This window comes from Dromiciops gliroides, chromosome 3, assembly GCF_019393635.1.
Source record: "Dromiciops gliroides isolate mDroGli1 chromosome 3, mDroGli1.pri, whole genome shotgun sequence".
NCBI lineage: Eukaryota > Metazoa > Chordata > Mammalia > Microbiotheria > Microbiotheriidae > Dromiciops > Dromiciops gliroides.
Genome location: NC_057863.1, coordinates 497,813,262 through 497,881,432, shown reverse-complemented (window position 1 = coordinate 497,881,432; position 68,171 = coordinate 497,813,262). Strand labels below are relative to the sequence as shown.

Here is a 68,171-nt window from a genome sequence, read left to right as displayed (position 1 = left end):
CATGAGCAAGACACCTCATTTCTATACAAGCAGTTTAAATGGTCTGGGGACAAGCTGACCTGAGGAAAAGGACAGTGAGTAATCATTCTTTGCTCTGAGTTGTTGCTAAGTTTCTGACATCAACCGTTGCTCCTTGAAGCCCCTCAATCAGCATTTCCCAGTCTCCTTTTTTTCCCCCAAGAGCAAAATTCTTTCATTTTAAAAGTCACTGGACTTTATAGCTTCCCTCTCTAGGTTCTCCTTGTCCTTTGAAATAGCTGTTGAATCTTCTACAGCTTCAGAAAGGCTAGGGTAGCAGATTCTGTTACTAATTCCTCCTCCACTCCCCCCTCAATCTCCTATTTCCCTCAATCTCCACTTTAAAAAAAATAGTAGGCAGTGAGAGAAGAGAGACCCATTATTGGTGACTTGTAAACAAGACAGTTTCAAATCTCCATGGAGCCATTAGCTCTTTTGAGAGAAGTTACCTACTTTCCCTTCTTTTCTAATGGAAGGTCTCTTTGGATTTTCCTTCATATCCTAGATGTCAGGAAATTGTAGATTTGTCTTTTTTCCTCACTTAAAAACAAAATAACATTGCTGGCTGAGTCCATGGCTCTGGTGAGCTAATATCTCCATCAATGCCTGCCTCATCCTTGAGCTTAGGAAAACTTGTCCCTAGGGGAAAAAGAAAACAAAACCAAAAAAATGTAGTGGCAATTGCTACTTCTAAATCAACCACAAGATGTCAGTCTTGCCTTGTTTAATAGCTTCAGGAACCTCTGGGCATGAACCCAAATCTTCCTAATGAGAGATAGAACTAATACAATTCAATTGAACTAATGTTTATTATTCTTAGTCTGTGAGCTCTTTGAGATCAGGGGCTACTTTTTGCCTTTCTGTGTATCTTCCCAGAGATGAATGCAGTGCCTGGCACATAGTAGGTGCTTCTACGAGCAGTTTACTGTGTTGAATGGAGAAAGCCCATTGTGATAGGATAAAACCATGTAGAAATGAGAAGTGAGGAAACAAACCTAGAGATATTCTAATTTAGGTTCTATACCAATTATAGTTTTTCTTATTCTTGTCATGATCATAATTTCTATACCTACCACTTGTAGATCTAGTAGCATCATACGTTAATGATAAAGTCTTATTAAATTGAAGTCAATAAATTTGAAATTTGTTACCACAACATTATAGTTGAGTTTTATTTTATTTTTAAAAAAGCTTTAAATAATTTCCTTCTTGGTGAATTTTTAGCATCTGGTTCAGAAGCAGAGGAGTCCTATCTAAAATAAGTAACATATAAAATCTTTGCCTGGTAATTAATTCCATAAAATACTTTTATGTTTATGATGCATTATAATATAATACAGGCTTATTAATAGGAATGTAAGTTTTCCACTAACATCTCTAATTCTATTTAATAGTTTCTATTAATCTCTTATTTTTAGTGTATATTCTATATATTGTAGACTTCAGACTGTTGATGAAAGGGACCTTAGAGAATATCTAGTCTAGTGGTTCCCAGACTTTTAGGGCTCAGGACACTTTTATATTCTTGAAATTATAGAGGCCCCCCCCAAGAACTTTTATTTACATAGTTCTGATCTATCAATATTATATTAGAAATTAAAATGTCTTATTATGAAAATAGTTTTGACCTCTAGACTCCCTGAAAGGGTCTTAGGAACCCCAAAGGGTTCCCAGAACACTGAAGAACTGCTGATCCAGTTAAACTCTACAACTTCATCATACAAATGAAGGAATGAGTGAAAAGGCATTTTTGAGCACTTATGTGCAAAGCACAGAGCTAAACATTGAGGATACAAATAGAAAAGCAAGACAGTCTGTTTTCAAGGAGCTTCCATTCTAATCTTGGGGAAACGGATGTATATGAGAGATTTCAGCTGCAAGTCAGAAAAGTACTATGAAACTCAAGCCCTTGACCATAACTTATGTGCTTCAATGGAGATCTTCTGTTGGGGTTGGGGGAGGGGGACAAGTTAATGGGGAGTGATAGAAATGAAAAAAGAAAGAAAATTCCATCAATAAAGCATTTACAGACATGCCAAAGGAAACAAAGAAGTTCAGAAGGAAGGTGCAAGCAGGGCAATGTTGTTGCTCCCTTGTTAACTTCATTATATGATATTTTATGTACAAATTGTTCAAATTCAAGATTTCATATATACTCTGATTTTTTGTTCTTCACATATTGTAATGTTTCTTGTATATTGTAATGTTTGTTGATGATTGCTAAATTCATTAAAAAAAATAACTGAAATTGAATAGGGACTAGAAGTCAGATCTCACAACTCTTTGGTACTTTCCCCATGTGAAAATGATCAAATTGCCCTTCCTTAAACATTATAATTCAGGCTTTCCACTAAGTTAAACTGACCTGTACTGCCATTATTCCAAATTTACATTAATGTTTTAAAAGATCTGTGATTTCATCATAGTAGGTACTCTCATAATTGCTGAAGGTAACAGCTTCTTAGTAGACTTTTTCAAGAACTGTTATGGCCAAAAAAATCCCTTGCCTGGTGGTCAGCTTTCTGGTGATAAGCTTGTCCAGACTCAGGCCAACCACAAGTACTTAGTTTTCTTCTCAGTTTATACCAAAAGTCTTTCCTCCTCCCCTCCTCCTCCTCCTCCTTTTTTTTTTTTTTTTTTTTTTGCAGGGGTTAAGTGACTTGCCCAGGCCAGGGTCACACAGCTAGTGTCAAGTATCTGAGGTCGGATTTGAACTCAGGTCCTCCTGAATCCAGGGCCAGTGCTTTATCCACTGTGCCACCTAGCTGCCCCCAAAAGTCTTTCCTTCTTACCAGAGCTCATACTCCTCTGAATCTGCCTTTGAAAACTCAGGGTCACCTCCATGCTGTGATGGAGTAGGACTTTAGTGGAAGTATTCCAAACTGCTGAAGTTTCCTAGTTGTTGAATGTATTGTTTATATCAGATACTTGAGAAAGATATGATGCCTCCCTTCTAGAAATTTGCCTTTTAGCTATAAACAACAAAATTAACTCAAAGTTAAGAAAAAAAGTATTGACCAACCATGATTCCAGAACACTGATGATGAAGCATGTTGCCAACTTCCTGATCACGAAGTGATGGACTCAGTGTGCAGATTGAGATGTATATTTTGGGGGCTTGGCAGGAATCTGTTTTCCTTGACTATGCATATTTGTTGGAAGGATTTTTCCCCCTCAATGGAAGAAAGAGGAGGTGGGAGGGAAAGAAAATAGATTTTTGTTAATTAAAAAAATTAAATAAAATTGAACAAATCAAATATTGATCTATTAGTGAATGTCTGTTATATATAATAACCCTGAAAAGTAGCATGGGTTTTGAAAGAAAAATAACCGGTGAATAAGAATTTTTTAAACCCTTTTTCCTTTCTCTCTATTTAGAGGATTCACATGATTTAGAACCAGAAGAACCTCTAGGGAACATCTAGTCCAACCTACTCATTGGAAAGATTTGTAAATATAATACTGTTACATATTAACAGTCAACGTAGTACAGGAAAAGGTACTGGACTCGAAAGCAGAAAACCTAGGTTTAAATCCCATCTCTTCCAGTTTACAATGGGATGTTGGTGTTTTGCTTTCTAGATTTTAGTTTTTTGTTCTTTACCATGAAGGTAACTATTCTACATACCTCACAGGTATGATCTGAGGATCAAATGAAATAATGCCTTTGGAAAAACATTTGAAAACTAAGTTCTATATAAATTTAAGATATTATTAATGATGTCTAATGCTTTTCCTATAGGAAAGTCAACAGGCATCTGTTAAGCACCTATGACATGTCAGACTCTGTGCTAAGCACTGCAGATACAAAGAAAGGCAAAACCCAGTTCTTTCCCTGAAGGAACTCACAGTCTAATGGGAGACAACATGCTGTGAACTGTGAACAAACAAGCTATCTATATATCCATACTATACTAAACATTATCAATAGGATATAGATATATCGCATTTAAAACTTAGAAGTCCTCTTTCCTATCTCTCTCATATCTCTTTGTAAGTTATTGCGTTGTCAGATTCCTAAACCTTACTATCATCATTTACACTGTTTTGATGACAGTACTGATTGTCAGAGGTTAGAAAAAGAGTTGGGCAACAATTTGGGGTAAACAAGGGTGGGGTAAATGCATTTGTGTAAAGACACAGCATCGTTCCTTTAAAACTGACTCCATTTAAGTGTAAAGATTTCTTAATGGGACTGTTCTGGTGTGTGTGTGTGTGTGTGTGTGTGTGTATAAGAGAGAAGGAGAGAGAGAAAGAAAGAGAGAGAGAGAGAGAGAGAGAGAGAGAGAGAGAGAGAGAGAGAGATTTTTGTACAAATTTTCTTTAAGTGGAGTACATTTAATAATCTCTCCCCAGCTCACCTTTAGGCTGGGTTCCAAGACTTGAAGTCATCCTATTACCTTCCACCATGAATAATGGAGGTGAAAGGGTTTATTGTAAATAGAGCTCTTCAGTTCCTTTCATGCAGGACTGTTGATTTCCATGAAAGAACAAGTATCTGACTCTGGGAGCTGCCTAATGCTGGCTGCATGTTAATATAATCAGGTCCTCACAAATGCTTAGGGATTGTAATGAAAGCTTTTCTGCAGGGGAAGTTAACAGTGGATTAATTTTTCTTTGGGGTGAATCAAGGATTGAGTCATTGAAAGGAACTTAAGAAGCCATCTATTCCAATCTCCTGCCTTGAGGTAGGCAGATGGTAGAAGATTCTGTTCTGTAAAGTCTCTAGGTTGAGGAAAGTGTTTTAATTTGATCTGTATGCATTGGTATTCTTCAGACATGGAGCTTTTCCAAATTCTACCAGTCAAATTATTGATAAAAATATTAAATAATCATTTAGGATTAACTTATAGAGCAGTATATTTCAAATGAAATTTGTTTATGAAACCAATCTCTAGGTTTGAAATTCATTGATAGAATTTGGAGACCTGGAGGTGTGAAATATTCCCATCATAGGGAGGTATGAAGGAGGTTGGGAAATTTGAGGGGCAAAATAGAGGAAGTTGAATCTACTTCTATAAACATGTATGGTCACATGTAATAAGATTATTTATATCTAATTTATTTTATATCTTAGAAGAATAAATATTTTAAGAATAGATATTTTCTCATTAAATTATTATTTAAATTGATTCAGAGAACTTCAGTGTTCTTTGAAACTCACTTCAGGAACCTAGTGTGATATTGACATGGACATTGAGCTAAAAGTGATGGTTGGTCTTATTGGCTAATGATTTTTTTGGGGGGGGGCAGGGCAATGAGGGTTAAGTGACTTGCCCAGGGTCACACAGCTTGTAAGTGTCAAGTGTCTGAGGCCAGATTTGAACTCAGGTCCTCCTGAATCCAGGGCTGGTGCTTTATCCACTGTGTCACCTAGATGTTCTATAAAATCTTAAATCATAGTAATAACTCATCTTCCTATAGCACTTCCAGGTTTCCAAAGTGCTTTCCTCACAACTCTGGGCAGAACATGGTGCAAGTATTATCCTCATTTTATAAATGAGGAAACCGAGACTTAGAGGGATAAAGTGACCAGTCCACCAACACAACGCTAGTATCAGAGAATGGGCTCAAATACAGGTGTGATTGGTCCAAATCCAATGGGTTTTCCATATTGAATATACACATACATAAAAAGCCTTGTCTATTTTCCTGCCATTTACAGTTGCATGCTTGGGGGGCAGCTAGATGGCACAGTGGTAAAGCACCGGCCCTGGATTCAGGAGTACCTGAGTTCAAATCTGGCCTCAGACACTTGACACTTACTAGCTGTGTGATGCTGGGCAAGTCACTTAACCCTCATTGCCCTGCAAAAAACAAAAGCAAAAAACCAAAACAGTTGCATGCTTGGGGATTGTTTAGGTCACCATGTTGACAGCCTCTGTGACTAGCAACTAACAGCTGTGTATACATTAATGAACAATAACTATAGGAATAATGAGGTTTTGTATCCAGTCTTCTATAGTAATGAGGTTGAGTACACTTGGTTGATTATCTTGTGAATGCTTGTCTGGTTATTTTATGATTGGAAGGTGTCCCTGGCTAGAATGTACCATTTGTACACAGGTGTGTTTCTTGAAGAGACAGCTAGATGGCTCAGTGATAGATGGTTGGGCCTGCAATTAGGAAGACCAGAGTTCAAATCCAGCCTTACAAACTTACCAGCTGTGTGATCCTGGGCAAGTCACTTAACCTCTGTTTGCCTTACTCTACTGGAGAAGGAAATGGCTTAACCACTGCAGTATTTTTGCCAAGAAAACCCCAAGGACAGTTTGGTTCATGGGGACATAACTGAATGGCTGAACAACAAGAAGTTGTTATCCAAGAAAAAAAAAGAAAGAAAGAACTGTGGAGTATAGATGCTGATTGAACCATATTATTTCTTTTGTTTTGGGTGCTGTTGTTTTTTTTTTCTATTTTGAGGTTTTGCATCACTGCTCTGATTCTTTCTCTTGTAACAGGATTAATGCAGAAATAGGATTAATGTTATTATGTGTATATATATGTGTGTGTATATATATATCTATATGTATATGTATAGATATATATAGATATAACCTATATCAGATTACCTGCTGTCTAGGGGAGGGGGGAGGGAGGGGAGGGAGGGAGGGAGAAAAATCTGAAATTGTAAAGCATGTATAAACAAAAGTTGAGAACTATCTTTACATGTAACGGAAAAAATAAAATATCTCAAAAAAAAAACAAAACAAAACAAAAAAAAACAAGAAGTTGTTAGTAACTGTAAAACCCAAAACAAAAACTATACTTTCTCTGCCCCTCAGAGCACTTATATCCTAATGAGAAATTAAAAGAAGTAGCAGAATATAGAAAAAATGAGGATCAGGGAAGGCTTCACAAAAGAGGTGTCATAACTCTGGAAATAACAAATATTCCCTATTTTGGACATCTAGGTAGCACAGTGGATAGAGTGTTGGGTCTGGAATCAGGAAGATTCATCTTCCTGAGTTAAAATCTGTCCTCAGACACATACTAGCCATGTGGGCCCTGGGCAAGATGTTTAACCCTGTTTGCCCCAGTTCCCTCATCTGTAAAATAAGCTGGAGAAGGAAATGGCAAACTACTCCAGTATCATTGCCAAGAAAACTCCAAATGGGATCGCAAAGAGTTAGATATAACTAAAAAATGACTGGACAACGAATGTATCTTGATCTCTATTAAGGACAGCTATTTTTTTTTAAGTGAGGCAATTGGGGTTAAATGACTTGTCCAGGGTCACACAGCTAGTAAGTGTTAAGTGTCTGAGGTCGGATTTGAACTCAGGTACTCCTGACTCCAGGGCCGGTGCTTTATCCACCGTGCCACCTAGCTGCCCCTGACAGCTATTTTTCTAAGGATGGGGGAGTGCTAACATAGTAACAGTACAGTGAAGGCCCCAAACAAAGCTCTGACTTAAAACAGTACTGAGTGTCACAAAAATCTTAGTGCAGTTTTAATTTATAACTCATTGCCCTGTAAAAAAAAAAAAAGCTTATGGGAGGGGCAGCTAGGTGGTGCAGTGGATAGAGCACTGGCTCTGGATTCAGGAGGATCTAAGTTCAAATCTGGCCTCAGACACTTGACACTTACTGGCTGTGTGACCCTGGGTAAGTCACTTAACCCTCATTGCCCTAAAAAAAAGTATAAAAGCTTAAGGATGCACTCAGACTTTCTGGGACACTCTCTATAATGAAAAAGGCAGGCCTTTAAAAAAATCAGCCAATCTTCATAGCACATAGTTTCTGAATCATTAACCTCTAATTTGAGGGGTTGTAATGGTATAGTGCTAGACTTGTATTTTGGAGATATCTTCTCAAATCCCAGCCCTGTCATGTCCATGGCCACTTCTTTGTTGCTTGTTCTGAGTCTCAGTTTCCTCATCTCTAAAATGAGGTCATGATACTTGTAATATCCACCTCACAGAGGGTCACTTTGAGGAAAGCATTTGGGAAACTGTGAAGAATTATCTAAGTATGAGTATCTACCCGAACCTAGGAACATGACTAGGCATGCTTTTACCTGGGATAAAAACATTTGGGGGTGCAGCTAGGTGGTGCAGTGGATAAAGCACTGGCCCTGGATTCAGGAGGATCTGAGTTCGAATCCAGCCTCAGACACTTGACACTTACTAGCTGTGTGACCCTGGGCAAGTAACTTAATGCTGATTGCCCTGCAAAACAACAACAACGCAACAACCAAACCCACAAAAAAAAATGAAAAAAAAAATTGGGAGAGGGAGGAGTTTGATGGATGGAGGACAGTTTGACTAAAAAAGGTGAGACATTTGGAAGGGCAAAGGACAGTTAAAGGGGGTGACTCAAGGCTGGGCCTCAGAAGTCACAAAGAGAGAAGGAGCAGCTCAGGCCTAGTGAAGATCCATGCTGCCTCCTACAATTGAAAGTACCTCCCCTCCCATGTTAGCACTGAGACTCAGCTCTGAATGTCCTCTTCTAGTTATTTCTATCCCTTCCCTCCATCTCTCGTTTCTTTTGCTTCCTCCTTACAGACCATCTTCTTTTTTTGTTTGTTTTTTGTGAGGCAATTGGGGTTAAGTGACTTGCCCAGGGTCACACAGCTAGTAAGTGAACCCAGGTCTTCCTGACTCCAGGGTTGGTGCTCTATCCACTGTGCCACCTAGCTGCCCCCAGACCATCTTCTTACAAGGGACACTGGAGAAATTGGCAAAAACAGAATCTATGGCCAAATCATTTCAGTCAACCCAGTTTATTAGCCCACAGAAAAAACTTTTTCTCCAAACTGTTTATTACTTGTACTAGCCACCAGATGGGAGTCTTGTCCCACAGACCTTTATTTCTGGTTAAAGAAGCTTTTGAAATATAGGAGGAGATTTAGAGTGAAGGAAATTTAGAGATTATTTAGTACAACTCCCTTATTTTATAGATAGTACCTGAAGGCTGAGATATGACAAGACTTTTCTAAAAGAGTATAAATACTAAATAAAAGAGTCCAAATTTGAACCCAGAATCTCTGGTTCTAAATCCAGTCTTCCTTCCATGATACAGTAACTGCCTCCTCAAATTAACACTTTTATTGTGTCCCAAAGTAACTTATTTTCTTGGTTTCTCTATATCTGTCCTCATCTGTATAATTTCTTCCTTCCTTCCTTCCTTCCTTCCTTCCTTCCTTCCTTCCTTCCTTCCTTCCTTCCTTCCTTCCTTCCTTCCTTCCTTCCTTCCTTATTCTTTCTTTCTTTCCTCCTCCTCCTCCTCCTCCTCCTTCTTCTTCTTCTTCGTGGGGCAATGAAGGTTAAGTGACTTGCCCAGGGTCATACAGCTAGTAAGTGTCAAGTGTTTGAGGCTGGATTTGAACTCAGGTCTTCCTGAATCCAGGGCCACCTAGCTTTATCCACTGAGCCACCTAGCTGCCCCCCATCTATATAATTTCTATCCATATAATCTTCATTTATCTAGCACTATTTTTCTATCTCCCTCCCTCCTTATCTATATGTACGTATGATATATGTATGAGGGGATATTCCAGGTGTCAGGTGGATCTGATTTCAAGTTCTCTCTCTGACACAGACTCCTCAGGTAAAACTCACTTTCACGATTTTTCTCATACACAGCCACCCTCCTTGCCTGGATTGAATTCCTTTCCATATGCCTCTTAGGTTCCCTAGCTTCTTTCAGGGCTAGGCTCCAGTGCTACCTTTAATAGGGTGCCTTTCCTCATCCCTTCCAGCTCTTAGTGTTCCCTCCCCTTATCTTGAATGCAAATGTTATGGATATACCTATTATGTACATGCTATCTTACTAAATTGTAAGTGCCTTGAGGGCAAGAATGATTTCATTTTTGTCTATGTATCTCCCAGTGCTCAGCACAGATGCCTGACACAAAATAAGTGGTTAATAAATGCTTACTGATTCATTGATGGACTTCATCTTTCAGCCAAGTTTTAGGCAACTCTCTAAGACATTGGCCCTAGGTGGAGCAGTGGATAGAGCTCAGGGCCTGGGGTCACAAGGACCTGAGTTCAAATGTGGCCTCAGATACTTACTAGCTGAGTGATCCTGGGCAAATCACTTAACCCTGTTTGCCTCAGTTTCCTCATCTGTAAAATGAGCTGGAAAAGAAAATGGCACACCATTCCAATATCTCTGCCAAGAAAATCCCAGATAGGGTCAGGAAGAGTCAGACACAGCTGAACAACATGAAGAAGAACACAAGACACTGAATTACCAAGTTACAAAGGACTTACTTGTCCACATTAGGAGTTTCCTGAATGATAAAATCACAGATCTGGAGTAAATGTGTACAAGAGGCAGTGTGGCCAACTGGGTAGAGAGTTGGCTTTAGAGTCAGGAAGCCCTGTCTGTATTGTTATAATTAGATCAACTTGTACATCTCAGTTCATTTCTCTTTGTGCCATCCTGCTAAGTGAGTGAGGCAGAACATGAGATGCGTTGGGAGGATTCAGTCTTAGAATGGCTGATTTACTTACTCAAGGTACCTGAGCAACCAATCCAAGATTAGTAAAAGAAAGTTTGGTCTCCAGGCATTGTATATGTATACATTGTGTATGTATATATGTTTAGGCATACTCCTCACACATGTTTTTTTTTTTTTTTAAGTGAGGCAATTGGGGTTAAGTGACTTGCCCAGGGTCACACAGCTAGTAAGTGTTAAGTGTCTGAGGCCGGATTTGAATTCAGGTACTCCTGACTCCAGGGCCGGTGCTCTATCCACTGCGCCATCTAGCTGCCCCTCTCACACATGTTGTTAACTGGCTCCTTGTTAGGTGGAACTATGTAAAGTTTAAGTTGTGTGGGAAGGTGGCAATGGAGCAGTTAATTCCATAATAGCAATGTGATAAAGTGGGCATTAAGGCTAAAAGACATAATTTTAAATTGATTTTTTGGAGTAGGGTAACTATGTGGTGCCACTAGTGGGCCTGGGGTCATGAAAACCTGAGTTCAAATGTGGCCTCAGACACTTACCAGTTGAGTGAACCTGGGCCAATCACTTCACCGTCTGCCTCAGTTTCCTCATCTGTAAAATGAGCTGCAAAAGGAAATGGTTAACCACTCCTGTATCTCTGCCAAGAAAAACCCAAATGGGATCTCAGAGAGTTGGAAATGAATGAATAACAACAACAAAATGGAATGGTTCTGTTATGATGCACAAATTATGTTATTGCCAAATAATATCGTTTGGGAAAACCTTATGTGGGAATTATTCGTAAATGACATTCTGGTTTTCTTTATTCTTTTCTCTGTGTTCATAAAAGAGGCAATGAGGTCATAATGGATAGAGAACCAGCCTCAGTACCTTAGCTCAAGTCTTGCTTCTGAGGATGTGCAAATCATTTAACCATTTAGGGCCCTTGGCAACTCTCTAAAATGACAAATTGCAGGCAGGGCCAAGCTGTATGAATGGAGTTTCCTCACTGGAAGTTCCTTCCATCATTTCAAATGACAAGTTTGGACTAATGTGTTCATTTTTGTACCTACCCATCTCCTTGGAGTATCTCCAATGGGAGGGAAAGTGGTAAAAGAGGCAAATTTTGATTTGGGTGCCACTCCCACTGGTCTTTCTGTATCCTTTCTCCTTTTCCCCTGGGGAAGGGGTGTTTGGCTGGATCCAATAACTCATTAACAGCCTGGTTTAATGCCTAACCCTCCTAAGTGTTTGCAGGATTTGGAGGAAAAGCCAGATTGATGGATTCAGAGTCATAAGATCTATATTCAAATTTAGATTCTGCCAACTATATGGAATTGGGCAAGTCATGTGGCCTTCTGTGTCTAACTTTGTAAAATGTAAAATTTGTAATGTGTAAATATAAAATTTGTAAATGGGGAGAGGTTGGACTAGAAGACTTCTAAAGTCTTTTCCAGTTCTATGATCATACAGTCTTAAATATTCTCTTAATGGTGAAATTTCAAACATTGTGACCTTAGGTTGGGAGATTTTGGGGGGGATTAGGGGACAGAGAGACTTTGTGGAAGTAGTGAATCCTCCATTACTGGAAATATTCAAATAAAGGATAGGGTTGTTAATCTTTTTTTTCTGTGTGTGTGTTGTGATCCACCTCAGTAGTCTGGTGAAAACTATGGACCCCTTCTCAGAATAAAGTTTTATTAAATGTATGAAATAAAATATATAGGAATAACATATGAATAAATATAATGTAATCCATAGGAAATCAATTATATTGAAATTAAGATGTATTTTTTTTCTCACCCGACTTCATGTGCTAGAATCTATCTGTGGGCTCTTTGGTGGTGGTGCCTCCATGGATTCTTGGTTTAGAACTCCTTTTTTGGAGGTGGTTTCCAAATTGAGAGGGAAAAGAGATCTTGAAGATCACTTGAACAAGGTTCTTCATTTTTTTAAAGTGAAGAACTGAGGACCCAGACAGGGTGTATAACAGGTTGGTGAGTGGTTGGAAGTCATTGGAAGGTAGCAGATTGCTGTTCATCCTTGAAGAGGACCAATGACAGCAGGAGGGTGATGTCTTGACTTGCAAGTGAATTGGATTAAAGTGAGGCAGAGCTGTGCAAAGTCATCAGCTTCATTCTCTTCTCCAGAGTCATCTGTGGCATGACACAATTCAAGACAACTGAGGATGGCCCTCAAGGTAGTAGATATTATGCCAGACTTAGCAGCAGGAAGACCCTGGTTCTGCTCTTTTTTCTTTTCTTTCTACCTCTTATTGAGGGAGACCATAGATAAACCTTTGAGACCTAATATCTTCACTGTAAAATGAGGATAACAATAATACCTATAGTACCTACTTCACAGTGTTGTTTTGAGGTTAAAAAGAAATGATACATGTAGTAAGTGCTATATAAATATTAGCTGTTATGTCTAGGGCCACACAGCCAGTTTACTTCAGAACTGGGAATAGAATCCAGATCTCCTGACTCTTAGTCATATTCATTTACAAATACTTTTCTACCATTAGGAGGCTAGGGGGCACAATGGATAGAACCCTGGGCCTGGAGTCAGGAAGACCTCACTTCAAATCCAGCCTCAGATATGTACTCGCTGTGTGACCCTGGGCAAGTCATTTAACTTCATCTGTCTCAATTTCCTCATCTGTTAAACAGGGATAATAATAGCACTTACCCCCCAGGGTTGTTGTGAGGATCAAGTGAGATAATATTTATCAAGTGATCAACACAGTTCCTGACACATAGTTGGCTCTATCTAAATGCTAGCTATTATTATTATTTCACGATCATCCTCATTGACCTCTTCTTGGTCATTAGTACCTCGGTGTGAATAGAGGATCTAGGAATAGTTTGTCATAAAAGGTAAAGGAGGAAGGGAACATGAATTGAGCATATGAAAGCTATCTTCAAGTATCTTACTGTACTTGGTTCAGTTAAGGCAGAACTAAGAGCAGTGGGTAGACATGAAACATATTTTGGTTCTATGTAAGGAAAAACCTCCTAACAATTAGTTGAATGGGTTGGCCTCAGGAGGAATTCCCTATCTCTGGAGGTCTTCAAGTACATAATGGATGACCAAGGGATGGTTTGGGGAGTATTTATGTTTAAGTCTTAGATGGGCCAGATGGCTTCAAAATGACCCTTTAAGCCTGAGGTGGTTATTATTTCAAGGCTTTTCTTCTTCAAATATCTTCTTTCCCTCCACAAAATAGTCTCCTATTAAGAGAAAGAAATAGAAAATTAAATTGGACAAGTTAAATAGGCTACAATATGATGTACTGTGACAAACTACCCATTATAGTTATGAAAAACTCCTCATTTTGCACCTAAAATAACATAAATGCATAACTAATCAGAAAAAGTCTTCTAGAGGCTGACTGTTGAGAGCAGTTGGCTAAGAAGGAAGAGGGAGAAGGCATCGAGGATTAGCATATGGAAAGTCGTTAGACAGTAATATTTAAAACTTTGAGGAGTCATTTTTGGTCTTATTTTACTTTTCTTTTTTCTTGGGTTAGGAATGGAGTATTCCTCTCTCCTTTTTCCTCTTGTCGTATCTGTATCTCATTCTCCAGTTCTCAATTCTTTGATCAGCAATTTCCTTTTCTTTCTGAAACAACTCATTCTTCTTCTTTCATTTCCTTTGTAATTTGGATTTTCAATAAGACAACTGCACATATCTGTTAAGAAGTGAAGATCATGGTGCTAGTTAAAACATACAGAGGTTAGATAAAATACAATCCCTGCTCTCATGGACCTCATAGTCTAATAAGGGAGTAAGAAATTAGAATAGACAATAAACGATATTGTTACATGATGAATGCAATAGGAACTCTGACTTCTTAGAAGGAAGGACCTTACTAATGGGGGATCAGTGAAAGCTTACAGTAGACTGTAAGCTCTTTGAAGGCAAAGACCATTCATTTTGTCTTTGTATTCTCAGTGCATAGTACAATGTCTTCCACATAGCAAGAAGTTAAATAAATGCTTATTGAATGAAAGAATGTTTCTCCTGGGAGGTGATATTTGAAATAGGTTTAATGGATGGGTTGCAGATCAGGAGTCCGAGAAGGAAAGGAAGAGTATTCCAGGCATAAAGAAGAACTGAATTAAAGGCACAGAACTGGAAGAGCACAAGGATTTTTTTTGTGGGGGGTGGGGGGGGTCATAGTGTGAAGAGTAGTCCAGTATGACTGGAGCATAAAGTACATGTAGGAGGTGAAATGAAATAAAGCTCAATCACTATGTTGTTGTTTTTTCATTCTTTTTTTTTTTTTTTTGGTGAGGCAATTGGGGTTAAGTGACTTGCCCAGGGTCACATAGCTAGTAAGTGTGTAAAGTGTCTGAGGCCAGATTTGAACTCAGGTCCTCCTGAATCCAGGGCCGGTGCTCTATCCACTGTGCCACCTAGCTGCCCCAATCACTATGTTTTTATATTTCTTAGTGCCTTGCTGCTAAGATATTTCTATTACCATTCTCAATCCCATCCATATTTTTAAAATCTTTTCCTATTTTTCCATCTTCTCTTTTCTGACTTCAAGGAGATTAGGAGAAATTTTCTACTGTATGCAGTACCTTTACTAAGTAGTCTCTTCTCCTTACACCTGCTATATGATCAGAGGTAGTAACATCACTCGGTTTTTGCTTTATTTAATTCATCGTTTCTCAGTGTTCTGTGAGTCCAGAAGACGAGATATGACCAACACCCTAGTCTCCTTGCCCACTGGTGGCTCCCCATCAGACTCACACAGACCTGGTTTCATCTTTGAAGTTGGACCTCAAAGAAGAAGGCTAGATTTTTCTGTGCCTTTCTGGCTCTGTTCCTACTGGGGAGTCAAATTCAGGGAAATCTTTACAAAACTTAGGTATAGCTCATTTCTAGAATTTCTGCAAATTCTGGATAACAGGGGCATAACAAGATCCAATAACACATTACTAACAATATGAATATCAGATATAGGACAATGGTTCATTCCATTCTCTGAAGAAAATGCTCAAGATTACAAATAGTCACGGATGTTCATAAATACATACTGAAAATACAAAGCCCGTTATATTAATTATATTCCCCTTAAAAGGGAAAAGCCCTTCCAGGTAGTCTGTTGCCTTCTTCTAGACACAAGGCTGTGGAAGAAAAGGGAAAGTGGAAGCAGAAGAGTGTAGAATCCCTACTTTGTCTCCCCCATTAGACTGTGGGCTTTTTGAGGGCAGGGACTGCCTTTTGCCCTTTTGTTTTCCCAGTACTTGGCACAGTTCCTGGCACATAGTAGGTGTTTAATAAATGTTTATGCATTGACTTTACTACTGGAAATTGACCAACCACTGTTTGAAGGCCTTGGGCAATTAGAGGTAGGCTGCTGCTGGGTTGGCTAAAAGTGGACATAGTGAGATTTCGTCATTTTAAAAATTTTGATCTGTGCCCAGAGAGCTTTCCTAGAGATACAGGGAAGTCTAGGCAATGGAAGGGAAAGTCTGAAAAGTCTCCATAAAGCAGACCATATTGTATTTTTCTTTAGGGCTTTGGAGAGTGTGGAGCATGAAGACAGCTGACATTTCTTCAGCAAGTTCCCTCTTCCATACACTCTGCTTGTCCACCCTTTTCATTGTAAAATGATGAGAGAGGTGATCAAGAAGGGTCAAAAGGTATTTCTGTTTGCAGGGTTATTTGGGAATGACAATGAGGACTGGGAATAGGTAGTCAATAAACATTTTCTTCCCAGGACAGAAAATTTGAAAGTCATTGACTAAATTTTGAGAACCCTTCCTTCTCAGGAAGAAGTATGATAGGGAGGGAAGAGCTTTGATAAGTAGGTTACCATAAACATTTCAAACTGTTGTCAGTCATTTATACCTTAGTATGAATGAAGATCTGAGATCAGGTTTCAACTCGGCATAGTCAGGCAGTTAGCTATGCTTTATGTGTCGTATTTGTATTGTGTTTCAGGGAAAACTGTATTAATCTAACTGTTTACCCACATTATCCTTGTTCCCATTCCCTGTGGCCTTCCTCTCTCTCCATTTTAACTTCAGGTTTCCTTCAGGCTGATATCTATGAAATTCCATCCTGAGAGGTTCATTCTTTTACCTTATTTGATCTGTTAAAATGAGATTAATCATGGGAAGTATACATTAACTTATTATAAACCTTATTGTGACTAAAGGTTTTTCTAATAGTTTTTATAGTGAGAGGGGATAGAAATGAGGGCACTAGGAACCTAGAATCTAGGGAAAGGGACACCATCAGGGAGGAAAGGTAGAGAATGAGAAGACTGGAGGATACTACTGTTTTTTCCCATACTTTTGCTTAGAATATGCATTCAATTAACTTCAAATAAATAAACATCTATGTGTATATTGTTGTTATTCAGTTGTTTCAGTTATATCCAACTCTTCATGACCCCATTTGGGGTTTTCTCGACAAAGATACTGGAGTGGTTTGCTATTTCCTTCTCCAGCTCATTTTACAGATAAGGAAACTGAGGCAAACAGGGTTAAGTGACTTGCTCAGGGTCACACAGCTAGTAAGTGTCTGAGGCCAGATTTGAAGTCAGGGAGATGAGTCTTCCTGATTCCACGCCCAGCATTCTATATAGTACACCACCTACTTGACATATATATAAAATTTTTAATAACGGACCTGCTTTGTGCTATACTTAGGGATATAAGAAATTTCTCAAGAAATTTATATTGACTTTGAGGAAAGATAAGTATACTGATAACTCATTCAAGGGAGATTATTATAAGTGCTATTGAAAGTTATGATGACTCAGTGACCCATTGTTCCCAGACCTGCTTGTCAGTCAGTATTAGAGGGAGGCATCACCTAGTCTGCAGCTTTGTATTACTTGCTATTCATTATATATAGTGAATCACCCCCCCCACCTGTTAGTACCTGGAAATTGTCACATACTTTCTATTTTGGTGAGGAACTGAGATGCAATCACCCACCCCTTTTGCTGATATGGACCTATCTGAATTGTCTTTATTTCATTACAAAAGTTGTCAATAAAAACTGGCTCCAGCTCTTTTTGTGGTGGCTAAGAACTGGAAATCAAAGAGATGCCCATCAATTGGGGAATGGCTAAACAAGCTGTGGTATATAACTGCAATGGAATATTATTGTGCTATAAGAAATGACCAGCAGGAAGATTTCAGAAAAACCTGGAAAAACTTAATATGAATTGATGTATGGTGAAGTGAGCAGAACTAGGAGAACATTGTGCACAGTGACAGCAATATTGTTTGGTGAAGACCTGTGAATGACAATTATTCTCAATGATCTAAGACAATCCCAAAGGGCTAATGATGAAGCATATTATCCCCCTCCAAAGAAATAATTGATATTGATTGAACACAGACGGAAGCATGCTATTTTTCCTTTCTTTCTTTCATTTTTTCTTTTATTCAAGACTTCTTATACAAAGCGACTAATATGGTAATATTTTACATAATTTCACATATATAACCTATATCTGATTGCTTACTACCTCAGGGAGGGGGAAGGGAGAAAGAGAATTTGGAACTCAAAACTTTAAATAAAAATGTTTATTAAAAACAGAGAAAAAAGAAAAAACTGGCTCCATCTTGAAGCCACTGCTGATCTCCAGTGATCAGCCCATCAACACATTTCTACCTTGACATATTTTTAATAAACTCCTTTTAATTCTCTTTGTTCTGAGTTTTACCTTCATAATCAGAGCAAAAGTCCAAACGAAGAGTTTTCCTTTTAACAGTGCAAAGGAGAGATCTAGGAAAAGTACCATGAGAAATTAGAAAACCATTTAAGGAAGAGGAAGAGGAAGGTCATGAGGGTGGCACCTAAGTTGTGTCTTGAAGGAAAGTTGTGATTTCACTGGGCAGAGATTGGGACAAAGCAGTAACTGAAGAAGATAGGACAAAAGTGTGTGTGTGGGGAAGGATAGAGAATAAAGAGTTGTCTAGGCTGGATAGAATGTAGATTATGTTTGTAAAGGGAAATAGTATTAGATAAGGATGTAAACATAAGCTGGATTCCCACTGAAGGGCCTTGAATGCCAAGATCAGAAAAGTATGCTTTATTTGGTAATTAAGAGAGCCACTGAAGGTCTTTGGTTAGAGGAGTGATGTGAGCAAGGGCTTCATTAGGAACATGAAGGAGGCAGCAGTAAGGAATTGGTGGTGGGGAGAGCACTCTTGCTTGTACCTCTCATCGGTTTTGCACAATGGAGTCAACCACATGGGTTATAGACTTCTCCAGGGCATGATGATGATGTTTATTCTATTTCAGAAGGGGATTGCAGCAGAAGATGAGGTCATTTGCCAGTACCATAAAAGAGTGAGTTTTGGCTTCCTATTCTGTAATTTTGTGCATTGAGATGCTACTTCTCTTTTTTATCCTCTCTTTGCAAAAACAACTGAAATTCTTGCCAAAGCAGCTCAGGTCTTGGTTCTCTCTTACTCTTGAGTCTTGCAATATTTCAGTCATTCTGTTTTAGATGAAAGTTTAATTTCTTTGGGTATGAGCAAAGCCTTCTAGCCTCTCGGGTGTGGGAAGTAAAGAGAGGAAAGAGGTCTAAAGAGAGGGATTTCAAGTGAAAATTAATGCAGCATTTTTGTTTATGGTCATGGTGGGGTCATTGGCAGGACTTGAATCTAAATCTTCTTGGTGCCGAGGCTGGCCTTCTATCCACTATGCCATGCTAACTCTATCGGTAATGCAGATCAAATTTACCACTTCTGTGATTGTGACTCTTTTCAAAAAACAAACTGTCTGGAGACAGCAGAACTGAATACTTTTGGAGGGGCCACAAAGTGAGTAAGAGGCCTAGCACAGAGCTAGATTAGAAGCCACTGGTTCTTGGTAAACCATTTTTAAACTTCTATAGGAGTGGGTATGCATTTTGAAAAGACTGATCTCACCGTCATCACCCTCATAGACTCTCTCTTCCAAATTGGCTAATTTGTTGTTCCTGGCATAGAATATTCCATCTCATCTTTGCACAGATTTCCCTGACCTCCTTCCTACCCCTTCTCACCCCCATTACCTGGAAAAAACTTCCTCATTTCTGCTGTTTGGAATCCCTAGCTCCCTGCAAGAATCAAGTGTTACCTACTACATGAGCCTTCCTCCCTCCCCCTCCCCCTCATCTTTAGTATTCTTTCCCAATTTCTCCATGATTACTTTGTATTTACTTATCTATGTACTGGTATCCTGACTCATCTCCTTGGGGCTGGTTATTTTTGGTCTTTGTATACCAACTCCTAGCAAATAGTAGGTACTTAATAAGTACCTGTTGAATTATTGGAAGGAGATGGGAAGTGAAAGAGATATAAAGTTTTATCTACTTTTCAGGACACTAATGGGAGGTGGTTTGCGTGCCAGGGAAAGTAAAGAACAGAGGAACTCATTCACATAAAGATTTTCTGACAATTGCAAAAGATACTAGTTTCCTGTCTGCCAGGGCCTGGACAAAAAAATCAAACCTGCGGAATCATCTGATTTCTGTTTGTCAGAATTCTCAGGATATTCGGGTATCCTGCTACAAACGGCATTTCCTTCTTCTATCTGTGCTTCTGATTCTCAGGTCTCTGCCAGCTTGTCTCTTACCCTGGGACTTCTCTCAGGATTTGGAGCCTTGTTCCCCTGCAATATCTCTGCTTCTCTCCAGCTCCCTTCTCCCACCAGTGAGTTCTTCCATGGGCCTCCATTCTGGGGACTAGACCCATCATGCTTTATTTCCCTCCCCCAGCTTCTGCTTTTGACTCCCGGGACTTCACCATGATGTTTCTTCTCCCCAACTTTTGCACTCTTTAGAGTGTTGTCTTCCTCCGTTAGAATGTAAGCTCCTTGAAGATAAGATTGCCTATTGAGGGAAAAGATTATTTCTCTCATGTATTAATGACCAATTATTAAATTAGGCCCAAGTTTTCACCCCTTTCTACTTCCTCATTCAGAAACCAGCCCCTATAGGTTACTCAGGCAGCTTTTGAAGTGCAGGGCTGATAATGAGAGGGGGAATTCAGATCTGTTCAAAAACTAAAGTTAGGTAAATTGATAGATTCTGGCCCATTGTGTTTTACTCAGGTCTGGAAACATAAAAATTCTCCCTTTTGTCAAACTGTGATATGGACACAGATAATTCTCTTTGACCAAAACTGAGTGATCAGAGTCACATCCCCTACCCACTCATTAGAATAAGCCCACCTTCCATTATAATATTAATTCTTCTCATTACTTGTTAATGAATCAAAGTTGATTTATACCCACAGGAACACCAGCTCTTCTAAGGGCATATAAGCATCAAGTAGGTTCCATTATGTGTCTTTGGTCTATGAGAGATGGCCAAACTACCATCCTTTTATTAATAATATGCTAGTATTATTAATAAAATGACCAATTGCCCAGAAACTATGTCTCTTGAATTTTTTATATGTCACACTATCTTTTTCTTAAACATTAAAATCAATGCCTGGCAGATAGTAGGTGCTTAATAAATACTTCTCACCTTGATTTTGTACTTGGGGAGTGGGCCAAGGCCCAGGGTGATAGTCTGAGAAATAGTAACATAAAATATAAACTCCTATCTAGCTTTTAAAGCTTGTGCCAAGCCTCTCCTTACCCTGGCCCTGCTCCCATCCAGCCAAATTGACCTTCTCTTTATTTCTCATACGTGTGCTCATTCTCTGTTCTTCATTTCTTTGTATTGGTCATCCCTCAAGTGTAGAAGATACTCCCTCCTTACCTCTGCCTTATAGAATATTTCTCTTTCTTTAAGTTTCAACTCCACTTCTACATGTACCTGAACTGTTAGTGCCCTCCCACCTTCCCAAACTACCTTATAGGCCACTAATTTCTATTTATTCTCTTTCTATTTATTTGGCATACACAGGTCTATATACATATCCAAACAGATACATATAACACAAGCATGAAGATACATGTATATATACACACATGCAACATGGATGTACCAGCTTTCTCTCCCAGAGCCACGTTGCTACATCTGCTCTTCAGGGTTTCCTGGGGGTAACCCAGAAGGGGTTAGAGTGTTTCTCTTCTCTACCACCATCGGCTTGAGTTCCTATGGTTGTTTCCCTTTTTGTTAGTGGCCTATGCTTAACTTCCTGGTTCCATTTAAGTACTTAACATAAATTACCTTTTACAAAGTAAAATTTACTTTGAAGATATAGCAAGAACAAAGTACATTCTTCAGTTCCCATTTCCAACACCTCAGAGTATGCACCCCAATTCCATCTCAATCTCGGAGGAGTAGTTTCAAAACTTAGTTCAGTTCCTACAGAGTATTAATCCCATCCAGTTCACATCTAAAAAGGCATCTCTACTGATGAGTCCTGTTCTCAGTTATCTCTTGTTTGGGGTCTCAAAGGTCACTCCTTGCTTTTTGAGGCATTGATGCAGTGCAGGCTGCAAAGCTGCAGATTTTTGAATGCTGGGAAGTGGAGGCACCCTCTTACCGTTCACTCTTTTCACCCAGAATTGAAAAGGACAAACACAAAGGCCAAAGGTCAAGGCCCTTCTCAAACCATATGGTTTCAGAGTGGGAGAGGCCCCAAGGCACTTCCCCTTATCACATGGTCTCTCACCAGACACCATAAGCAAAAGTCACCAAGAGCCTCCATGAACAACTGAGGCAAAAGAGGAGGTGATTGATGCTGACAGGTCTTTTTGAATGTTCCTGAAGCCAATTAAAGAGCTTCCTCTTCACCAGGTGGTTAGTCAACTGGAACTGGTTATGGGATATTTATGCATGTTCCATCGTCTCTCCAAGGCATTCCCTTAGATGGCATCATCATTCTGGAAGAAAGCTCCCTTGTATCCTCCATATGGAGAGATTGCATCAGTCCAGCAAGCTGGTGAGGTCTGTGCAAGAGGCAAAACTCATCACACACATGCATGTGAGCACATATATACATACATGCACACACATATATCCATATACATATAACTAAATACATAAAGGTAGGGACATAATGGTGTAAAAGAAACATACAGGCATACAGGTATATGTATATGTGCATATACATATAAAGATAGAAATAAGGTATAAACAACACACATGTACACACATATATGCATGTATAAATATAAACATAGGTTTCATACATATATGTACATGCATGTATAAAGAGGGGTAAAAGTATAAAGAAATAAAGGGAATATATACACATGTGTATGTATACATGTATAAAGAGATAATAGTATGAGGGTATAAATAAAGGAAATATATATATATATATATATATCCATGTATCACACACATAAATATACATGTATAATGATAAAGATAATGCATGTACACACATAGTTATCTCCTCCATTAGGACATAAGCTCCTCATCAATAGGCCTTGTTTAATTCATTGGATTTGTAACCCCAACACAAAGCAGTGTCCGGCACATAGAAAGTGCTTAATAAATGTTTAATGGGTTATTGATAGGAGACAAGTGAAATCATAATAAAAAGCTGGTTTTCTGTCTTCTCTGTCCACTGGCATTCTTGAGGTATAGATAGATAGATGGATGGATAGATAGATAGAGAGGAGATAGATAGATAGAAGATAGATAGGAGATAGATAGATAGATAGATAGATAGATAGATAGATAGATAGATAGATAGATAGATAGATAGATAGATAGATAGATAGATATAGGTATAAGTATGGGCATAGGTATTTACATGCATATATATTTGTTCAAATGCAGAGCATTCTCCACTTTTTCATTTTCTCCCAGTCTTTGAAGTTCCAAATCTTTTGCACTATAGGCTGGTTGAGGGAGGGATGCTTAATACAGAGATGGAGTGTATCCTGAATCTAATTATCTTCCATTGATGAATGCTCCCCTCCCCACAGAGACCAGTTGGGGAACTTTTATACTCAGCTTTCATTGTCTACAAAAATGAGTCCTACCATTTCTTTGTAGTATGATGTTCTAGAATATCTCTTCTTTAAATGCATGGAACTGGAGAATATAAAAGGCAGGGTGACTGAGATAGAAAAGACAGAGTTAATATTTTCTCTGACCGATGGCCTAGGTTTATAATTCATGAGGCCTCATCAGGGTCTCTGGTTGTTCCAGCTGTTTCCACATCTGGAGGAATATGGCCTAGGAGCTTAGCCAGTAGTGATGGCCGATAGACAATGTAGTTGGAGGGCAAGGCAGTCCCCGAAGTCCAGGCCACTCCCTAAAGCCTGATGGCTCACATTCTTTGTTAACCTTTGTGGCTTAACCAAAGTCAAATTGAGTAATCTGCATCACTTACAACTTTGGGGGCTCTTCATGCTCTTAGCAATGATTAATTTTAAAAAATAGACCTCAACTGAAGATAAATTCTTAATTATATTTCACGCTATTATGTAGAGTCCAATATAAATTCCCATATGCTAGATACATGAAATAAAATTGTTTATCTTAGCAGTTAGGATTCCTTTTAGTTAGTTACCCATCCCGTTACTCTCTCTGTTATTATTCTTTCTTAACTCTCACAAGCGAGTCTGGAGCCTGGCCCTTAATCTTTCTTGAGTCCTTTCTCTTACATCATTCATTCATCTCTGTGTCTTTAATGGTACTGGGATCTTCCACTTGGAATGAAGACTGATGAAAGAGAAACCTCTTTGGAAGGAGTGTCGATGAGAAAGCTGGATGCTAGGGGGAAAAAAAGACACTTTGTGGAAGGGAGAACATTAAAAACTTGGAAGAGTAGAAAGTGGAAAGTGGCAATCCAGTTTCTTTTCAGAAAAAAGCGGCAGATCCCTCAGGGCATTTAGATTTCTCAGGGGGAAGATCTGGATGGAAAGAGGAAGTGACTAAGGGAGTGGGATAAGAAGAATAGGAGGTGAAAGAAGAGGGCTCAAAAAATGCTATTCCTTTGAAGAAGAGTCCATATTGGCATGAGACCATGAGAAGGAGTGGCAAAAATATTTATGTTTTTGTAATTCAGGAAACTCACACACATACTTACTCTTCTTGCTGGTGTTCCGTTGCGTCAGACTCTCTATGACCCTATGGATTTGGTTTTCTTGGTGAAGAGTAATTTGCCATTTCCTTTTCCAATGTGTCCCTATTTTTACAGATGAGGAACTGAGACAAATAGGGGGTAAGTGACTTGCCCAGGGTCACACAGCTAGTAAGTGTCTGAGGACAGATTTGGACTCAGATCTTCCTGACTCCAGGCCATTGCTCTATACACTGTACCACCTAGCTGCCCTCACATTTCCTCTTACACCCCTCCCCCAATCACAAATGAGTGAAAAATGGCACTGGCTTTGTCGACAGTAGGCCTAGACTATTGCAATAGTTTTCTGGCTGTCTTCCCTGACTCAAAGTCTCTCCCTACTCTACTTCGCTATCAAAGTGATCTTCCCAAAGCATATATGACCTCACTATTCAATAAACGGTAGGCTCCCTATCACTTCCAGGATAAACATGATCCCTCCCTACCTTTCTAGTCTCTCTACACCTTATTACCTCCCACATACTCTGAGATCCAGTGACCCTGGCTTCCTTGCCTCCATCTCCCAAATCCTTTGTGCCTGGAGTTCATCTCCACTTCCTAGCTTCCCTGAAATCTCAGTTAAAGTCCTACCTTCTACAAGAAGACTGTCCCAGTCCTTATTCATAGTGCCCTCCCTCTGAGGTTATCTTCAATTTACCTTGCACATATCCTGTTTTGTGAACATAGCCATCTCCCCAACTCAGGCTGTAAGCATCTTGAGAGCAGGGACTGTCTTTTGTCTTCATAGCCACAGAGTTTACCACAGTGCAGGGCACCTGGTAGTTGCTACTAGCCTGACTCACTGAAGAGGCTGAAGTGATTTGTCCAGTCATAGTATGTATCAGAGGTGGCACTTGAACCCAGAGCTTTTTGCTTCCTGAAGCTGGCCCCCTCTTCCCTATTTCTTTCTTCTACTGTATTCTCACTTGAATGTGTGATGGAGAGGGCAGTAAAATGCCTAGGATGGAGCTGAGGGAGCTGACTGACAGTAGAGTCCCTTACCAGAACTGGGGACTCAGTATAACTGCCAAAGTCTCTCCTCCCTTTGGGGAATCTTGGCAAACCATATAGAGGAAGAAGCAATGATAGAGAGCTTCCAGGTATGATTAGGAATAAAGCTGCTCTTGAAGTAGCTAGGTTGTGCCAGGCCTGGAGTCAGGAAAACCTGAGTTCAAATTTGGACTCATGCACTTACTAGCTGTGTGAGCCTCAGCAAGTCTAGGTGAATTTATCCTCTGTAAAATGGGGATAATAATAGCACCTACCTCAATGGGGTGTTGGGAGGGTCAAAGGAGATAATACTTGTAAAAGCACTTGGCATAGTGCCTGGCACATGGCAAACACTATGTATATGTTAGCCACAATGATTATTATCCCAGTTTACTACTCGGGGACCCTCTGGCATAGACAACAAAGCACCCCATAAGATCTCAAACTGGCATTTGGAAAGTCACAGAATGTCAGAATTGGATGGGATCTCAGAAGTGGCTATGGAGGCACTGCCAATCACAGCAAAAGGAGAATTTCTTTGGAAACTTTGTAACCTACCATTAAAACAACTGGGTGTAGGAAAGCTATCGTTTGTTCTAAATAAGTGACTTATGACTGCCCTTGGTACTCTGGATTTCTTTTTAATTATAGGCCCCTTTTAAACATACAAACACACAGGGCCTTTGTAAACTTAAACTCCCTCTTGTATAGACTAATTCCCCTGAACACATACATTCTCCTTCTCTTTCTTGTCTCTCTCCTCCTTCTCCCCCCCCCCTCTCTCTCTCTCACACACACACACACACACACACACACACACACACACACACACACACACACTTTTATAGATTTTGGCCCCTTATCTCTCCAAAAGGGATAAGGGACCACAGAAAGGGATATGGACCACAGAACCTGTCTTTCTTCACCAAGGCTTACTGAATTAGTCTCCATGCATAATATAGGTTCCTTTGATGATAAAAACCTGAAAAAGCTGCCTTAGCCAGTGAGTTAGTGAGTCCTCTGCTGTGCCCTCTCCCATCCAGGTGTACATAGGAGCAGATACAGTAGGTACATTATGAAGCCTTTGTGGTTATTTTGCACGCCTACCTCTCCTGCCTCTCCCATACCTCCTAATATGAGCAGGGGCATTGTCCTTTTTCTTTCTGGTTCTTCTTCGAAGTTTTGGCAGTCCTGAATCACTGCAGAGGCAATTCTACCGCCTGGAAGACTATTTGGGCATTATGGTGCCTAGGTATGCTCTTTCAACATCTCCTTTCTTTCCATTCCTTTTCCGCAGGTTGAATAATTCCAAGGACAGATAGATGACTTTAGGGACTGAACCCTGAAATCAGGATTTCCCTGGCCATTTCCGGTTTTGATTAGGCACCCACAGTGGTTTGTTATTCCCATTACACATATAGCTTCATCTCCAGCTTAGCAATGTCCTTAAAATGTAGTTGGTTCTCTAGACCGAACACAGTATTCTACAGGTGGTCTGAGGAGGGAAGATTACAAAAGAACAATCATCGTCCCACAAGCATGCACACACAACCTTTTGCCACTGTTCTGGAAGGGAGGAAAGAAACAGTCTTCCTCCTCTCTTTTGGTGCCCTCTCCCCATTCTTGTGCTGGGTGAGATGTGATGTCTCTGGTTTCAAGAAAAGATTAGTGCTTTGGGACCATGTGTGTTTGAGAAAGACAGAAAAACATAATTTGCCTAAGAGACAGATATAGAGAGACAGACAGACACAGAGAGACAGAGTCCTTTTCTTGCTGTCTCTGAACCAACCTGATAATGGTCACCAACAGGAGGGAAACACACGAGAAGGAAGACCCAGCTGAGAGCTTTGATTAGGAACTACAAGAGCAATGTCCCCAGAGCTCAGGAAGTGCCATTCTGTGGCTGAAGTGAAACACCTACTGGGTCTAGTGGGCAATTATCTAGGGAAAGTGGGAGTTAAGGCAGCATCATAGCAACCAACTAATTTACCCCTTGTCCATGCTTCCTGCTAAGCCTCCCCTCCCTCCCTGCAGAACCGAAGAGGCCGAGTGGCTCTGGGCTATGTGGGCGGGGCCCAGTTCTTCAGTCGCCCCAGGAAGCTTGGGGGCTGCAAGTGAGGGGAGCGGAGGGGAGGGGCGCAAACAGCTTAGTATGAGGTTGTGCGGGCCCTTTAAGAGGGCTCGTCCTGTGCCGCGCCGCCAGGGTCTGCCCCTCTACGAGTGGCTGCGGAGGCTCCAATAAGCGTCCCAGCGCCTCCCCGCCAGGCCCAGGGCCACAAATCTTAGGCTTCTGCACTTGACAGCGATTGTATATAAAGCTCCCAGAGCGCGCGCTGCTTCGGGAGACACAGGTAGGAGTCGGGGGGAGCACAGTGTGCGCTCGCTGCCTAGGGAGCATTTTAACCCCGCTCTTCCTTTACCGGTCCCGAAGCTGTCGTCCCTGCGGCTGGGTGCAGCCATACCACCGTGCCCAAGAGCAGGGCAACGCTCCTTTCTGGGAGCCCTTCTGTGCACAGCCCCTGGCGCCATGCTCTTATTAGGCATCCTTGCCCTGGCCCTCGTTGGGGCTCCCGCTTGCGGTTCGGACCCTGAACAGGAGATTGTGGTTCCTATCCGGCTGGACCCGGACATCAACGGTCGCCACTATTACCGGCGGGGTCCCGAGGACTCCGGGGATCAGAGACTAATCTTCCAGATCACTGCCTTCCAGGAAGACTTCTACTTACACCTGGCTCCTGATGCCCAGTTTCTAGCGCCCGCGTTTGCCACTGAGCATCTGGGTTTCTTTCAGGCCGGAGTGGCCGGGGGCTCACCAGACCTCCGCCGCTGCTTTTACTCAGGCGATGTGAATGCCGAGCGGGACTCATTTGCAGCTCTGAGCTTATGCGGGGGTCTTCGTGGTGCCTTTGGCTATCGGGGCGCAGAGTATGTCATTAGTCCCCTGCCCAATGTCAGCGCGCCCGAAGCGCAGCGCAACAGCCAAGGTGCACATCTTCTCCAGCGCAGGAGCGCCCCTGGCCGGACACCAGGGGATCCTACCTCCCGCTGCGGGGTGGCCTCGGGCTGGAATCCAGCCATCCTGCGTGCCCTGGACCCCTATAAATCCCTTCGGACAGGCTCGGGTGAGAGTCGGCCACCTCGAAGAGCGGGGCGGGCCAAACGTTTTGTGTCCATCCCGCGCTACGTGGAAACACTAGTGGTGGCCGATGAGTCGATGGTGAAGTTCCACGGTGAGGACCTAGAACATTACCTACTGACACTACTGGCCACTGCCGCGCGGCTCTACCGCCATCCCAGTATCCTCAATCCCATCAACATCGCAGTGGTCAAGGTGTTGGTCCTCGCCGACAGAGACAAGGGGCCCAAGGTCACAGGCAACGCGGCGATGACCTTGCGCAACTTTTGCGCCTGGCAGAAGAAACTTAACAAAGTAAGCGACAAGCACCCTGAATACTGGGATACTGCCATCCTCTTCACCCGGCAGGTGAGTTCTACTGCCTCCTCCTTAATCCCAGATATTTCCGTTACCCCAGGGTTACTGCAAGTTTCTTTTAATTGCCTTTTTAATCCCTTCGTACTTCTGGCGTTTTCCGGCTCCGCTCACACTTCACCCACCCCTTTCACCAAAATCATTTCTGCTGTTTGCCTGAAGCTTTACCATCAGTGACTCTATCCAATTCTCTCTAGTTCTGTTTACAGCCGCACAATCCCAAAGGGTTTGGGGAGGAGAGAAAGGGAAGAAAGGGATTTCCGCTTGTTTCTGAATCTTGCCACCACCTCAGTTCCTACTTTGCCTCCGCCCTCCAACGAGGTCGAGTCCCCAGGTCACGTTTTGGCAACGCGCTTTAGGGAGGGTTGGTGCTTTAGGGAGGTGTTGCCCCACGTGGCCAATCAGCGTCGGAGCAAACCAGGGAACTCGTGGGCTGGAATTTGGGAAAGCGGCTGGCTAGTCTCCAATTCTCACTGAGGCCGAGAGGAGGCGCTCTGAGGATGGTTGGTGGAGATCTTTCAAGTGCTGGAGCTGTTAATGTGGGGGTGCAAAAGTCCTCGCCCCGGCCGATCTCCTTCCATTGGTCAAAAGACTGGAGAGTGACAATCTCAGTGTCAGCAAGTTGGGCCCTCTGCAATGTCAGGGCTACTAGGACATCCTACCTGCATAGGATTCCGAAGGAAAGAGTCCTGCCATCCTTTGTGTGTTCTGGGCATCAATTAACGCAAAGGACAATTCCTTCCTAGGGCTCTGGGAACTCTGTTCTGTCAGGTTCATGTCTTCTGCTGCTGCCATCTCTGACTTGACCTTTCGTGGGTGAGTCTGTTTCTTTCTCTAAAGGATGTCTCGATTAGAGCAGGCTATCTAGCCAAGACACCTGTTTGGGAGCTGGGGTGCTAGGGCTCTCTGCTTCAGGGCCCCTCTTCCAGGAGAAGATGGAGAGGTTTCCATCTGATGAGTGTATTCGCCTCTGTGGCAGGTTCAGCTCTGACTTTGGCTTTACAGGGCATGGTCATTCATATCTATTTCCCATTGAGACTCTCTGGTCCTGCTTTTAACATCAAAGCCAAAAAGCTGCTGCTTTTGCACCAGTGTTTGAAGTGGACAAATGGAAGAAAATTGTTTGGGAAGGTATAGTTGGGGGGAGGGGGAGGGGAGTACCTGAAAGGGAACAGAGATACATGTCAGGAAAGCCACTCTGGTTTAGAGCCATATAGTTCTGGACTTGAAAATGCCCAGGCTAGCTAGAACAGGGGTTCTATATCCCATCTACTGGTGTCTTCAGGGAGCAACAGTCAGAACCAAATCCGACATCACTGATGCATGCAAGAGCCCAGCTCTTTCTTTTCTTTTCTTTCTTTCTTTCTTTCTTTTTTTAATAACCCAGCTCTTTCTTAAGGATTCCCATGCACAGTGGACTGGTTCAGGTCTTCTGTCTGTTGCAATCTTTGGGCAGTGACTTTACCATAACTAATGTTTCTTGTACTTCCTATAGAAATACCTTTTTTTGTTGTTTATTTGAACCTGTGATTTCACTGGTATAGGGTAACTCCCATGTGAGGACATTTTCTCTATGGGAAATTCCCTCTACCAGTTTAAGAACTGGTAACTGTTTTACAGTCTTCAGTCTTAGAGAGTTCCCTTGGGGTACCAAGAGGCTGAGTGACTTGCCCAGTGTCACACAAGCCAGTAGGTGCCAGAGGGTGGGCTTGAACCCGTTTTCCGTTTTAGTGTCACACTATTACACTGTGCTTCCACTCATGGCTAGAATATCTGTGTATAAGAACTTTCTATTCTCTTAGCATCCTCCTCCCACCACCTGGTTTCTCCTGGGGGCTGCTTGGCCTGTGGTAGTTGTCTTACACGAATTCTTTCAGACTAGGGAAGTCTGTTTGCTGCATCTGCTGGGCTCCTACAGTATTAACTAGTCTTGGGAGACCATACAGGAAAGTGTCTATGACCCATTCATAAAACCCATCTCTTCCCTCAGTTTGGTGAGAAATAAAGCAAGGCCAAGAAGAGGATGCCTAGAACGTGCCAAGCAGCTATAGTTACTTTTACTTCTGTGCCTCCAACTCATTAACTCTTGCTATCCCCTGTGGAGGTCAGTCAGATCCTTCTCTGTAGTTCAGAGCCAAAGCAGATTTTTTGGAACCAATTTGGAGAACACAAGTCCCTGTGGGAATTTAGACCATGCAAGACAGAGGGATCCTGTCCTTTGAAGAAAAAGAAATCAAATTGAATGGACTGAGGGCTTCTCAGTGATGTGTTACACCCATGACTTGACCCTGGCGTGTCATGTTGACCTCGCATAATGGATACAAGATGCATGACCACTTTGGTCTGAAGCTGTGGCTTACAGTGTATGTGGTTTTCCAAAGTTGCCTTTCCCCCAGGAGTCTAGAGCACAGGGCGAGAGAAAGAAAAGGCTCTGTTGGCTGGTCTGTTGTCAAGGTATGTGCCAGAGACTAGAGTAACTCCATTCCCAGCAAATACTTAAGGGCTTGCTGCATTCAAAGGGCCTTACCAAGCCCCTCATTCCTGAACCCCCCAGGGCAAGTACAGTATGAGATGAGAGCTTATACCAAACACAGCTGTGTTTTCTGGACTCTGGCAGCTCAAGTCTCCAGAAACTAAGGGATCAAGCCTACTACCAAAATACTCCAATAGAAGAAGTGGGACTTGTGTTTTTCCTTTGTAAGCAACACTTGTATTGTTCAAGTCATATGGAATTGTACGCTGTCTGAGTTCCGTAGTCCCTCTTTGGGCTCTGTTTATAGTAATAGCAGTATATTTATATTTCGATGAATTTCGTTCTTTTCTCTCTTTTTTAAAGATAACTTGGTCTTTGATACTAACTCTTCTAATTGTTTTGTACTTTTCTCCCTTGAAATTATACCCTTCTAGATGGACACAGCTGAACAAAGCATATGTGATGGAGCTGTATATAAAGTGTGGTCTTCCCTTCTTTGATTAAAATTGCCACATTGATGGTGATCCCTTTTGTGTCCCAAGGGAATTGAAAAGCTGACTAGTGACCCTTATTTATTCTGAGATGGATCAGTGAGGTGACTGGCATGCTTAGGGTATGTGTCTTTCTCTCATAAAGAAGATGTGAGCAGCAGCTAGTGGGTGCTTGGGTACAAGAGGTGACTGACTAACTTATGATTTACTTCTAGTAGGAGCTGCTCTTGAATAAAAGCCAAAGCTTCCATATTTAAAGATGATGGGGTAGGTATCTGGGTAGAGGCTATTGGCTTTTTGGGCTGTGTGTAGCATGACCATTGGGAAGAAAAGACCTTGGAAGGATCTGGAGATATTTTGAATGATTTATTAAGGAATAAGCATGTCAGCAGATGGTGGTGCATATTCAGAGTGAAGACAGCTTGGTGGACAAATGTCACAATCTGATGTTGCAGAAGGAATCACAAATGTTTGCCTTGTGGTCATCCTGTCAGAACTACCTTTTCCCCACTTTTGCAGTGACTAAAGACATGTGGGGTCACCCTTTGACTTCAACCAGGTGAGGAGTAGTGCTGTGGTCATTCTGGATGAAAATTTCCCTAACGGGGAGGGAGATTTTCATGTCTCTTTTGTGCATTGGAAAATTCAGAGTCACTGCTGACTCAGCTAGACCTGCTTCTGTCTTCTCCTTTTACTTCAGGCTAAACATTAATCTAATGTCACATAGGTAGACCATTATTAAAGCTTGGTATCTCTCTTTAGCCTCTGATGACTTTGGTTGTAGCCAAAGGAAGCATGTACTCAAGGGGTGGGCAGCAGGAATTGTTATTCTTCCCTGGGTGCTTGTTGCGAATGGGGGAAGGGAACAAGCATTAATAGAGCACCTACTGTGTGTTAGGCACTGTGCTAAGCACTTTTTACAAATATCTCATTTGATCCTTACAACAACCCTTTGAGGTAGGTGCTTTATTATATCCATTTTACAGTTAAGAAGATTGAGGCAAACAGAGGTTATATGGACACAGTGGGCCCAGGGTCACAGAGCAAGCAAATGTCTGAGGCCAGATTTATACTCAGGTCTTCCTGATTGTGGGCCCAGTGCTCCATCTATTGTGCCACCAGCTTCCTCTTTTGGGAAGTACAATGGGAAAGGAAATATTTTCTCTGCTACATTGGAAATGTGTAGATTTGGTCCTTCTCCATCTTCCCCCAAACAGTCTTCCTTTATGCGATTATTACCAATTCTTGCTTAGGATTGGTGTCCTCTATCAGGCATTTTGTATACTGGGAGATCTCAGGTTTTTAATTGATTCCTTTTTTTCTCTTCTTAGATTGCTCAATATAATCTTCTCTTCTTCTCTCCTCCTTTCCTCTCCTCTCCTCCCCTCCCCTCCTTCTCCCTTCCCCTCTCCACTGTCTTTTCCTTGCTTCTTATCTCCTTTCCTCAACTTCATAATTTTTTCTCCTATACTTTTCTTTCATTTTTCTTTTTTTGTTAATTTGTTCATCCATCTGTCCATCCGTTTTTTTCATTCATTCATTCATTCATTCTCTCCTTGCCTTCCCTAGACTGGAGCTTACCTTCTCATTTACCATGGGAAAGTACCTGTCCATGGGTTGTATTCTTCCCCTCTCCAATAAAGTTCCATAAGGGCAGAGCTCTTATGTCATTTTTCCTATTGGCATTCCCAGCTTCTAGTACAATGTCTTGCATAAAACTGGCACTTAATAACCATTTGTTGTTGTTTGGGTGCTGGTATACCTTTCTCCCCCTTCAACAGATCAGTTACTTAACTCTCCAGGGTTGAGTCAGCCTGTTGAGTGGAGGGGGATGGGTTGAGGTCTGGGGCCTTTTTGGCACTTTCAAAAGTGAACCGGGCACTCTGCCATTGGGGCCTGTACCAAAGGCCCCAGGGAAGGGAGGGGCTCAGGAGAACAGCTTGTTTAATCCATCCCTGAAGTTAGCAGATGAGGTTCACTGCAGTAAATGGGGTCAGTGTGTCAGTACAGGTGTTGGGCAAGAAGCCAGGAACTTGGCTAACTGGAGAACATGGATACTGTGCAGAGACTACACTTACTGCCTAATCCTTCCATTCCCCTCTCCCCAGGACTCAACCCTCAGCTTTTTAACCAGCACCAGCATGTATATGGGGAATGGAGGAAGGGTGGGGATATCAGAGTCACCGCTGGTAAGCTTGTGATTTCCCTTCCCACTTTCTGTTCCAAGAGCAGGGTCAAGCGGGCCTTCCTTAATGGATGCCTTGACAGACCAACCCATCTTTGGTGCTTTCCCAGAGGACACTTGGAGTGCTCTTCCTTCTTCACTTTTTCACTGCAGTGATCTTTGCTGTCTTATTTATATCAACCTCCTCCTTTTGGTACTATTCTGAATACCAGGGATTTAAATGCCAATGAAAACTAATACTCTAATAGAAGTAACTTAATCCTGTTCTTTGGGGCGTATTATCTATCTCTCACTTTCCTTCTCCCCCCAACCCTAGCCCACAAGGACTTACAGAATTATTTTCTCCTAGCAAGCAATGGCTATCTTCCCTTAAGAATTACAACTAGAAGAGGGAATATGGTTTTGGGGCTTGGATAAGAAAATGTAAAGATGCTGGGTAGAAATCCTGATTGGAAGAAGTTGAAGAGGAATATGTCCTTGGACATTAACTGGAGGGGGAATCCTTAAGGAGGTGGAAGGCTGGGACAAATTACTGGGGATGGAAGTTCCCCCCAACCCCTAACATTTTAATACAAGTGAAATAGAGCTAAGTGAATGAATAAATCAATATTCATTTATTAAATTTATAATATTTGTCAAAGACTATGCTAGTCTTTGGGGAAAAAATATAGATGTGCTTAACACAGTGTCCAACACAGAGTAGGTACTTAATAAGTGCTAGTTGACTGACTGATCTTGTCTTCAAGGATCTTAGATTCTATTAGGGGGATACAGTCATTCAAAGATAAGTAAATATAGGATATGTAATAGGAATATATGAATAGGATATGTAAATATAGGAAAGCAACTTTGGTGGGGGGTACACTACCAGCTAGAGGAATCAGGAAAGGCCTCTTGAAGGAGGTGGGCATTTGAGTTGATCCCTGAAGGAAGCTAGGGGAGGAAGAGCATCCCAGGAATGGGACACTGCCTATGCAAAGGCATGGAGGTCAGAGATGAGGTGTTGTATCTGGGAAACAGCAAGGAGGCCATTTTGGTTGAATTATAGAGATTGTGATGGGGAGTAATATGTAATCAGTCTGGAAAGATAAGCTGGAACCAAATTGTGAAGAGCAGTTTGTGTTTTATCCTAAAAGTAATTGGGAATCACCAAAGCTTCTTGAGCAGAGGAGTGATAGACCAAAGGATGACAGATCTTATGGAAGGGACCTCAGTCATTTCGTCTAATAACTTCATTTTACAAGGGAGGAAATTTGGGCTCAAGGAGGCTAAACAATCTGCCTAAAGTCACAAAGTAATAAGCAATAGAGGTGTGATGGTCAGACTAGGCTTTAGCAATATTGATTTGGGCCCTATGTATGTGGAGGATGTTTCGTAAAGGGAGAGAAACACGAAACAGAAAAAACAAGGACAAGGTGATTACAGTCACCCAGGTGAGGTGATGAGGGCTGGAATTAGGGAAGTGGCCATATGACTGAGGAAGAGAAAGCTGGGAGAGAGGTTGAGAAGGTAGAATTGATATAAGATTTGGCAAACGATTGGATGTGGGCTTGGGGGTGGGATAAAAAGTTGACAGTGTCTGAGGTTGTGAACTAGCATTAACAGAAGCATCTTCAACAGAAACTGGGAAGTTGGAAGAAGAGGTAGGTTTAGGGGTGTGAATAGACTAGGGAAGTAGTGATGGATAGAAGAGAATCCTTTAGGTAAGTATGATTGCCCGGTGTAGATTGGCTACCCTGTGACTTGGGTGAGACATAGGAAGGAAGGATTCTGTTTTCAATTGATTCCATTCATACAATTTATTCCCTTGGTATTTTTCTGGGTGGTCACTGGGCAGCTCCTGGGATGGTCCTTTATGTGCATAAAATAGGGACATTCTGTTTTCTGGAATTAATTTGCTTTGTTCAAATCTATTTAATCAGTGAACATGTTCAGTTTCTTAGACTTTTTTCTTTTTTGGAGGAGTAGAAAAGAAGAGACAAAAATTCAGTAAGTAGTAATGGTCTTCCTCTTAAGTCTTGCTTCAGGACTTCATAAGTTAAGTGGTGGGTCCTTTAGTTCAATTCAACCAACACTTTCTTGGTACCTTTTATGAATGAATGAATAGATGAATGAACAAACGAACGAACAAGCATCCTTTCTATGAACTGTGCCAAGTATAAGAAGCACAAATACAAGTGAGAGATAGTCCCTATCATCAAAGAATTCCCATTTGAATGGGGGAAACAATACATGGGAGCAATGAGGAGCAGGGAAGACGTTTTGGTTTGGGAAATCATGGGGATAAGTTGATTGACATACTCTTTCCAGATGTAATAGTACTATTGATTTGACTGTTGTCCCTAGAGCAGGAGGTGCAAAGGGAAGAGAGTAAGTGCTTGGCAATAGAGAAGATAGTAAGTTGGCCTCTGGGCTAGATGAAATGTTAAACATTATCTGGTCCTGGTTAGATATAGCAGGCCAGGTGAGTTTGCATTCACTCATTCACTCATGACTCGGGACGGCTCTGCCCCAGGGCAGTAGTTCCAAAGCTGTGAGTGGCTGGACTAGGTGCTGAAGACTCAGCTAGTAGTACGTGAGTTCTGCCAGGGCCCATCAAGCTAGGAAAGACCTTGAGAACTGGCCAGTGAATGACGGTAATTTGTCATCTGAGGACCAGTCTGACTAAATTTAGAGAGGTTTGTCACCTGAAGGGCTACTGTAGGGTGATCTGTTTTTCCATCCATAGCAACTCTGGAAGACCATTCCATAAGGCAAGACGAGCTGTGAGTCAATTAGCCTACTTTTTGTCCTACAATCAAGGGCCTACTATGTAGGCCTCATCATCATATACAGAGATGGTCCTCAATTTATATGCATTCACATTATGTAAATTCTACTTTATGTCAAGAATTCTGAAAGAAATCTGCATTCCAAAAAAACACCTATATTAATTTTACTGTACAGTACTGTGCCCACTCTCTCTCTGCTCCTGCCTTTCTGCTCGGTATTTCACAGCCACCCCCGACCCCCTACCAAAAACCCTAACAACCCCCCAAAACCCCTCTAAGTGAAAGCAGAAGATGAATATACGGAGAGACTACCCCTGCTGCCAGACTGAGAGCTTGGCTTGAGACCTCTGGTGCTGAGAGGAGACCTTTGCCCCACTCTGCCTAGTGGCCTGCAGGTTTGGCCCAGTGTGTCTGTCTTCCATCCATCTGTGCTCTCCTTCCTCTGTCTTCTAACCTGGCCCAAGCCTGTATGTTCCCCCTCCTTGCTTCTCTGTCCCTGGCTCCCCAGGTTGTCCTTGAGCTGTGTGTCTGCCCCATTCCTCCATAGTGGTGGAGCCCTATTCCTGCCTCCTTCTCTCCCTCCCTTCCCCATGTCTTCCAGCAAATTCACATTATGTAAAAACCACTTTACTTAGACTGGTCCACTTATGTAAAGTGAGAACTGTCCGTAGAAGGTGCTATATAAATGTTATTCTAATGATGATGTTGTTGTTATGAATATGTTAGGCACTGTGCTAAGGGCTGGGAATGCAGAAGGGAGGGAAAAAGACAATCTCTGCTCTCAAGGAGCTCACAGCCTAAGGGAGATAATGAGTTCAGTTTTGATCTGCTCTGGAGGATCCTGAAATATTGGAGTGAACCATAATGGTGCACAGTTGGGCAGCTCGATGGTGTCGTGGATAGAGCTCAGGACTTGAAGTCTGGAAGATTTGAGTTCAAATCTGATTTCAGATACTTATTAGCTATGTGACCCATAGCTAATCACTTCAAGTCTTGTAGTTTCAGTTTCCTTATTTGTAAAATGGGGATAATAATAACACCAACTTCCTAAGGTTGTTGTGAGGAATGTAATGGTGGGAAAATGGGGTACGGGTTGGGTAGGGGTTGGGGTTCTTAGGAATTCCTCTTTAAAGAATTACACCCTCTTGCACACAAAAAGTAGTTAGAATAAGGTGGTAGGTAGTTTATTTAGGAGCAAGGGAAGGGAAAGGGGGGGGGGAGGGAAACCATGAAAGAAATCCTTGGATTTTTTCATGGGGAGATTGGCATAAAGCACGTGGCTCAGAGGTACCAAATCTCCCCGAACAGGAGCCTGGAAGGTACTTTTATAGAGGAATGATGGGGGTGGAACATCTGCCCGTGAAAAGTTCCTTTAGTGAGAGAGGACCATCCCCCACTGGTGGTAGCTGGGGGAATTGGGTGAGGGGTGGCTACAGATCCCTCTTCAGAACGCAAAGGCCGCAGCCACACCCAAATTTATCTCCCCAGGGTAAGGGAGACCAGAATGAAGGGTAGGAATCCCAAGATAGCTCAGTCCGATTTGGTTATCTCTCTAGGCATTATCTGTCCTCTGGTTTAGTTTCTCAAGGAGAAGCTTCCTTGATGTGCCCCAGAGAACTTCTGGGGTGCTCTGCACCCCATGACAGGAACAAAAGAGGATCAAAATAATCTAGGGATGTGTTTGTTGGAGGCAATTGCTTGTAGTCTGAGTCCAGGATGGGAATGTGCAGGAGAAAGTATATGTGTGTGGGGGGGAGGGGGGACCCTGAGAAAAGTGGGCTGTGCTGATGAATAGACTGTAGCCACATAAGCATAGCCTTTGCAGAATGATGTTTCAGGGCTGGATGGATTCCCTGGTCACCAGGGGCCTTACAAGGAAGGACTGGATAAATGGATGCTTCAGGAACAGTGGAGTTCTTAGCTGGGATGGAAAAACCATCCTGTCTGGACTAGTCCTGATGGGGCCATCCTGAAAAGGGGACAGCAGCAGTAGCAGGGAAGATAAATGGTGAGTGAAGCATACAGGAGGACTGTCAGGGAATGTTCCTGCCAGCCCATGGGAGCTGTAACAGATTCCACTCCTGAAAGACCTGGGACTAGACCGAACGGGTTAAAGAAATCAGAGTGCATCTAGAGTTCAGTCCAAATGGGCGGAGGCATTCAGTGCTGTATGTGAGGAAGAACTGGAGCTGGATGCTCCTGGGACTCTGCACAACTCCCGTAGGCGTTGACAGCATACGAAACCTTATGCTTGTCAGTCATAATCCCCCTGATGCAGGGGTATCCAGAGCCCTGGGCTCTCAATCCCTGCTGCTCCCTGTGATAACATCAGTTGCTGATGGATGGCAGTCCTCAGCTGTACCATAGCCTTCATAAAACTGGGCCGACTTTCCCTTATACCCTGGTTTGAGCCTTGGGAATGGGGATTTCTTGATGGAAAGAACAGGTTGCTCATCAGCCAGGAAGGCTCTTGTAGTAGAACAGGAAAACCTCTTTTCCTCCCTTCAGTGCCCCGAGGCTGCTTCTAGAGACTAATCTTTGTTGATTTGTCCTAATAGAAGAGGCAGAGCATGGAAAATCCAAAACAGCCGATAATCCTAAAACCTTTGATATTTGGGTTGGGAGCACATTGTGTTATCATTTTGTTTATTTCTCCCGGCATACTCAGCCTGAGCAGAATTCATTAGGGCAACATGAGAAGTGATTTTTATTCCTTCCATCTGAGGAGCTTTCTTTTGTCTCTTTATTGCCCACTGCCACCATTGGTCCAGGTCCTCATTTGCACCTGTGTGCACTATTGCAATAGCTTCCTAACAGGCTTTCTTGCCTCTGTTCTGCCCTGCCTCTCATCCCCTTGTATAGGAAGGAGGAAAGGAGGGGAGAGGGAAAGAAGGAAAGAGGGAAGGAAGGAAATAGGGAAGGAGGGAATCAAGAAAGGAATGAAGAAAGGAATGAGGGAAAGAAGGAGGAAGGCAGGAGGAAAGGAAGAAGGGAAGGTGAGAAGGAAGAGAGGAGGGAAAGAGCATTTAGTAAGTGTCTGCTATGAGCATTCACTGTCCTAAGCATTTTACAAATATCTCATCTGATCCGCATAACAACCCTGAGAGCTAGGTGCTATTTTACTTAAGGTAACTTCTGACTGGACATCAGGCAGAGATCCAATACACTTGCAAGTCAAGACAGCGCCCTCCTGATGTCATTGGTCTTCTTTGAGAAACGAAGGACGAACAACAAACAAGAGTATAGGTCTGGTCTTATCACTCTCCTGCTCACAAATCTTAAGCAGCTCCTTATTGCCTCATATGTAAGGTGCACACTTTTCTGCCTGGCACTCTAGGCTCACCCTGATCCAGCTCTATCCTTACCTTGTATTCTTCAGACTTGGCTTTAGTCAGACCAGGCTCTCCTCTGCTTCCTAAGTCCTCCCTCCCTGCGCTCTCTTACCTCCATGCATTTTCTATATGTTGTCCCTCTACATGTAGTGAATACTCTCCGTCCGCCTCTTTGCCTCTCAGTTTCCTCCGTACTCTTTATTTTATTTTAATTTTTTTTTTTTTTAGTGAGGCAATTGGGGTTAAGTGACTTGCCCAGGGTCACACAGCTAGTAAGTATTAAGTGTCTAAGGCCGGATTTGAACTCAGGTACTCCTGACTCCAGGGCCGGTGCTCTATCCACTGCGCCACCTAGCTGCCCCTCCTCCGTACTCTTTAAAGCCCAGCTCAAATACCAATAAAGGCCATCCCTTCCTCAGACCTCATGTAATACTGTAGGCAACTCTTCACCGAACTTGTCCCTTCTGAGAAGCAGGTTGACATTGGGCACAGGGAGCTGGCCTCCGAGTCAGGAAGACCTGGGTTCACAACCCCCTCTCTGACACATCACACTGGCCGGATAACCCCAGGCGAATGACCCACCATCAGCATCAGCGGAGGTAGTTTCTTCCCTTGGGAGTTCCCTGAATGTAACCCAGGTTTCTGACTGAGCCTGGGGTATTTTGGATCCTGTTGCTTACATGGGACTCTGGATTGATTGAAAGAATAGTGATGCATGGCTGTGTGACCGACCATGTGAGGGTGGAGCTATTCCTAGAGCTTGGGAGAGGACAGACATTTCTCATTCTTTCTTCAAGAGTCACACATGGATCCAGACTCTTTAGGACTGACTCCAGACACATAGAGAGAATAGAGAAAGACTGGCAAGTTGCAGATATGTAAGGGAAGTCAGCTCCTCAAAATGTCCCTAATTTCCAGCTTGTCTCCCTAGAAACTTTGGGGAATTTTCCCTTGGGTGAGATCAGGGCCTCTCTCTTGGTTGAGCTGAGATCTCATCTCACTCCATCTAAAGCACCCATTCACTCATGTGTTTTCCACTATATTCTAATCTCTATAACTTCTCCAATTCTTGTTTACTATCTGCTTGGATAAATGGCTTTGCTCACTATTCACAATTTGGGATGAGTCTTTTGTTTAACCAGTGTTGGTGAGAAGGGCTCAAGTTGGTGAGTGTAATCTTAGCAACCTACCTTGGCAACCCTTCTCCCGAGTGAGCTGTTAGGAAAGTGGCTTTTTGTTTTGGAAATGATCATACCTCTAGACCAGCAATATTTAGAGGCAGATAGATATCATTCTAGTCCTGTTTCCTTTTGTAGACTAGAAGAAAGCACCCAGCCTGGCATTATTCCAAGGGCTTGCCTGCTTAGCTATCTTATTGGCTTTCCTTCTCTCCTCAGAGGTAGTCCAGATCAATCAATCAGCATTTATTAAGTGCCAACTATGTGCCAAGCACTGTACTATCTATTCATTCTTCCCAGGAACTGCTTATCTAAAGGTATAGATATCCCATGTGGACATACACACACCCTATGTGGGCAGCACACCCCTTATGCTAATGAAATCACAGGTCTCTTCTCTATCCCTATATTTGTGGCTTATCTCCCAGCTAGATTCTAAATTCCATGATTGTAGGGAGTGTGTTATGTAACCTATATCTCCCCTAGATCCTAGCATAGTATTCTTCACATAGTAATTAGTTAATAGATGATTGTGGTGGTACGTGTGTGTGTGTGTGTGTGTGTGTGTGTGTGTACACACGTGTGTTGGGGGAATGAGAAGCCATGAACTGGTCCAGGATTTAAATCAGGTGAAGGTTTATCCACATATGATATATGTGGATACCTACTGAAGTATACTCCATAAGAATTAAGTGTTATTTGAATTCTGGGTTCCCTGTAGACAAACTTATAGGTATATGGGTGAAATCTTTTCTCTAGACAGGGTTTATCCATCATGACAAGAAAGGAGAGTTTTCTTTTTTAAAGTCTCTGCAAAAGACATGTGAGGATTATGAGTTCCAATATCTATTTCCATCTTCTCAGTTCTCAAGTCATCCTAGAGAGTTACATCTGTCCCTGCTCAGGGCCAGGCTGAGATGGGCTGCCTAGGGGAGTGGCAGAGAATCAGACATCCCAAGAGGCCGTGGAGTCTGATGTGGCCAAGATGCTTGCTTGCTTGCTGAGAGCGAGCTCCTCCCCTTCTTCTCTCAGAATACAAAACTATATTTGAAGCCACTTTTATTGGAAAGAGGACAAAGAAGAACCAGAAATGGGTGGGTGATAAAGCATCATAGAATGTTAGAACTGGCAGGGATCCTGAAGATTTTCTAGTTGAACCCCTTCCTTTTTGAAGAGATCCAGAAAGGAAGAATTACAAGCCTAAGGTTACCCAGAACATGGTTCAGTGGAAAAAGTAATGACCCTGCTGCCTGCTATTTGTGTAACCTTTGTCAGGTCCCATAACCTCCCTGGGCCTCAGCTACTTCAACTGGTCTAGATGGCCTCTGAGGTCTTTTCCAGTCTTATTTCTATTATCCTCTAACTTAGATTGGGCAGGTAGATGGCACAGTGGATGGAGATCCAGGCCTGGAATCAGGAAGACTCCTCTTCCTGAGTTCAAATCTGTCCTTAGATGTGTACTAGCTGTGTGACTCTGGACAAGTCATGTAACCCAGTTTGCCTCAACTTCCTCACCTGCAGAATGAGCTGGGGAAGGGAATGGTAAACCGCTCCAGTATTTCTGCCAAGAAAACCCCAAATGGGGTCGTGAAGAGTTGGAAATAACTGAACAACAACAACAAACAACAAATGACTTAGAATCCATGTGTCCTAATTCCTTAGCCAATATTCTCTCTCCTACCCCGCGCTTCTTCTCTCATCCCTCCATTCTTCTGCATCCTTTCCTTCCTCTGTCTTCCCAGCTTCTGGATATTCTCTTAGGACTAATTGCTGGTTGGATTGGCAGGCAGGAGGAACATGCAGAGCAGTTGCGTGAGACACGCTTTTGATGTGACTTTCACCAATGCACGCATTTTTAATGCCAGGAAAGATTTCATTCTTCATGACATACAGGTATTTTGCTTTGTGATAAGTTGGACCACAGCAGGGGACTGTGAAGGCTCAGAACCTCTGGTGGATAGTCACATGCAGGGAGCATAATTTCCAGACCTTGCCCCAGGTTCACCAATGCCTCATCCCAGCCCTGTTCCAGGACAGCTCACAACCTGGTCTGTGTTATTTATCTCCTTTCTGTCATTTGTTCAATAGCCATCTGCCCCTGCTCTGCCTCTACATGTGACCTCCCCTTTGGGATGCTGATTCCAGCAGAAGCTTCCCGAGCACGGAAACTCTCTGGGTTATGGGGATTAAGGTCTCCAGCTGTGGGGTCCATAGATTGCTGTGCCTAAGAGTCAGCCTCAAGCCATCCTCTCCTTTTGTCAATATCCAGAGGCAGCTGAGTCATTACAAAGGATGACTAGCACATGATCATGTGAACCCAAATTTGATTGCTCAAGTGATAAAACTTGTGAGAAACTTGAATTAAATCATGATATCTGTCTCTTCCCACTCCCCCTCCCCCAATAAAGCAAGGTTTAAAAGGAAAACATGATTAACAAGAAGGAGCACAATGAATACAAATGGAGTGGGGAGAGTTATGTGACTCTGTACCTTGGACACCCACTAGGGAATAACTGTGTATGTATATGAAGTGCATATCCCTTCTAATTCTCTCTCTCTCTCTTTTTTTTTTTTGGTTTTGCAGGGCAATGAGGGTTAAGTGACTTGCCCAGGGTGACACAGCCAGTAAGTGTCAAGTATCTGAGGTCGGATTTGAACTCAGGTCCTCCTGAATCCAGGGCTAGTGCTCTATCCACTGTGCCACCTAGCTGCCCTCTCTTCCTATATGGAAAAAAAGGAATTTCATTGAAATTGATATGTACTGTTCTATACAGGGCAGATAGGTGGGGTAGTGGATCGAGGGCTGGGTCTAGAGTCAGGAAGACACATCTTTTTAAGTTCAAATCTGCCCTTAGATACTCACTGTATGACCCTGGGAAAGTCACTTAAACCCTGTTTCCCTCGGTTTCCTCATCTGTAAAATGAGCTGGAGAAGGAAATGGCAAACCACTCCAGTCTTTTTGCCAAGAAAACCCCAAATGGGGTCATGAAGAATCAGACATGACTGAAGCAACTGTACAACAAACTATTGTATACAACCTGCATCAATTTAATCAACTGACAAACATTTATTAAGTGCCTACAGTGTGCCAAGCATTGCGCTAGTTGCTATGGAAACGAAGATGAAAGTAACATTGGGTCCTGCCCTTAAGGAATTTATATTCTGCCAAGCAAGTGTGGTTACTTGAGGTCGAAGTGGGGAAAGGGCTTTATATAGTTGCCTGATGATGGGGACAAGGGGGTAGATAACATATATATATATAAAGGTATGTATAGAAAGATGTGAAGGAATTTGGGTAGTATTTGGGTAGGGGAAGGCCAGGAAAAGGTTTATCTAGAAGGGGGCATTTGAGCTGAGTCTTGAAGAAAACTAGGGAATCTTAGAGGTGTAGGTGGGGGTGGGGAGAGCACCGTGCATTCCAGACGTGGGGCACAGTCATTACAAAGTCTGTTTGACTGAATCATAGTGTGCTTGAATGTTCTTAGGGGGGATAGAGAGTAGATATATGTAAGAAGCCTGTCTGCCTCTTATATCCCAAGGCAAATAGAATTAAGTGACTTGCCCAGGATCATACAGTTAGTAAATATCCAAGGCTGGATTTGAACTCACTCAGAAAGATGAGTTTTCCTCATTTTGGCTCGGCACTGTATCACAACTTCATCACTTAGCTGCTGACTTCTTATATATGGAGCTGGCTGCTAAAAGCACTTAGCTATCTCTAGTCAGAGGACCTAGATTCAAATCTTAGTTCCATCACTTACTAGGTGACCTGGGGCAAGTCATGTAACCTCCTGGACCTTTGTTTCCTCATCTGTTAAATGAAAGAATTTGACTTCTAAAGTACCTTCTGGTTCTAAATCTATGATCCTTTGATCTTAAATTTCAATTGCAAATAGAGGTGACTTTCCTGCCAAGTGCTCTGCTCATGCCAGAATTCATCTTTTCTTGTTATAATCTGCTTAAAAAAAAATGATTCTCCTGAGCTTCTATAACCAAGTGGAATTATCCCTCACTGTTGGCCTCCCTTGACCCTGGCCTCTGTCCTAACTGAACTAAAGCCTTATCTGGCATTTACAGGAGGTTTTTTGCTTGGTGTCTGGTTAGCTCAAGGTCTAGCTCTCTAAAAGATAAAGATCTGACAGCAGCTCCCTCCCTCCCTCCCTCCCTCCCTCCCTCCCTCCCTCCCTCCCTCCCTCCCTCCCTTCCTTCCTTCCTTCCTTCCTTCCTTCCTTCCTTCCTTCCTTCCTTCCTTCCTTCCTTCCTTCCTTCCTTCCTTCCTTCCTTCTTTTTTAACATTGAGCTCCAAATTTTCTTTCTTCTTCCCTCTGTTCCTCCTCCCTAAGATAGTGAACAATTTCATATAGGTTATATATGTGCAATTATGTAAAATATACATCCATATTAGTCATGCTGTGAAAGAAGAAATGGAACAAAAGGAAAAAAACCTGAAAAAATAAAGTGAAAATATTATATTTTGATCTGAAAGGAGCTTCTGCAGCCAAATGTTGACTATGGAATGGGAGTATAACCTCTTTCTTTTTAATGTTTATGTTTAATTTATGGAATAAAACAAGCATTTTTATAACATAGTATAATAAAAAAGATTGCACATAAAACTGCAAATCTGTTATGTAAAACTTGCTATTCCTTTGAAATATATAATAAAGTTATCATGTAAATTTCTTTTTTTCCTTTTTATTTCCTTCCCCTCCCTTCCCCCAAGATATGGCTACTCATCTACCTTCTCCTATCTTCCTGCACAACAAGACCTCACCCAACCAAGGAGCTATTGTCTGCAGTCTAAGAGGACTTTCTCTATATAAAATAACCTTCTGGATTCATTTTAAACCTCCTAATTTTCTCCTAGGGGAATACCCCAGACAGGAAGTAGGCAGAGCTTCCTTGGCAAGCCACAAAGCATCCGTCTTAGGGCCAGGCATCTCTTTAACCTGGCCTGACCCCTTTGACATCTCTGTAGTAGTAGCGTCTCCATCCCTTTTGGCAGAAGGCAGAAAATAACCTGTCTAGGAAAGGACTGATGGGGAAAGATAACTGGATTTGATTAGGGACAGGAGTGACAGTAAGCAGACATATTCTAGGTGAGTTTTTTTCTCTTCCCCTCCCCACTTCCCCCAAGTCACTGCTATCACTAACTTCTGGATCTCTGCTTCCTCCTTCATGGCAGGATCTATGTGGTGCCACTACCTGTGATACCCTGGGAATGGCTGATGTGGGCACCATGTGTGACCCCAAGAGAAGCTGCTCTGTCATCGAGGATGATGGGCTTCCATCTGCCTTCACCACTGCCCATGAGCTGGGTAAGGCTGGAGACTGGTGAGAGACAGGGAGGGAGGGGGAGGTGAAGGGAGGGGAAGGGGGAGGGAGAGGGAGAGATGGGGAGGAAGAGAGGGAGGGAAGGAGGAATGGGGAGAGAGAGAGAGAGAGAATATGAATGAGGAGTTCTTCTGCTTCTGGGCTTAGCTGGGTTTTCTGTGAATGTTTTGGGGGGTGGGGGGAATGTCACAGATTAGTCTCTGCTCTGTTGGAGTCTCTGGTGTCTTTTAGCACTTGTGCTCAAGGGGGACCCTTTTTAGCATCTGTACAAGTACACACATCCTATGGTACTGAATGAGCACCTACTGTGAGGAGATACAGAAAAAGAGGGAACTTACAGCCTGATTGGGAGTTAGGGGAAGAGAGACTGGAGGCAGGTATAAAAAGGACTTGGGGACAATTTATAAAACAGTAAGGAAACAAATGTAAATGACTGGGGGCAAGGAGAGGGATTGAGGGTGTTAGCATTCCACCGGCTTTCTCAGTTGTCATCCCATGCCTTCTTCTCAGAGTTCTTCCAGGCTGCTTCCTTTCCCAACTTTCTGCCTCTGGTACCTACTTTGTGGGGTCCCACCCCCAGAAGACCATCTTTCCTTTTTTTCCCCACATTTCTTCTTTTGATCTCTTCCAGTCTGTCTCCTGAATGATCAACCTCCCTTGCCTAAACAATCCCCTTCTTTTGTTTTGCCCACTTAGGTCATGTGTTCAACATGCCTCATGACAATGTCAAGGTGTGTGAGGAGGTGTTTGGGAAGCTACGGGCCAACCACATGATGTCCCCTACCCTTATCCAGATCGACCGTGCCAACCCCTGGTCAGCCTGCAGTGCTGCCATCATCACTGATTTTCTGGACAGTGGACATGGTGAGCAGAGGCTAATAAAAGACAGAGGCAGGAAGGCCTCAATGGGAGGGTGTGTGTTATTACTGAAGGGCTGCAATGACCATTTTATTAATGGAAAAGTGCCATATAAATGTGAGCTATTATTGTTACTGGCTAGCTTGTGGGACCAGGGTTTTGGTCCCTGGCTGTGGACTTTGGTCAATATTAGGAGTCACTATGGAATAGTGGAAAGAGTACAGTCTTTGGAGTAAGAGGTTTGTTCACTTGTGTTTGACTCTTCGTGACATTATTTGGGGTTTTCTTGACAAAGATACTGGAGTGGTTTTGCCATTCCCTTCTTCAGCTCATTTTATAGATGAGGAAATGGAGGCAAACAGGGTTAAGTGACTTGCCCAGGGTCACACAGCTACTAAGTGACTGAGGTCACATTTGAACTTAGAAAAATGAGTCTTCCTGACTCCAGGCCCAGCACTCTATCCATTGCACCACCTAGCTACTCTTTTGGAGTAAGAGGACCTGGGTTCAAATCCTACCTCTGACTCTTACTACCCAGATGATGCAGGGCAAGTTACTTAATCTCATTGGGCCTCTATAGAGTGGAGTTGGCCTACATGGCCTCTAAGATTCACTCTAGGTCTACAATTTTATGATTTTAGGCAATGGTCAGTCATCTTTTGGTACATTGCGGCTCTGTTCTGGAGACAAAGAGTCCAAGACTTAAATTGCTCCTAGTAATGGCCCAGGATAGTTTCTTTCTTCTTCTTCTTTTTTTTTTTTTTTGCAGGGCAATTGGGGTTAAGTGACTCACACAGCTAGTAAGTGTTAAGTGTCTGAGGCTGGATTTGAACTCAGGTACTCCTGAATCCAAGGCCAGTGCTCTATCCACTGCGCCACCTAGCTGCCCCCGATAGTTTCTTTTGTAAGAAGGAATCTGTTCTTTATGCCAGAACCTCTTAGAAAAGATCTTTCCAGGAATCAGGAGAAGACTATCGTCTATGTGTGTTCGCCTACCTGGACAGAGTAGCTATGATATAGCAAGAATAACAGCAGGAAACATGTAGATGTTTATAAAAGTTAAAATCTAAAATAGGAGCCAGGAATGAAAAAAGCCCTTGGGCTGTATAGGAATGGCAAACGTATGGGTAACAAGAAAGTTGGACTGGAGATCTTTATACAAGGTGGCAGATTTTACAAGTCTCCCTGAGACTTGTTGGAATAAAACCAATGACTAGAATAAAGCTCTGAAACAATGGACCCAGTGCAAAAGAGCAAGACAGGGAAAAGCATGTGTCTGTGTGTGGGATGCCCTGACATGGAGTGGCATTGTATATTATACTCACGTGAAGAAATCCAGGAACCAAGGAGGTGGTTGGGAGCGGGGCATGGTGAAAATCGTTAGAGACCCAAGCAAGAGCAATACTGCCATCTGAATGTACTACAGATCCCCTGGACAGAAGGGAAATAGATGAAGAGTATGGAAGATACATCACAAGCCTGGCACAGAGGCATGACATAGTAACGATGGGGCATGCTGGAGTTCTCTCTCTACCAAAAGCAGAGATGCTCATAATTTCTTATGTTGCCTTAAGTATAATTTTATCCTTTAGGAGGTAGAGTACCAACAAAAGGAAATTCTATTCTGGTTTTGATTCTGACTAACAAAAAATTTTGAGGTAGTGGGGTGAATATGATGAGAACCTAGGAGGAAATTACCATTTTATTTTTGAATTTGTGATAGAGAAGAGGAAGCCAAGAATAGAGTGATGATATACGCCCTACATTTTAACAGAGCAGATTTCAAAGGATTCATAGAAAAGATAAGAAAGATGCCATGAGCTAAAATTCAGTAATGGAGATTAGCCCATGAATAATGGGAAGCTCTCAGGAATAAAATTCTGAAGACAGAAGCAATTCCAATGAGAAAAGAAAAGGGGGAATTGTCTACAGAATCTAATGTGGAGGCATAGGGAATTCTGATTGATTTAGGTTTTTAAAAAATGCCCAGGGGGGCAGCTAGGTGGCGCAGTGGATAGAGCACCGGCCCTGGATTCAGGAGTACCTGAGTTCAAATGCGGCCTCAGACACTTAACACTTATTAGCTGTGTGACCCTGGGCAAGTCACTTAACCCTGTTTGCCTCAGTTTCCTCATCTGTAAAAGGAGCTGGAGAAAGAAATGGCAAAACTGCTACAGTATCTTTGCCAAGAAAACCCCAAATGGTATCATGAAGAATTGGATACAACTGAACAACAACAATCACAACAACAACAACAACAACAACAACATGATCCTGTTAGAATTGTGTCAGAATTGTTAAAGCTTGTAATGAGTTAAGTCTAGTGAGGAATACTAAAGAACAACAAAAATGTCTAAAGCTATATTTGGGAGAAAAGGGAAAGTCAAAGAAGGGATAAGCTAGCTATTTAGGGTGTGTGTGTGATAATGAAAACCGGTGATGGAGCAGAAGCAGAGTTGGTCAATCCTTTATTTTGTTTCTGTTTTCTCTGAAAATCTTTGGATTGCAAAAGACAGAACAGAAGTAGCCAATAGGGAGTTAACACCTGAGATAAGTGGGGTGATAGAACTCTTTGCTGCTCTTGATATGTTCATGTTATCAGAGCTAGACAAACTGTGTTCCAGCCTACTGAAAGAACTGGGAGATGTCAGTTCCAAGCTAGCATCAGTGATACCTGGAAGATTGCGGACATTGGAGGAGGTACTACAGGATTGGAAAAGGGCAAACATTGTCTAGATTTTCAAAACAAAGAATAAGAATGATAGGCTAGTGAGTTTGACTTAGATTCTTGGCAAAAATCTAGACAGTATTGGCAAAAGGATGGTTAGTAAATTTTTGGAAAATGATAGCGATGAGTGAACCACTATGGCTGCATTGAGAACAGATCATGTCAGAGTGACCTTATTTCCATTTTTGACAGGACTGTTAGGCAGGTATCAAGAAAAGGCTGTAGATACAGTTTGCCTATGTTTTAGCAAAGCATTTGACAGAGTCTCTCATGCTGTTCTGGATATGGGATAGAGACGGTGCAATTCGATAGAATTGGTGGAATGGATACCTCCAAAGAAGCGTTATTATAGTTCCTTTTCAATTTGGAAGGAGGTCTCCAGTGGAGTGCTCCAGGGAACTGTGCTTGACCCCGGGTTGTTTAATATTTCTGTCAATATCATTATCTAAGACATGGCCAGCATGTTTATCAATCTTGCAAAGCTAATTTATTGGATGAAAAATCTAAACACGTTAGAACTCAAATGGATCAAAAAAAGAACTCAAATGGATCTTTGATTTTATTGATGGGAATGTCCTCTCTAGTGAGGCAGATTATAACTCTTTCATGCCTGTGCATCTTGTAAGACTTTTGTCCTTATCATTTCATAAGTTTACTACAGGGAGAGCACTCAGGGCTCTTGGGGTCTTTCTTGCTTACTAGAAGCTCCTTCTCTATTATATATTACAGCCTGCTCATGGCCACTGTATACTTTTCCATTTACCTTCTGAGTGATGTTATTTAAAAAAATTCTTTGGAGACCGTATTTGCAGTCATATAAACTTTACAAAAATCTTGGCAAGGTACCCAGGTAGGCAAAGTTATCCCAAGTGCATTTGAGGATGAAAATGGAAAGATGACAATAAACAGAAGAAAAATAGAAAAGATCTGCAAAAACTTTTTGTAACAGACTCTTCAGATCATTAGACACAATGAAACTGCTGCACTTGGACTCTAGCATCACAGTCTCAAATGTATTTAGAGAGAAGTTAGAGATGGCATTAAAGAAAACAAAGCAGCTATGTTAGACCAACTATGCAAAGAGGAAGTCATTGCTTGAGGTAACACAGTTGTGTGAGTGTTGAAGAATTGATTGACAAAGTATTTAAAGGAAGTAAAGATACCAAAGGGAAGAGAAAAAAATTCAGATTTTATGAATGTCCCAAATCCTAAATTGGAAATTTGTGTTTATTTCTGAGTCCAACATTTTAGGAAGGACATCAATAACCTAGAAAGTGTCTGGGGTAGGGGTTACCAGGATGATGAAGGGCCTCAAGTTTGTGATTTTTTTTGTGTGTGGGATAATGAGGGTTAAGTGACTTGCCCAAGGTCACACAGCTAGTAAGTGTCAAGTGTCTGAAGCTGGACCTGAACTCAGGTCCTCCACTGTATCACCTAGCTGTCCCAAGTTTGTGATCTCTTAATGATCATTGGAGGAACTGGGAATGTTTCACATGGAAAAGAAGATACTTAAGGAAACATGATAGCTGTCCTTAAATGTGTGAAAGATTATCAACTGGAAGAGACTTCAACCTTATTCTACTTGGACCCCAGAGGGTAGAACAATGTGGAAAAAAGTTGAAGAGGTAAATTTAGACTTGATATAAGGAAAAGTTATTGTTTAATCATTTTTCACTTGTGTCTGACTTTCTGTTACCCATTTGGGGTTTTCTTGGCAAAGATACTGGAATGGTTTTGCCATTTCTTTCTCCAGCTCGTTTTAGAGATGAGGAGGCTGAGATAAACAGGGTTAAGTGACTTGCCTAGGGTCACACAGCTAGGAAGTGTCTGAGGCTGGATTTGAACTCAGAAAGATGAGTTTTCCTGACTCCGGGTCTGGCACTCTATGCACTGAGCCACATCTAGCTGTCCTGGTATAAGGAAAAACATCCTAATAATTAGAATGATCCAAAAGTATAATAGTTTTATCATGGGAAAAAGTAGGTGCCCCTCATTAGAGGAGTTCAGACAAAGGCTGAATGCTCATTTGTTGGCTATGTTCCACAGAGGATTCTTTAAGGTATGATTCACTAGGAGGACTCTGAGGTACCTTGCAACTAGATGGTGTATGGCATAATGAATAGAGTGGTGGACTTAATAAGACCTGAGTTCAAATCCTGCCTCAGACACTTACTAATTTATGTGTCCCCGGGCAAGTCCCTTAATCTCTAGTTTCAGTTTCTTCATCTTTAAAATGGGAGTAATTATAGTACCTATTTCGTAGGATTGTTGTGGGGCTCAAATGAGAGCTTTGCAAACCTTAAAATGCTTTATAAATGCTAGCTATTATTGCAGTTTTCAGATTGTAGAAGGCTGAGTTAGGAGATCTGACTTGTAGCCTTAGTTAAGCTTTTCATTGGGGCATGTGCTTGGTACAGTGGATAAAGTTCTGGGTCTGGGAAGCCAGGAAGACTCATCTGCCTGAGTTCAAAATGGGCTTTCAGACATTTACTAGCTATGTGACCCTGGGCAAGTCACTTGGCCCTGTTTGCCTCAGTCTCTTTATCTGTCCAATGAGCTGGAGAAAGAAATGGCAAAACATTCCAGTATCTCTGCCAAGATAACTCCAAATGGAGTCACAAAGAGTCGAACACGACTGAACAATAAGCTCTTCACTTGCTGCCTCTCTCTGGGTAAAACACTAAATGCCATCTCTGTGAGACTTTGGCTTCATCATCTATAATATGGTTGGAACTCTTTACCTCATATGATTATGAGGCCAAAATGACATGATAGGAAAGGGGGTGTTTTGATAGTGAAAGTGTCTCCTGGGTATGGGGGCAGAAAACTCTTTTTCCTCTTCCTCTTTTGGGAAGTAGCCCTTGACTGCTGCTAATTCATCCCAAGCATCCATCAGCCCCAGCCTCTCTCACCTTCCCCCTTCTCAATTCCCTTGGCTTTCCGCAGGTGACTGCCTTTTGGACCAACCCAGCAAGCCCATTTCCCTGCCTGAGGATCTACCAGGATCCAGCTACACCCTGAACCAGCAGTGCGAGCTAGCCTTTGGCGTGGGCTCCAAGCCCTGCCCCTACATGCAGTACTGCACCAAGCTGTGGTGCACGGGCAAGGCAAAGGGCCAGATGGTGTGCCAGACCCGACACTTCCCCTGGGCAGATGGCACTGGGTGTGGAGAAGGCAAATTTTGCCTGAAGGGGGCTTGTGTGGAGAGGCATAACATCAGTAAGTACAGGGTGAGTACCAGAGCCTGCTCCTTGCTGGGCACGCCAGTGAGTGGGGGCAGGATGGAGTGTCTCGTAATTCACTTCTGTGGGAACCCAGTGTCTAGGAACCCCTATTTAAGAACCTGGGGACCCAGATCCTGTTTCTTCCACTAATTCATTGTATGACCATAGGGATAGTGTACTTTTTCACTGGACCTCAGTTTTCCCATCTATATCCCTCTCTGCCTCCTAGCTTTTAAGGAGTAGGGAGAGAAGTAAATTCAAGGGACTTAATGGGTTTTATTAAATGTCTTGATGAAAGAACCCTCCAGAAGGAGCAGGTGTTGGGACCCCATATTTCTGTGTCCTCTCTTCCCTATAACCCTTCAGGATCACTCTTTCCCCATTAATGTCACCAAGTTGGGATTCGTTCATTCGTTCATGATTCAAAGGATGAATGGTACGCAGTCTCCTGGGTGCTGCGTTGTGCTGTACAAAAACGTACCAGCTATGCTGCTGTCCTCAAAGAGCTTCTAGTCTAGAAGGCTGCTAGTGACAGGAACCTAAACCGAGCCTCGAGTAAAAGACCTGAATGAACCTCAGTAGGTTTGCTGAACCCAGATCCAAGGGTAATAGTTGATTTTTACTGACCCCTCCACCCTTTGCAATCCTACTCTAACCTTTCAAATCAGAACACCACCTTGCTCATAAATCACCACTTCCTTTGCTTTCATGTCCTGGGCTAGTAAAGAACTTCTTGACCCTCAAGGGAAGTCCCACAATGAATCCACCCTCTTCTTTGTCATGTTAAAACACTCTTCTGGGGGCAGCTAGGTGGCGCAGGTTCAGAAGGACCTGAGTTCAAATACAGCCTCAGACCCTTGACACTTACTAGCTATGTGACCCTGGGCAAGTTACTTAACCCCAATTGCCTTACCAAAAAAAAAAAATCTTAAAAACACTTTTCTGGGTGACTGAGAGAGGGCTTGGCTCTATTTGTTGTTTGAGTGAGGCTTCTTCGCCAAAAACTACATTTGCTTAGGGGCCACTTACTTGTATTGGCCAGGAAGCTGTACAGAACAATTTACACATAAGCCCTGCCCTCCAGGGGCCTGTAGTCTGTGTGAGAGGCAAGTAAGGTGAAGGATAAGGAGAAGAATAGAATGAATATGCTGAATAAGTACACAAAAAGGGTAAAGCCTTTCTCTTCAGGTATGTAAAGTGATGCCAAGAGGAAGAGAGATGAGGCTTATTTTGCTTGGCTCTAAGGGGTAGGGTTAAACAGCTAATAGATGTCAGTGAAATGCCCATTTTAGCTACATGGAAGAACATACTTCCTGACAGTTAGTGCTGCTTGGTCTCAACCCTCTTCCTCACTTCTCCCTCCCTCTGTCTTCCACTCCCAAGACAGCCTGCTTCTGGCTTCTCCCTATCTGAGCTGGAAGGGTACTCCAGACTGTAAAATGAACATGAGACCCTCACTGCATTGTAGTGCCTGGGAATGTGTTGCTTCTGAGTTGTCAGGATCCCCCTCTCTGGAGGTCTTCAAAGGGTGGCTGACCAGTTAGGAACATTTGTTGGGAATATTATCGAAGAAATTAAAATTGAACAAAAATGACCTTTAAGGTCCACCTTCCAGCTCTCAATTTCTGATCCTCAGATCTATTACATATAATTTTAGTAAAAAGAGAGGCAGCTTGGCATAGACTGGGCTTAGGGTCAGAAAGAAGTGGTTTCAAATCGTGCATCTTATCCTTGCTAGTTGTATGATTTTGGACAAGTCACTTGACCACTCTATGTGCCTTAGATCTTTCCTTAGGACATAGTACTTTGTAAGTTGTAGAGGGGTTGTGATCTTCCTAAGACCAAAGTGATCCCATTGCAGAAGTTGCCTGTTCTGTTGAAGTCATGGCAACTTTGTATTTTTGCAATATTTTACATTCCAGGCTGGCACAATGTTGGTCAGATGGTATGTGCTCAGGGATTGCAAACTCATTTTTAAATTTTAAAATGCCAGGAAAACACGATTTGAAGGCTAAATTGATTGTTCCCTGTCTCCTCTGGCCCTAAACAAAGTCAAAGCCCTCATTCCATAATCTATCTCAAAGTTGAAATGATTTTAGGATTGTGGGAAGCTGAATATTGTCAGTATCACCAATCCCATCCCTTAGCAGATCATATTATATGCTAAAATCTAGCAAATTAACGCAGTTGGTGGGGGATAGGAAGGCTGTATTGACACAGAATTATATTTAATATACTTAAATTAAAATATTTAATATATTTAAAGAGATACTTTTAGAATCATAATATCACACTTTTTTTCCTTTTACATCAGCATCACTTCTTAGTAACTCTTCACTTCTAAGAGAATAAAAAGACAACTAAGCAAAATAAATTAACAGGTTTAGTTTGTCTGACAAAGTATACTTCATCCCACATCTGTAGCCCACAGCCTATCCACTGAGGGGAGGCAGGCCTGTTTTGTCAACAGTTCACTGTAATCTCTATTGGTCACTGCATTTTTCAGAGTTCTAATGAGTTTAAATGTTGTTTCCCTTCACATTGTTGTGGTTATTGTAAATTGTTTCTACTCACTTCACTTTGCATCAGTCCATACAAATTCTCTTAAGTTTCCCTGAATTTTTCATGTACATGTTCTTATACCACAAGCATCCATTATATTCATATGTCACCACTTATTCAGTCATTTCCCAATTGACGGGTGCTCACTTTAAGACAAACTGTTAATGGGGGAAAAGGAGAATATTAGGAAATGCAGTAAATGATTTAACTAGTAGCAGTTTATATTCAAGCCTATGAATGTGATGTTGGTTTTCTAAAGTTTCTAAAAAGACTACTCATTTGCCAGGAGCACATTCTTAATTTGCCAGGGTTATATTTTTAATTTGTGTAACCAACCCTTTTTTCTTAAACATAGTGCAATGATAACTTCTAGCCAGGATATGCTGGTAAATGTTTAACAACTGGCTCTCTGAAAATTAAAAACTTTGCAGGACATATTTTAAAATTTAATCTGCATTATTAGTATTATTAATCTCCATCACTTTTTTTTTTTGGAGGCACTCAGGGTTTGGTCACTTGTCCGGGGACATACAGCTAGTAAATGTCTGATGTGGGATTTGAACTTAGGTTCTTGATGCCAGAACTGATGCTCTATCCACTGTGCCATCTAGCTGTCCCTCCATCACTTTTTAAAGCCTAGACAATCAACAAAACAGTAAATGAATTTCTGATTTGCTGATTTCTGAGGTGCAAATATTCACACCGGAAATTTAACAATCCTATTTGAGTTGGTCTGACTAGACTCCTGCTTCCAGCCCAGAACATGAGAATTCTGGGAAATTCAGAATCAGCAGACTCTAAAAACAAATATTGCTTTACTTCAGGGCAAATGTACTGGTGGGTTGTTGAGTCAGGGAAATTTCACAGATACTAAGCAGACTCTGTCTTTGCAGGTGGACGGTTCCTGGGCCAAATGGGAACCTTATGGCCCCTGTTCCCGGACCTGTGGTGGAGGTGTGCAGTTGGCCCGACGAGAGTGTAGCAACCCTGCACCTGCCAATGGGGGCAAATACTGTGAGGGAGTGAGAGTCAAATACCGCTCCTGTAACCTGGAGGCATGCCCCACCTCAGGTAAGGAGGAACCTGGAGCTACAACTATAGGCATTAAAACTGCTGTATCCAAAATGTCAGCCCTATAGCTGGCAATGCTTAAAGGGTTCTTCTGATATCCCTGCTCCTGCCCCTGGGAAGAGGGTTTCTATACTGAGTATGAAGGGCTCTGACCTACTTAAATCAAATTGATATCTTTTATTTTTCACCACCTTCATTTGCAAATTTATCCCTCCCCCTCCACTATATAGTGAGTCATCTAATCTGGCCTACTTTTAAAAGTTCTGTGGAGGGAAATGCCAGAACTTCTCTTAGTTACGGGCGCTAAAGCTTCCATATTCTTGTAGTAGAAGAGAGACTGTGGGAAAGACCAGCACACTGGATGTGAAGATGGAGATTCCAGTGGTATTTGGACCTAGAGAATTGGGAAAAGTGACCCTGGGGAATCTAATTCATCTCTTTCCCAAATTCTTTTGGGTCAGTTTATATCATTTCACTTAGCATCAGTTGTTTTCTGTCAAATGGGGGAGAATGATGAACAAGGCTGAATGCAGAGAATGAGTTTCTCATGGCTAAAAATCCCCCAGGAGTCCTGGCCCACCCTCCCATCCCATCCAGAACTCTTTCTGAGACTCCTGTGTTTGCTTCCCCCCCACCCCAGTCTCTGGCAAGAGCTTCCGGGAGGAGCAGTGTGAGGCTTTCAATGGCTACAACCACAGCACCAATCGGCTCACCCTCACCATGGCCTGGGTGCCCAAGTACTCGGGCGTCTCACCCCGGGATAAATGCAAGCTCATCTGCCGAGCCAGTGGCACTGGCTACTTCTACGTGCTTGCACCCAAGGTGAGCGGAGACCGGAGGGAGGAGATCACAACAAGGGTGTCTTCCTATAGAGAAAAGCTTAGGGAATGTGCCAGCTCATTTATGTATATCTCTCTTTCTCTTCTTTCCTGGCCATGGGGACAATAGGTGGTGGATGGTACCCCATGCACTCCGGATTCCACCTCGGTTTGTGTCCAGGGCAAATGCATCAAGGCAGGCTGTGATGGGAACTTGGGCTCCAAGAAGAAATTTGACAAGTGTGGAGTGTGCGGGGGAGACAACAAGAGCTGCAAAAGAGTCACTGGACTTTTCACCAAACCCATGTGAGTTTTTTTGCTTGTTTGAGCATAAGACTATAATAATCGGCAATTCTAATTTAAAGCATTTTATTTTTTAATGAACATTTATTTTCTTTTCCTCTAATATCCCCTAGCCCCACTGGGGGAAATATAATAGCAACAAAATCCCAGAACAAAAATACATAGTCAAGCAAAAAGAAAAATCCCACATTGGTCATGTCCAAAGTGTATTCTGTACCCTGAGTCTATCAGCTCTCTCTGTCAGGAGGTGGGTAGTATGCTTCATTATTAATACTTTAGATTAACGATTAATACAAGTTTTTAAATCTCTTGAAATTGTTTTTATGGTGTTGTTTTAGTATAAATTGTTCTCCTGGTTCTACTCTCTTTATTCTGCATCAGTTAATTCAAGTCTTCCCAGTTTCTCTGGAATCCTCTCCTTTATAATTTCTTATGTCATATTATTCTGCTTTATTCACACATCACACTTTGTTCAGCCATTCTTTAATTGAAGGGTACCCCTCTTGCCCCTCTTAGTTTTCAGTTCTTTGCCACCACAAAATGAGCTGCTATAGATATTTTGTTATCTATAACATCTTTTGCTCTTTGATTTCACTGGGTCAATGGGTATGCAAAGTTTAGTAACTTTGGGGGCATATTTCCAAATTGCTTTTTGAAATAGTTGTACCAATTCATTACTCTAGCAAGAATGCATGAATGTGCCTGATTTCCCAAAGTCCCCCTACCATGTGGGTTTTAGATCCAGGAAGATAGCAGCTGTTGGAGAGAGTAGTGGTAAAGAAGAAAATCAAGACCCCCCTCCCTCAAATCCTCAATGGGAATTAGGGAACTCTAGAGTGACTGAGACAGATTCCAGGCCCTGCCTAGTACCCTCAGCCACAATAATAATGATAGCTAACATTTGTATAGCACTTTAAAGTTGATAAAGCACTCATCTGAGCCTTAAGTTGGTGTTATTATTATGCCTACTTTACATATGAGGTAACTGAAAGAGGTAAAGGGACTTGATCAGGGTCATACATCTAGCAAATGTCTGAGGCAGGTTACGTACTCAGGTCTCCCAGATTCTAAGTCTAGCACTCTATATACATGTAGCCACCTAGCTGCTTAGCACATAGAGTTTCTCTTCTTCCCAAACCCCTGAAGTAAATTTCACAGGTATTCACTGAATGCCTACTGCCTATAAGGTACTACGTGGGTGTTACCAGTGATTGAAAAAGAAACAAAAACCAAATAAGACACAATCTCTGACATTGGGAGATAAGTTGAGTACACAAGTAACAATATACATGGGGCAGACGGAGGGTGTGTCTCCTTATTAAATACGCCTATCTTTCTCCTGGGCTTCCTGATGTTCTTCAAGTTGGAGATAAGGGAGCTGATTTGAACTAGAAGAGTGGTTTTGGAGTGGGGGCCAATAAGCGGTGTGGATTTTCATTGTCTAGAAAATGGTGACTGGAAGCCTTGGCTGCTTCCAAGATCCCAGCTGTATGGTCTCCAAAGCTCTAGGGCATGACTTCTGTGTTCAAGTGAGAGCACTGATGCCAAGAACAGTTACTTTCCTCAGTTTAGGTATGGGAAGAAGTCTTTTCTTTGCCAGCATCTTTCCTTTTGTTATGAAAGTCTGCTTTTTTTTTGGGGGTGGGGTGGGGTAGTACACAGAGGTTGACATAGGGACACACTGACTCTGAGAACTTGGGGCTCTTAGGCCCAGAGGGCTGCGTACTCTGACTCTCTCTGAGGGGTTACTCAATTGTCCTTTGGACTGAGCCCTCTCTGTGTGCAGAGACTTGAAGAGGGAGAAGTATGTTTGGTTGCTGTGTTCAGGAAGCTAACAGGGCCAAGACAAGATGGTTACAGATGAAGTATTGAGGCTCAAAAAGGCTGAGGGACTTGCTCATGGTCACACAGCCAAGAAGTGGTCTCTGAGATCTAAATCCTGCACTCCAAAGTGTCAGAACTGGATTTTGAACCCAGGTTTCCTGACTCAAAGTTCCAAGGTTCTTTATACCATGAATAAATTTTTGTTTCTTTTGTTCAGACTTATGATTTCATGGGTATGGAGCAAACCCCCTATTTAGAAATTGCTTCCACCAATGCAGATCAGCAGTTTATGTCTTTTCTGCAATTTATAGTCTTAGAGTTGCCAGGGGCCCACCATCTATAATATGTGTCAGAGATGGAAGCCGATCTCTGACTCCACCATCTCATACTGCCTTTGGCTGTGAACAAAGCTTAATTTAAGAGAGAATTATCCAACACTGGAAGTGGCTGCCATTACGGCTGCTAGGTCTCCCTTCAGTGGAGCTCTTTAAGAAAAGGCTTGATGACCAGTTGGGTTCAATATTCTGGCATAGGTTGGACTGGATTTCTGAATTTTTTTCTTCTGGATTATTGAATTAAACAAACTCAGTCAGGTATGTTACACTTGGGATTCCTTCTACATATGGGTTGGATTAGATTGCTGCTGAGGCCTCTTCCAGCTGTTAAGTTGGGTGATTTTGTGAACCCTCACCCTATCAAAGCTTGTCTCTCACCCCTACTCTGTTTCTTTTTCCTCACACAGGCATGGCTATAACTTTGTGGTGGCTATTCCAGCCGGAGCCTCGAGCATTGACATCCGTCAGCGGGGCTACCAAGGCTTGATCAGTGATGACAACTACTTGGCCCTGAAGAATGGGCAGGGCAAGTACTTGCTCAATGGGCACTTTGTGGTATCTGCGGTGGAACGAGACCTGCTGGTGAAAGGAAGCCTCATCCGTTACAGCGGGACCAGCACAGCAGTAGAGAGGTTGCAGGCCTCGAGGCCCATCCTGGAGCCTTTGACCGTGGAGGTCCTCTCTGTTGGCAAGATGACCCCACCTCGCATCCGATACTCTTTCTACTTACCCAAGGAACCCCGGGAGGACAAGTCTGCCTATCGCAAGGACAACCGGGGATCTTCTGTGCTCAACAACAGCGTCCTCAGCCTCTCTAACCAGGTGGAGCAACCAGATAATAGGCCTTCAGCTCGTTGGGTGGTGGGCAGCTGGGGGAGCTGCTCGGTGAGCTGCGGGAGTGGACTGCAGAAACGTGTGGTAGACTGCCGTGGCTCCCCAGGGCAGCTTGCTGCTTCTGCCTGTGACACGGTCCAGCGGCCAACAGAGACAAGGTCCTGTGGGGAGCCCTGCCCGACTTGGGAGACGGGTGCCTGGTCCCCCTGCTCCAAGAGCTGTGGCCGGGGCTTTAAGAGACGGCAGCTGAGGTGTCTAGGCCACGGGGGACGGCTACTGGCCAGGGACCAATGCAACCTACGTCGGAAGCCCCAGGAGCTGGATTTCTGCACCCTGAGACCATGTTGAATCAGGCTCTTTCTGCCACCCCCTCACTCTCCCCACCCTCACATTAGGGCCATCAGCATCCTGGTCAGCTGGCACAGTGGGCACTGGCCAGGGGGGGATCACCTCAGGCCCCAGCTCACATCCAGGAGCTAAGGACTATTGAACAGGGGTGAGAGGTTCTCCTCGCCCTCCCTCACTTGAGCAGAGTGGTACTAAACTCACAGTCTACCTCGTGCCAGGCTCCTCCAGTGCCCAGGTGCGGGGGGGATAGAAGGGAGAACCTGAGAGGAGAGCATTCTGGGCATGAAAGGATTGGAGCCCAGTTTAAAAAGAGACCTGGAGGATGGGCATCTCGGGGCAGAACTTCAGGTACTGTGGCACTCCCTCAGAGGAGGCCTCAGGCTGCTGGAAGAGCCGAGCCTGGCAGCCTAGCTCCCTCAGGGCGCCCTGAGGGCTCTTGCACCATCTCTGAACAATGCAGGTTTTCACGGTGCTTGCAACCCACTGTCCTTTTCTTTTCAGACTGGTGATGGGAAAAAAAACAAACAAAAAAACCCCCAAACCCAACAAACTCAACACTTAGCAGGATAAGGGGACCCTAAGGAAAAGGGGAAAATAATAGTGAGGTCATTTTCACCATGGGGGGAATGGGGATGAAGAAGAGGTCTTGGGGGAATCTCCCAACTTTGTCTTCCCCTTCATGGTCCCCCAAAACATTCCCCTCCTCTTACCCACCCTGTTTTATAGAGTATTGTATTCATTTGGGGCTGGGGTGGGAAGGGGAAATCATCTTTGAGGAATAGTCTCTATAGCTTTGTAAGGATGAAAAGTCCTTAGAGTTGAGAACAGCATGAGAATATGGAAGTTGAGAAAGTCTAGATCCCCCAGGAAGAGGGATTGGACCAAAAAATAAAATCAGCTTTGAGATCCTGGAAACTGTACCAGAGCCAATGGCCAGTATGAGGAAACTTAAGGAGTAGACTCCAGACAGGGTGCTGCTGTCACTGGGGCTGGAGGCTGTAGTGTAGTCTCTGGAATAGCATTGCTTTAGGATTCCTCTGGGGCTCAGCCAGCAAGGGTGCTGTTCCCCAGAGTGAATGTCCCTTTCTCTCCAGAAAGGTCCACAAAGGGTACCCCGCTTCAACTTCTCTGTTACCCTAAACTGCCCTCAAAGTGACTGTAGCCTCATATCCCTGGAGACGGTGATGGGTCAGAGGGGAGATGGTGTGGCCCACGGGGCAGAACCAGAGAAGGCGTAGGGCAGGGTGCTGCGCATTGAAGTGCTTCTCCTTTCTCTGACTGCCCTGTGGCCTTCAGTATGTTTGTCTCCCTGGACCTCAATTTCCCCACCTGTTCAATGGGGTTAATTGCTACCTCAGGTTCTGTTCTCCAGCTATCCCTGTTCTCTTCTGTTCCACCTCTTCACTATACACTGGGCAGTGGTGACTGTACTAGCCCAGAGCCGAGGGCCCTTCTCAGAGGGTCATGCTATATGGGCTATGGAGATGAGTAGGTCTCTTTGGGGGAGATGCCTGTACCTGTCACCAGGCAGGGCTCCCAGTTTTGAGACAGGATCCCTCCCTAACCCTGATCCAGGTTTCTTTAGGGGCTAATATCATGAAGCTTGTAGTTTCACCTGTGATAGAATTTCAGACTTGACAGATCCTGAAAGCTCAACCATCTAGACCAATTGGGACCCAAAGCCTGAGTTCCCTTGATTTTTTTTTTTAACTTAAGAACACTTGTAGCCTCAAGGGAAGCTATTTCAGTTAAATGAAGTCTAGAAATCAGATGGCCTCAGGTGACCTATGAAAGCATGCTGATCTTCCTAAAGAGGCCCTAAAGAGACTTGGTTGACCGTGGGTTAGAGAGAAGACTGGCATCAGGGAGGGTGACTTATTCATCACTACAGAGCATTCTCCTTCAGAATAAAGTCACCTTAGCACACGTTATTGGGTCTCCTAGTGTGATTGCTCAGCGTTGAACTCATTAGAGTTGAGATCCAGATCCAAGTCGGGGGATTCCCCAAATGGGATTAAAGAAGGTGGGATTCCACTAACCATTAAATGAACTCTTACCCTCTACTTTCTCCTTAGGGCCTGAACTGAAGGGTAGAATTCCTTTAGGAGGGGAAAGATGTACATGGCCATTGGGTGATGAAAAGTAGGGACCTTTAATGGGGATGAGGACTGCAACAAGAGCTGATGTGGAGACACAAATGTCAGAGCAGGATAATCCATATTTGGTGCATCTCACCAGGAGTCAGGGATGGTGTGGGTGCTGTGAAGAAGAGGCAGGGGCATGGATGAGGGTGGGTAGGTAGTAGAGATGCCTCCACTAGGGTGACTGGCCTCCTAGAAGAAGAATTCTGAGTATCATTCACTTCATGTGGGTCTTTAAGGAGGAACATACTTTCTTGTTCTTGACACAAACCAGGTCCAGAAGTAATTTTTTTCCTGGTTGTTGGTATTTTTTTCTTCTTCCTTATTAAAAAAAAATATGACCAAGGTAACTTATTTAGAAGTTTCCCTTGACAATGAACATTCCACTAATCAAACTATGTCTTCCAGGACTGAGCAGAGATCGAACTTGAGACAGATTTTTGGAGGTTAGGACCAGAGGTTGGGGAGGCATCTCAGGTCTAGGTGACATGACACTCTTGGGGGCTCCTCGAGTTTTTTCCCATTGGTTTGGGGACAATTTGAATTGGGTTGAGCTTGGTCTCATCCCCTTTATCCTTCCTGTGCACTGACTGTAGGATCCTGACCCTGGCACTCACCTGACTGACCTTGTGCTTAGGGACAGGGGGGAGGTTACAAGGGGGCATCCTGAGGGGCTGTTTTTGTTTCCTCCACCTGATGACTGGCTCCCCAAAATATCAGAACTTGTCACTGTCACTTGTGGAGTTTTGTTTTTGTTTTCTTCCCCCTCTCCCTTTTTGGGTATGTGTGTGTGTTTGTGTGTGTGGTAAGTTTGGTTCGTTTACGCCCTGCGTACTGCAGAAGGACAGCAGAGCCTAGGTACTGGCTGGGCTGTGTATACTGTGTATACCTGGGAGTTGGCTAATGAGTTGTGAATGGGCCACTCCTAATAAAGTTGTAAGGATTTAAAATCTTTGCCCAGTCTCATTGTTTTTAATCTCTTCATCAGATGTTTCCCAAAGCTGAATGAAGGATCCATTTAGTTGGGAGACTATATTACTGTTCTAATTTAATTCTGGCACAATACATTTTTAACACCAGTCAGTCAATAAGCATTTATTAGGTGCCTACTGTGTGCTAGGCTAAGTGCCAGGCTACAAAGAAAGGTAAAAAAACCCAACCCTCTATTCTTGATGACTTCATAGTCTAATAAGGAAAACAACATGCAAAGGACTGCACAAAAAGGGTATGTAAAAGATATTGCTGTTTATCCTTCGTTCTTGAAGATGACCAGTGACATCAGGAGGGTGATGTCTTGACTTTCAAGTGAATTAGATTTAAGTGAGCAGGGCTGTGCAAATTCATATTCATCAGCCTCACTTTCTCCTCCAGAGTCATTGGAGTCCAGTGGTAAGACAGGTCATGATGACTAGTGATAACCCCTGATGAAATGGGGGACCTTGGCCTTTTTAAGATAAGGTCTTTCCCGGTCTCAGTTTGTCTGAAGCAACACCCATTCAGTGATTTAAGGTTAGGTAGGAAATGAGGCAAAAGGTGGCCTAGTTTGCCTTCATAAAAGAATCAATCTGGGAAGGGAAGACCCTCAGAGTTTCTGTCCAGAACAGTATGAATTGGTGATAATCAATAGAGGACAAGGTACCAGCATTAAGAGGGTTCAAAACTGGTTAAGTAGGTGACTCTGAAAAACAAAACAACCAAAAAACCCACTTTGATTCAGCAAAAAAAAAAAAAAGTATATAAAAACATGTGTACAAGTGAGTATGTACATATATGTAGATATACACTTGAGTGTGTATATCTATATATTTATATGTATATATATCATATATTCATTCATTTTAAGGGGTTGTCATAGTGAAAAATTTCATCACCCATAGTCCACTTACTGGTGAACCTTTTGTACTCAGCAGACAGCAGAAAGGGTCTGTTGCTGCCCAGTGGCTACTATAAGGCCATTTTAGAAACCATTAGAGCTTCGTTTTACACAGCCTTCAAAAACTCAAGGTCATTCCTACACTGAAATAAAGCATCTGAAGAGACCTCTGTGGGAAATTTAATAGGCAAATGCAGTAATTTGTTTTAAAATCACCATTTGAGCTCCAACTCCTGCTCCTAAACCCTGGCCTCTGAGGGCTTGGCCTCATTTTCTTATTCCTAGCCATCAGACAGGAGAGATGGGAATGTCCTTGGCCTTTTATGAGGGGGAGCCTTAGAAGGCAGAGGCTGTCAGGTACTGTGGGTCTGATGGCCTCCTAACTATGTCCATTTCCTAGGGCAGCTAGGTGATGTGGAGTGCGTCAAATTCAGGGTAATGAAGACCTGAGTTGGAATAATGTCCTAAACATTTAACAGGTTTCTGGTCCTGGGTGAGTGATTTAACTTCTAGTCTGTTTCCTGGTTTGTTAAATGGGGATAAGAAGCACCTACCTCACAGAGTTGTGAGGATAGAATAAGATAGTCTATGTAAAGTGCTTTGTAAATCCTTAAAGTGTTATGTAGGCTAACTATTATTAACATACATAATGTTATACAGGTTAATAATATAAATTAATAATTTAATGTTATATTAAAGGATATAATTAAATATTAAATATTAACAACATTTATTAAATTGTTAATAATTAAGATTTTTAAAGATTTTGACAAAGGAATAGCCTTTGTCACTCCATGTACCCTGATATTTTTTTGGGGGTGGTGCTTTGGAAAATATCACCATAGTAACTGGATAATCCTAACCTTAGAAAGAGACCTTAGGGTTTTGGGGTAGATCATCACTGTAGAATCATACTCAGATCATTTCAAACATGAGAAAGCTTTGTTTTGAAAACCCTCTAGGAGAAGGAGAGAGAAGTTTCCTAATCATGGCTGGATCTTGGAGAGAAGCAGGAACAATTTGCTCTGTAATCCACACTGCAGTGGGGAATGCTTCCTTGCCCCAGGAGAGAAGTAGATTTGGTGATTGCAAAAAGGTTTTTTTTTTTTTTTTCTCCCTCCCTCGATAGTGCTCTTGTGGCCAAGTCAAGTCCTGGCAACATGCTCAGCAGGCTGAGTTGGCACGCCAATCTGCAATGTGTGTGACCCCGGATAGTCTCTCCATTTCTTGTTGGCTCCTCCCCAGCTCTTGCTGAATGAGTCAGCCACAGCGCTTCAAGTCCCATCAACAAGCCCTAGAAGAGCAAAGCATCTTCCTTGTGGCCTCTTTGGAGACTCACCCATGAGCCAATGGCAGCAAATCGTAGTTTCAAACAAGATCTTCAAACTTTCCAAAGCACGTGACTGCAAGAGAATCAAATTATGTTGCAAACCCAGTTGTAGTGCCAGTAACCCAACAGCCATCCATCCATCCTCTCCCACTCAAGACAATCAGATGACTTCTACTGCCCCTTTCCTCCTCCCTCCCCCCTCTGCTCAGGAAATACTTCCATTTCAGTTTTCCGAGGTCTCCGGCTCTTCTGGTTTGATTTGCAAACCACATTCCTAATGCAAACCAGAATGCTGAAGGAGATAAGAGCTCCTGGCTTCTAGGGGCATTCCAAGGCACAGACAGACCTATTTGTCTCCAAAAGAGCACAGCTTCAGAGGAAAAGAGTAGAAGGAGGCAAAAGAGGAAGGGAGTGTCCTTGTAAAAAGTCCTTGCACATCTGGGCAGAGCAGGGAAGTGCTATGCAGTTCCAATGAACAGCTCAGATAGGGTAAGATGACCTCACTCTCTTGGGACTCAGGTCACTCTTGCTTCCTTTTCTCCTGGGAAAGTAAGATTCCCCCACAGACCATGGGCCACCTGCCCAATTAACTCTGAGGGATGGTGGTGTAGGACTTTAAGCTTTAAGTGTGGAGGAGGGCAGATTGGGTAACTGCTGGAGACACAACTGGGCTATTTATTTGGCTACATGTAATGATGATTTTTGGGAAGGAACTCTTTTACCTTTAAAACAACAGAGGGGGTGCAGCTAGGTAAAGCACCAGCCCTGGATTCAGGAGGACCTGAGTTCAAATCTGGCCTCAGACACTTGACACTTACTAGCTGTGTGACCCTGGGCAAGTCACTTAACCCTCATTGTCCTGCCAAAACAAACAAACAAAAACACACAGAGGTGTCTGTGAAGATGAAATGACCTTATAGAGCCTCTGCCTGCTCTAACTGTCACTGAAGCATGGGCAAGAGGACTGGGAACATCCATCAGAATAAATGGGAGAAGACAGCCCATCTCTTACGATGAAGGAAAATAGGATTTAGAGCTAGAAGAGGCCTTGGAGGTGATCTAGCTGAGCCTCCCCTTTTTTCAGAGAAGGAAACTGGAGCCCAAGGTTGTGGAGTGATTTGCCCAAAAGACATGTAAGAGCTGATGAAGAATAAGGTGAATAAAACCAGAACAGTTTATACAATAACAACACAAACCCTGTAAAGAAAAACAACTTGGAAAAACTTAAGAAATCCTATCAATGCAACAACCAAAC

The 68,171-nt window shown here is 42.7% G+C and overlaps 1 protein-coding gene across 1 annotated transcript; it reads left to right on the top strand.

The window, feature by feature from the left end:
- Nucleotides 1-27,720: 27,720 nt before the first annotated feature.
- ADAMTS15 (ADAM metallopeptidase with thrombospondin type 1 motif 15) lies at nucleotides 27,721-64,648 on the top strand. The gene is made up of 8 exons (XM_043991043.1): nucleotides 27,721-28,896; nucleotides 46,519-46,651; nucleotides 47,364-47,531; nucleotides 53,200-53,483; nucleotides 56,933-57,110; nucleotides 57,751-57,932; nucleotides 58,059-58,234; nucleotides 60,798-64,648. Exons 1-8 carry the CDS (start codon nucleotides 27,940-27,942, stop codon nucleotides 61,570-61,572), a joined length of 2,853 nt encoding a protein of 950 aa, XP_043846978.1. The 5' UTR covers nucleotides 27,721-27,939; the 3' UTR covers nucleotides 61,573-64,648.
- Nucleotides 64,649-68,171: the final 3,523 nt, after the last annotated feature.

What these genes read in the sequence shown, in the direction of transcription:
- ADAMTS15 (XM_043991043.1), top strand. Translation starts at nt 27,940, where the DNA reads ATGCTCTTATTAGGCATCCTTGCCCTGGCCCTCGTTGGGGCTCCCGCT. An exon ending in CCATCCTCTTCACCCGGCAG is followed by an intron (nt 28,897 to 46,518) that starts GTGAGTTCTACT and finishes CCTTCATGGCAG; the next exon opens with GATCTATGTGGTGCCACTAC. An exon ending in TCTACGTGCTTGCACCCAAG is followed by an intron (nt 57,933 to 58,058) that starts GTGAGCGGAGAC and finishes TGGGGACAATAG; the next exon opens with GTGGTGGATGGTACCCCATG.